This window comes from Seriola dumerili, unplaced genomic scaffold, assembly GCF_002260705.1.
Source record: "Seriola dumerili isolate Sdu_G_001 unplaced genomic scaffold, Sdu_1.0 BDQW01000190.1, whole genome shotgun sequence".
Classification (NCBI taxonomy): Eukaryota; Metazoa; Chordata; class Actinopteri; order Carangiformes; family Carangidae; genus Seriola; species Seriola dumerili.
The window spans coordinates 700,792-771,354 of NW_019174445.1; the positions used below are offsets into that span (position 1 = coordinate 700,792).

At 40.7% G+C, this 70,563-nt stretch overlaps 6 protein-coding genes across 11 annotated transcripts in view; 4 read left to right on the forward strand and 2 right to left on the reverse strand.

Moving 5' to 3' along the window:
- Window positions 1-3,428: 3,428 nt before the first annotated feature.
- bcas2 (BCAS2, pre-mRNA processing factor) lies at window positions 3,429-8,299 on the forward strand. Its single transcript, XM_022753202.1, has 7 exons — window positions 3,429-3,596; window positions 5,107-5,199; window positions 5,295-5,365; window positions 6,594-6,755; window positions 6,851-6,901; window positions 6,990-7,070; window positions 7,159-8,299. Exons 1-7 carry the CDS (start codon window positions 3,504-3,506, stop codon window positions 7,283-7,285), a joined length of 678 nt encoding a protein of 225 aa, XP_022608923.1. The 5' UTR covers window positions 3,429-3,503; the 3' UTR covers window positions 7,286-8,299.
- Window positions 8,300-9,680: 1,381 nt separating this feature from the next.
- On the reverse strand, window positions 9,681-13,072 carry otud3 (OTU deubiquitinase 3). Of its 2 annotated transcripts, XM_022753199.1 has the most exons (7): window positions 12,773-13,072; window positions 12,155-12,303; window positions 11,477-11,589; window positions 11,239-11,361; window positions 10,963-11,096; window positions 10,545-10,731; window positions 9,681-10,407 (listed from the first exon to the last, which is right to left on the reverse strand). In XM_022753199.1, the coding sequence occupies exons 1-7, from the start codon at window positions 12,976-12,978 to the stop codon at window positions 10,243-10,245; spliced, it is 1,077 nt and encodes a 358-aa protein (XP_022608920.1). In that variant the 5' UTR covers window positions 12,979-13,072; the 3' UTR covers window positions 9,681-10,242. The 2 variants fall into 2 exon arrangements, with proteins under 2 accessions (XP_022608920.1, XP_022608921.1); XM_022753200.1 differs by lacking the exon at window positions 11,239-11,361.
- Window positions 13,073-19,471: 6,399 nt separating this feature from the next.
- On the forward strand, window positions 19,472-35,372 carry tmem240 (transmembrane protein 240). Its single transcript, XM_022753185.1, has 4 exons — window positions 19,472-20,210; window positions 20,600-20,706; window positions 24,873-25,081; window positions 34,746-35,372. The coding sequence occupies exons 1-4, from the start codon at window positions 20,154-20,156 to the stop codon at window positions 34,898-34,900; spliced, it is 528 nt and encodes a 175-aa protein (XP_022608906.1). The 5' UTR covers window positions 19,472-20,153; the 3' UTR covers window positions 34,901-35,372.
- A 9,426-nt stretch (window positions 35,373-44,798) lies between these two features.
- Window positions 44,799-48,480, forward strand: LOC111227602 (succinate dehydrogenase [ubiquinone] iron-sulfur subunit, mitochondrial-like). Its single transcript, XM_022753173.1, has 8 exons — window positions 44,799-44,933; window positions 46,103-46,236; window positions 46,333-46,418; window positions 46,567-46,703; window positions 46,868-46,984; window positions 47,131-47,232; window positions 47,706-47,828; window positions 47,956-48,480. Exons 1-8 carry the CDS (start codon window positions 44,868-44,870, stop codon window positions 48,034-48,036), a joined length of 846 nt encoding a protein of 281 aa, XP_022608894.1. The 5' UTR covers window positions 44,799-44,867; the 3' UTR covers window positions 48,037-48,480.
- Window positions 48,481-49,511: 1,031 nt separating this feature from the next.
- Window positions 49,512-68,192, forward strand: atp13a2 (ATPase 13A2). 5 transcript variants are annotated; one of them, XM_022753155.1, is made up of 29 exons: window positions 49,512-49,604; window positions 54,663-54,739; window positions 55,158-55,325; window positions 56,564-56,622; window positions 56,726-56,792; window positions 56,900-56,979; window positions 57,211-57,288; window positions 57,378-57,447; window positions 57,647-57,781; window positions 57,889-57,955; window positions 59,782-59,913; window positions 60,269-60,430; window positions 60,636-60,746; window positions 60,851-60,897; window positions 61,005-61,193; window positions 61,281-61,487; window positions 61,817-61,927; window positions 62,327-62,483; window positions 62,624-62,735; window positions 62,851-62,975; window positions 63,091-63,272; window positions 63,723-63,815; window positions 63,971-64,050; window positions 64,228-64,380; window positions 64,519-64,615; window positions 65,687-65,910; window positions 66,084-66,235; window positions 66,355-66,527; window positions 67,924-68,192. In XM_022753155.1, exons 1-29 carry the CDS (start codon window positions 49,592-49,594, stop codon window positions 68,089-68,091), a joined length of 3,489 nt encoding a protein of 1,162 aa, XP_022608876.1. In that variant the 5' UTR covers window positions 49,512-49,591; the 3' UTR covers window positions 68,092-68,192. The 5 variants fall into 5 exon arrangements, with proteins under 5 accessions (XP_022608876.1, XP_022608880.1, XP_022608878.1 ...); XM_022753157.1 differs by lacking the exon at window positions 49,512-49,604 and adding an exon at window positions 51,406-51,520; XM_022753158.1 differs by lacking the exon at window positions 49,512-49,604 and adding an exon at window positions 51,915-51,928.
- Window positions 68,193-68,303: 111 nt separating this feature from the next.
- Window positions 68,304-70,563, reverse strand: part of LOC111227596 (SUZ domain-containing protein 1-like) — a 5,255-nt gene continuing 2,995 nt past the window's right edge. Inside the window, exon 4 of the mRNA XM_022753160.1 lies at window positions 68,304-70,457. Within this exon, the coding sequence (XP_022608881.1) occupies window positions 70,346-70,457 (112 nt within the window). The 3' untranslated portion in view covers window positions 68,304-70,345. The remainder of the gene's footprint in view (window positions 70,458-70,563) is intronic.

The following is a 70,563-nucleotide window of genomic DNA, read 5'->3' on the forward strand; positions in this document are numbered from 1 at the left end:
AATGTCATCAGTGATCAGATCACTGATGACATTGACTATGCCTCACTCTGCATCTAAGAAGCATAACCTTATAAGGTAGAGGTACAGAGAGAGTTAGAAAGGTGTACCAGATTATCAGCATCTAATGCATTGGTTATAATATTGCTAGAGAGAATGGAAGAGAATTTTGATGGACTGTCTTTGTTAAATAGAGGACAGTGTCAAATGCAATACAAGAGGTCAGACACATAAAGGTCAATAAAAATAAATATACCAATAAAATAAAGACCATATAACAAATAAACAACAAATAAAAAACAGATCCGAAATATGGCCACAAATATGTGCAGGCCCTATAATATACATTGAATGAAATCAGTGCAACCATATATAAAGAAGTGTTCCTACAATGTGGCAGAGCACACACCAAGTTTTTATTTGTCCAGCAACCAGGACCAGGGCCAGGGCATGCAATCCTGCTGCCCTCAGAGGTGGACAAAGTACACAACTTCGCAATATCTGCCAAAATAGTTGCCATAGAATACACTGTTATGACAAATGGAGTTGTCTTTCAGGTGCTCATTACCCTGGAGTCCTTGTGATAGATTAAATATAAGCTATTTTATTTATTATGTGTAATTTGTTCTCTTCACTGTATTCCAGTTGTGGCACAAGGTGCAGGTTCTCGGAGCTACTGCGCTAGAGGTGATTACTAAAAAGCATTCACTGAAGATGATGATGATTTTAAAATAAAATAAACCAGATGTGGGCTACTTGGCTACTACTCCTGGGGAAAAAGACTGAATGAAGGAGCTCAGAAGGTCTTTGTTTTGCTTTGAAAATCTGTTGTCAATCTATCTACCGTTCCTTAGCTCGAGTCTGGCCCACATACATCACAGCTGTTAAATGCTGTCAGATACTACTTCCACATCTGGACCAATTCTGGCACACACACAAAGAATCTTCCTGGCTGTCAGCCAACCCTAGAGGATAGATAACATCTGGAATCAGCCCAGATGTGCAGGTATATGGGTCAGACTTGGCTATATATTGGGCTAGAAGTTTAGTTTTGCCACCTTTTGATGATACAACCAAATCTGCGCACTTCCCTCTCTCATCCTGCATCAGAAGGTCTGTGGAGTTTACAGGTCTGTGTTGGCGTGGCCGAACGTTGAGTTAAAGGTAAATTACAGACAAGAAATGTCCTGTAGCTGTGAATGTGTTTTTTCAAAAAGAACCTTGAAATTGAAGTTATATAGGCTCTCAACATCACTGACATGCAACATCACTGACATTATTAAATGAACAATGGGGCAGTTGCAGGGTCTCTCTTTATGCTTATGATTAATCATGTGATCACTCCTTAAGAATACTCTGTCACTCTGCTGCATTGCATTCTTTTGTCTTTTTATGTGCTCGCCACATTGCCAACGGTACTATAGCCCTGGGTCTTTAAGTGTCCTTATTTTATAGGTGATATAATGAGGAGACTAATGGTCATGGTGCAGGAAAGTCATTGCAACAATAAATAAATTCGAGGAAAAAATAGAAAGTACGAGTAATTTGCCCATTAAAAAAAGTTTGTGAAGGTCAACATTAGTTTTTGTGTCAATAAGATTTCATGCTGCTGCTTTAACACCTATTGTAGTTTCACAGATAATGGTTACCTCAACAGCTCATTAAGATGAGTGACATGTATCCAGGTGTGAACATCACCAACAGTTAGAAAAAAGCAGTACTGACAAGACATTTTACATCAATCAGGTGGAAACCCTTTGTCTCAGTTTTTAGCTTTTAACCAAGAAGCACAGCTCTGTTTGTGTCATAGCTGGATGGATTTGAGTTGGACTAATTAGCCTCACAAAGGTTTTATAAATCAAACAGCTGTGAAGGTTTTTCAGGCACACACAAGAGCAAGCAGCCCTTCATCTGTTCCAACAATGACAGTCACCAAACTGTCTCACCTGACGGGAAAATGGACCGCATTTACGCTTTCAACTAAAGCGCTTTACAATTGGCCTCTCATTCAGCCCATTCACACACACACACACACACACACACACACACACACACACACACACACACACACACACACATACACAAGAAAACCTCTGTCGAACAATTGGTTTGGAGAGCAGAAAACAAACTGTGAGACCCAAGAGGAGCTCCGCCAATTTGTGCCATAACCAGAGAGAGAGAGAGAAGAGGGTGGGGGGGGGGCGTCGTAAATAACCAAACACGCGGGCCTGCATCTGAGCTTAATTTATGTCAGCAATTACATCACCTGCTATTAAATGATAGCTTGATTATGTGTATAGATGTAATTTGAAATCAAAAGTATGAAATGTATGAATAAACAAAAAAAATAATAATCAGCTTCGTAGTTGAAGTTTGAGCAGATCCTTCAGTGAATTGTGAGAGCTGTGTGACAGAAAAAGAAAGAAGGAGTTTAACAGCTGAACATGGTTCAAGAGCCTGCTCACAACACAATATAGCCAATCAGAACACCATGAATTAGCATAATGAAAGCTGACTGTTTGAGGAGGAGAGATTGCAGCCTGGAGTGAACACTGGCCTTGTCCTCGCTGGTGGCATAGCACTATGGGTGTGTTGCGGTGCATGAGTTCTCAACGGAGTCATGTGTCATGAGTCATGTGACTCCCTTGACAAATTGGGGGGAGTTTCAATGTAATATAGTGGAACATAACACAAATTAAAGCATGAAACAACATAATAAACATTTCATCAGGTCTTATCTGACCTATATTCTAAGTTTTGCGTATGTGTGTGTGCTTCTATGCAAACATCAAAACACACACATACACAACCAATGACAAAAGACTGAAAAGAAACACTGCTCATCAAGCTCATATTATTAAATTAACAACATTTAAATTGACATTTAAAATGACTCCCCAGAGAATTTCACAATTTGACTCCAGAAAATTAAATACACATGCTTTTAGTCTTTGCATACTGAGTTTTAACATTTAATTTCCCTTTTGTGATCATCATCATCATCAGTCTCTGCTCATTTTTAGGAAACTAATAAGGCACTCACAGTTGCACTTGATGTATATTGCTTGTCTTTTACATAATCTGTATATTGTATATAACATCTTTATATTGTATCCATTGCTTGAGTGTGTCAACATACTTAAAAAATCAAATAAATCTGATTCTGATTATTTTTAACTTGATAATCACATCAAAATGTTGCACTGTAGCATTTCATTCTTTGACTTTCTTTTTTAAAAGTTACATTAAAGAAATGTACAAAACAATCAAGGGCAAAAACCTTCACCAGAGTACTTGCATTTGCATTTTTGTACTTTACAGCTTGGCTTTATCGAGCAGCACTACTATTCCACTCCACTAGATGTCACTAGCAAAAAGTAGCTGTGTCACATAAGGCTTTTATTTTGAAGGTCGAGACCGGAAAGGTCTGCCGTTAGTCAGTTAGCTTCCTGGAGAAGTGCTTCGGCTAAGAGAGAAATAAAATCAACAGTACAGACTGATTAAAAATGGCCGGAACGGCTTCAGTGGCTGGTGAAGTGTTTGTCGATGCTTTGCCATATTTTGACCAAGGTTATGATGCAGCAGGTGTGAGAGAAGCGGTGAGTTAACCGGCAGCTCTTTGGTATCAGACCGGGAATCGGCTAACCGCTAACAGCATGTTAGCTAGCTTAGCTAACCATGCTACACCCAGAGATGGAAGTGGCACAGTGGAACCTAATAGTACATTTCAGCAGATTAAAACTACTTATATTTTGCTTTAATTTGCTATAATAATATATCATTAATATATTTTTTTGTTTAGTTTTTTATTTTATTATATATTGCATGCAGGTAGTGTTTCACTTTAGCTCATAGCTTACTGTGCAAAGGCTGAAGACGCTTAAAGTAAAGTGAGGATGCTTTCTAACATAATGCAATGAGTTGTTCCTACTTATCACTTAATGTCATATTAAGTGCAGCAGGATTCTTCATGACTCTATGTTTTGGATCAGAGGAGCTTGAACAGCAAATCTGGAAACATCTGTCTGTTCTGAAACCTTGCTGATGCAGGATGGCCGTTTTGTGTCTTGCTGTTATGTTTGCTCTTGCGCCTTTGTAGTTCACCAGGCTTTATTCCCCACACACAGCTGTTTCTGTTTCAGCTAATCGTTTTGGTTCAAACTACATGTTATGTTGTTTTTCATTAACACCTGTTTGGTGCAGTTGTTTAATCATGCTTTAGGCTATATGCCTAAAAATACCTTAGGCTTTTTTTAGTGGTCTGTTACTTTCTTTAATGGCATGCAAACATCGACACACTGATGCAGAAGATATAAAATAACTGTTATGCAATTTTTTTGTGAACACTCTAAGGTGCTTAAAACTTTTACACAGTACTGTTAATGCAGTAATTTGGCTTTTGTTAGGGGCCAGTCCTCACAGAGCTCAGGGGCCTCTAGACCTCTTTTCTAAGTAGACATCCTTACTTGTAGTTGATAACATTAATGATGAAGGCCGCATCTCATAATTCCAACTTTCATATCCCAATTATGAGATTTTTCCCGCTACCCCATTGACTCAGCTTCGGTCTGTGCTGTGCTTTTGTAAGTTAATGTGTCCTTGTAAGGTGTTCTTATCAGCCACCATGCACATTACCAGAGCATTGGCACCCAAAAGAAATGCAGCCATCAATAGTGATATTAATTCCACCGGTGTTTCTTCTGCTGTGACGTCTCAAAATGTCTGTGTGTCTCTATTTGTGGCACCTAAGCTGATTCTTCTCACCACATTAAACTAAAGTCAAATATTGAAAGTTTCGTTAAATTAATGCAGTCATGGGTCCTACTGATCACCTCATAGAACAAGACTAAAAGACCTTTATTAAGTGCTCAATTACGCATCATCACACCAAAAGTAGGCTTGTTTTTTTTTCTACTCTATATTTTGATGTCACCGTAGAAATAGTGAAGGTTTTCCACAGCATGAAATGCTAGTCAGCTAGTATTTACAGGACGAGGGAATTGGCGCTGAACTGACATGAGATGCTAGTGTTTGATTACCAATTGAAAACTGGGTTCATCTAGAGGTGCTTTTCCTGTGCAAAAAGTTGATTTTCCTTTTGTCCCCCAGGCTGCAGCGCTGGTTGAGGAGGAGACCAGAAGATATCGACCAACCAAGAACTACTTGAGCTACCTGCCCACACCTGACTTCTCTACTTTTGAGGTGACAATCAGATGTCTGAAACCTTCCTCATGGCTTCGACCAGTGTGACAGAAATAACATAACATTTCTTATTTTTATTTCTTATCACCCTTCAGACAGAAATTATGAGGAATGAATTTGAGCGGCTCGCTGCTCGGCAGCCCATGGATCTCCTGAGCATGAAGAGGTAAACCCCACACACTGCTGGAGCCTGTGTTCGAGCCTCATGATGGTTTAGACAGACGTATTGCTTTTTACTTATTTGCCTCAGAGGACAAGTTATATGTGTATTAAATTAAAATATACTGCTTAGTGAGGTGTGCAATATTTTAAATGATGGATACAAGGATACATTGATACTAAGCTACTTCAGGTTATTTATACCACGTCTCACAGGTGCTTCACTTCAAAGTAAAGTCAAGTTCACTTAAGTTCATGTCAAAGTCAAAACTGCTGTTTGAAAAATGACCCTGTACCAACAAGTGAATTCAAATAATGGAAATAAGCCAAGAGGATCAGAATCCGTCTTTAGATATTTATGCCACTAGACAAACTGCAGGGTTTGGTACCTGCGTTTCAAAGACTTGTACACCCAGCACTCCTGTAACATCAACATATTTTCATTCATTAGTATTCTACTGATATTTCCTCAATTCATCATTTTGTTTATAGATTATCACCAAATAGCAAAGAAATGAAAAGAGTGCCCATAGTGATGTATCTTTCAATATTTTGTTTTGACTAAAGAAATTCAGTTTACTATCACAGATGACTTTAAAAAAAAAAAAAAATTAACAGAAAACATTCACATTTTAGCAGCTGGAACTGTTGAACTTTTGCCACTTTTGTTTCAGAAACAAAATAACTGCAGAATAATTTCCATTTTCTGCCAGTGCTCTTTGCTAACAGCACATATTGTTGTAAAACCAGAAGTGAAAATTTGGTATATGAAACATTTTATACAATTTATAATGACTACAAAAATAATTGATATAATGCCAACAATAGTTAGTTGCAGCTTCAGGTGTAACCCCACTTTATTTATGAGTTAGGTCAAAAACATGTTCACAGTGTGACAGAAGTGATGAAATTCCCTCTGGGCGTTCCTTTTATATTGCATTCACAAGAACATGAGATCACTGTGACCTTGACCTTTAACCTTTAACCACCCATATCTAATCAGTTCATCCTTGAGTCCAAGTGAATGTTTGTGCCAAATTTGAATTGTTACTGAGAGATCGTGTTCACAAGGCCAAAACTGTGTATTGTGAGGTCACCACGACCTTGACCTTTGACCATGATCTGGCTCTCGCTGGTGCAGAGGCATAATAAAAAAGTCTCTTTCTTGTAATGTTATTTCTGCTCTTTGGCTCCAAATGTTGATCATTACATTTGACCTTTTCCTCCCTGTGGAGATACGAGCTGCCCGCGCCGTCAGCTGGACAGAAGAACGACATCACAGCGTGGCAGGAGTGCGTCAACAACTCGATGGCCCAGCTAGAGCACCAGGCAGTCCGCATCGAGAACCTGGAGCTCATGTCACAATATGGAACCAACGCATGGAAAGTCTACAATGAGTATGTGACAGCAGCCTTCTCTCACAGACAGTAACTCGCTGTAAAACAGGTCTAAACACTGAAGAATAACATTTTATTTTATCCTCTCCCTACAGTAACTTGGCCTTCATGATCGAGATGGCACAAAAGGAACTGCAGAAATTCAGGTGAATGATCATTGGAACATTTTTGAAAGTTTTATCAAACTTTTTTCACATTTAATAATTAAATCGATATTTTTTCCCTTGTGCACAGGAAACAAATTCAGGATATGAACTGGCAGCGTAAGAACGATCAGTTAGCAGGAGGAGCTAAACTGCGAGAGCTGGAGTCAAAGTATGTTGTCACTTGTTTATATCACTCTACAGCGAATACGTAGGTTAGATTTCCCTCGGTCTTAACATCTGTATCTGCCTCTCAACAGCTGGGTGTCTCTGGTCAGCAAGAACTACGAGATCGAGCGGGCCATTGTCCAGCTGGAGAACGAAGTCACCCAGCTCAGACAACAGCAGGGGGACGAGAACAAGGAGAATATCCGACAGGACTTCTAGAGCGGCAGCAGCTTTCATCAGGTATCATAAGACTTACAGGACTAAGGATGGAACGTTATCCATACGGAGGAGAGTTGATGTGAAACTGCATCACCCAATAACGTTGACATTCAGATGGAGCTGCCCAGAGACCTCAGTGACAGCACACATTTTACCAGACCTTATTCTAGAGTAAAAACAGTGGTGGTTATGGTATAAAGCGGCTTTTTGAGTGTATTTTTTTATTATCTTCCAAGGATCACAGATGTTTAAAGCAAGACTATGTACAGTTTGCTAAAGGATGGAACACGTTCACCTTCTTACAAATGGAAAGTTGAATTGAAAAGCAACTAGAGATCATCTTGTGGTGATGTTGACTTTCTGACTCAGGAGTGGTAAGTGGTCATTACTACATTAGTACATCAGAACTCTGTACTCATGGGTCGGACCACACCCATCTTCGAGCTAGGCCTTCATTTTGATGTCAACCACACACCTGTAAGGTTCTGTGAATGTGTCTTGCACAGATCATAAACACCTGCCACAGTACTCCAAACCACCTCTGTGCTTGTTCCCGCTACAGTCGGCGTCTCAGGACCACATTTTGTCATGACCACACACACACACACACACACACACACACAAACAGAAACTTGAAAACAAAACCAGCCACACTGTCTCAGCAGGTGATAAAACACACCTTTGCTTAATTCAATACAATTATGGTTTCTGCTGATACAGTGCAGCCTCACATATTCTGGTATGACCACTAGCCTATGGTGGCTAATGCTAGCTAACTTTTGATAGATAATACTGTGTGGCTTTGTGGAGGCGGTTTGCCGGCTTTAAGACTCTTTTCGTCTTTCCTTGTGCTACTGTTGTACCAGCATTAACATTATTTCATAAGATAATAATGTTACGTAGTCTTGCTTTAAAATGTAATTCACACCAGCATGTAGGATTCAGTCTTTGAGGCTGTCTACCAACAGAGGAGTGTGTTTAGAATAACGTGTACATAGTTCAAGTCTGTTGAATACAAAATTATCTCTGAGTCTCGCCTTGACTTCCATTCATGTAATTTTTTATGCTGTTTTAATAAAAAATGAACATTTCTTATATTTCCTTCCTTATTTCTCACATCAGATATCACAATACACATAACCTGACTTAAGTGCATCGTCTAGTTCCACTTATGTAAAGACACGGATTTGACTGCTGTTTGGTATGATTTGTAATCTGTTGTGTCAGTGGTTTTCCTGGAGCTCGGTGCAGCTGGTCAGTTTCTTTATTGCATGAAGGTAAAGTATATTCAAATTTAACATCCTACTCCCAGTGTGATAAATAGACAGCCACTGAGTCAACAGACAGGATCGTAAAGTTACCTCGAACCTCCTCTCTAAGCTCTCGCAGCACTGACAGCGCATTCAGATGTAGTTTGTCATTTATTAAACCCCATTTACCAAATTATGAACATGTCAAGAACTAAATGCCCAATGACCAGTTAGAAAAAAACTACTCTTAAATCATCAGTGTGCGCCCCCCCACAGAGCTGTCAGGCCCGTAATGCTGGTGCCAGTCCAGCCTAGTATTCCCAAACAGTGAGGCTTTTAATCATTCATCGACTTTGGTTTACTAATTACACATCTACAGTGAACAGTTTGACCACTCAAAGAGTACATGCTAGATAATCTCTAATTAGAATAACGGCCAGTCAAATATGTAATCGCATGTTAACTGATGATAAGACCAGATGTGAAACATGGATCCTGTGACTCATCAACCACAGTCAGTCAGTTAGAGCTTGGGTTGTTTTCACAGGTGAAATAACAAGAACACCTCTCAATATTACAATCCAATACAACAGCGCTGCACACTACAGCCTCAACTGCTGTTCTGGGATCAGAAACTTCAATATAATATAGTGTGGAATAACAAATCAAACAGGGTTTATGGAACATTACAGGACGTGATCATCAGTTCACTGTGCTCATGTCCTACCTAATATTACAGAATGCAAGAGAGCTCATTATGCAAATGAACACAAATTCAATGGTTTACAGCTACAGTGACTTTAGATTTGTTAAACCCAGGACCATTTGATTGGAAGTAACTGTGTATAATTAGTCGTGTTTCTGTGTAACAGGCTAAGTAACTTGTAATTCATCAATTTGAGGGATCCATGTTTTTTGTGTTGCAGTACGTGTTAATGTTGTTGCCTCCAGTTTATCTGCTGCGGCTGCACCATGACAACCTAAGAGGGATGAATGTCTTTATGATATGTGCCTCATGTCTGTTTATGTTCATGTTCAGTTTGTTGTATTCAGGTTATTTTCTTAAACACCAAGGAAAATTAATACAAAAGGCAACATGTCACCCTGGAGAATATGCAATATATTATCTGATGCACATAAACAGTAAATTATCATTTATTGTTTGTTTTTTTATTGCCACATTCCTTACACAGTGTGCATAACAATCATTCATCTGCCGCTCTGCATTTACTTTTCTTCCATCTTCAGCCAGATCGAACAAACGCAACGATCTGAACATCTGAATAAACGTTACCTCAATCTGTGGCGAATCAGAAAGCCCAGCTGCACGAGATTATCTGCATTGGTTGTCGTGGAAAGCCAGATGTCCAGCATAGAAAGGGGAAAGGTAGCGTGGTAGGTAGACCAGCTCTGAGGAGTTTCTACATACACCAACACCAACCAGGGATTGAACTAAATCAAAACCCAACGGAAATACTGACAGCCGTGCTCTTTGTCACTCTCTTGTCTTTTACAACTTTCACGCGTCTCACGCACATGAGTTTGCAGGCACCGTTATACTGTTTGTTTGGAAAGAAACTATAGGGTTCTCTTTAGGAAAAGTCATCCTCTGTGACTGAATCATATCTGACTATGTGCAAAACGTTGTGGACAGCGTCAGCCACCAGTAGCTAGAGTAGCAGTAGGTAATTTTGGCCATGCTCCAGTCTATATACTGAGAGTGTTGAGAGCTGGTACTAAAGTAACAGCTTCCGGCAGGTTCTGGTTCTGATCCATGCTTCCTTTGCTCTGGAGAAACTTCTGCCGATGCCTCTCCTCCTGACGCTTCTTCTTCTCTTGCCTCTGCTGCTCTTTCCTTTGCTTGTTCGATACCTGGGAATGAAGAAAACAAAAATATGTTTTTAAGTGAGTATTTTAAGTAAAATAGACTTGGATTACAATTAATTTGGCAATAAAATTACAATTAACAAGAATCCCTAAAACTGAAACTTTTGTGTCAGTTGGTCCACCTTAGGTTTTTGTACGTTGCTGCCCTCTGCTGACTGCTTATGCTCACTGCAGTCTGTGGCTGCAGCTCTGCAGGCAGAACAGGATCCTGAGGCACACTGGCCCTGGCAGGACTGGCCCAGCACAGAGCCGACAAGCCATTCAGCATTGATGGTTGCTGCACTCAGCTGGAGCAGGTTCTCCTCATCAGGCAGAGAACACACACACACACATGAACAGAACATGTCAGGGTGATGCGATCGTCACTGTTGAGAAGAAAACAGTCATATAAGTAAGTTATCAATGGAAAACGTAGCTGAAGAGACAAGTTTGAATGCATGATGATTATAAAGTGTGTAACAAAGTTGATTCCTAGTTGTTGCTCTTTTGTCCTCACAGTCTAATTCTTCCTGCAGCTAATGAGTCAAGTGGAACTTCTGACCCTGGATTCCTCGATTCTTGATGGAACTCAGGATCACGTTGTCCTCCTCCGAGGCAGTGGGGGAGGGATTTTTCTGCCTGTCCCTCTGACCGTCCCCGAACTCGCGCTGCTGGCCTCGTGAATTCTGCATGTTCTGGCGACAGCAAAGGCAAGATATCATCAGAAACACATAATTCACTCAATTTCTCAAATTTACTACATGATTTAAGCTATTGTAAGGGATAACTGCTCCTAAATGCTGGCCCATTTGATGTCCTTTGTACATTACAGTATACCTCTATGCGGAGCTGAGCAGGACTCTCAGAATTGTCTCCAATCCGCCTTACACTGTCATAATGATCTCCATAGCGGTAGGCAATGTGTAGCTCTCTGCACACCTGCTTCTCTGCACCATTTATCTACCATGAAAACACGACATATAAACTGTGTGGTGTACCAAAGGGAGTTAGATATCACAGAGTAATAGCACATGAGATTACATGTTGTAATTTCAAAGTCTTTGTGTGTCCTTACCTCCCACAGTGGTGTGTTCAGCTGATGGATGACCACCTTCACCTGTTGACTGCGAGCAAAAGCTACGATAGCGTCATTGCCAGCAAATGTACCGGGCTGAGAGAGGTTGGACACTGGGTGGAAAGACACAACAACACGTATTCACAAGGTAAACGTAAGCAGTGATCACACTGAACTTTCTGTGGTGTTGCCACAACGAATATACAGTGTATCTTCTAAAACACAAAATACATGAAGTCAAGACAGCCTCATTTAAAAGTGTTCTCAACCTTGTTGATTTGGGACACCTTTAACAACTACTTGCAACCACTATGTGTACCAGTTGTGATCAGTTTAACCAATTCAAAAGCAAAGAATGGAGGGAAGTCTGAAAAACTATTTGAGTACAAAAATCTTTTTTTTTTTTTAATTTCATTCTTATCCTATTAATTATCTTGGAACCACTGACATACGTAATCTGTCGCTCCATTGCAAGCAAAAGGGATGACCACCAGGGGTCAGTGCATAGTTGCTGGTCAAAATGGTCTCCCTTTGAAATCAGTGAACTTATCATGTAGGGTAACATCACAAAATTGTTCACTGTGAATGAAGCTTTATCAAAAGCTTCAGATCTGATCACAGTCTTTTATCTCCTTTGCAGATTTAGTCAGTGTCACACACACTGGGTCATTTTCTTACAGTGCTGTGCGAAGGGCACGTCATCCTCGACAAAGGGCTCAAAGTCTTGTCGATGAGACGACATGTACTGGACAGTCTCCTGGCGAAGTCGCAGGTGACCCCTGGAGTGACCTTCTAACTGGTCGCCTAATGCTCTGAACAGGCAGTTTCTGCAAGAAATAAAGCCAAAATAAAGGTTTTTCACTTCACAGGTGCCTTTGTCAGAGTTGGCATGAGCTGCAAAAGTTCTGGGTTTTGAACAATAACAGTGACTGAAGTCCTGCAAAACACAAGCTCCCTAGACCTTTTTTTATTAAACATGACTGATGAATACTGACAAATTATGGCACTAGTGACATTTGCCTCTACTGTGCAGCAGCCATGCAGCTATAAAAATGTTGCAGTTTAGTTAACAACACATTGTTACTGACTGTTGGCAGGGGGGAAATTGACATAGAGGCCGGAGACATTATGTTTCTCCTGGTTACTAATGGTGAGACAGCTGTGGCCAGCTTGAAGCTAAGGTTTCTGTATATTATATGATTGAAGAGAGAGGTGTTACAGTATCAGTGGTGGTAGGAGACTACACAGAGGGAGACAAAGCACAGCTAGACACCACAATCTTTTTCTGGCTCCTACCCATCTCCAGGGACTTCTCTCAGCTTGAGCCCCAGTGCCTGGAGCTGATTGGAGAAACTGACAAACTCTGCTCCTTCATCACCATCCTGAGGCCGGTTCTTGCGGTCCTTTACAATGGCCCGACGTGCTGCCCGCTCATCCCTCTTGCGTTCCAGTTCGCTCTTTTTATTGCTCCGCACAGGTTTCGATGTCTGTTTCCTAGACATGCCAGCTGCAGTCCTTTCTGCAGGCCTACAACACCAAAGTATGTCTTCTTACAGTAATGTGCTAGCACTTGCATCAAGCACTGCCACACATCTGGAACCTATTTAAAAATACACAGAGGTGGGGGAGACAAGTTGTCAGGATATGTTATGAGATATGTATTCTAGTTTTCTTAGAATGTCACAATATTCCAGGGTTGTCATTTGAGCCTGCTAGTCTTTTGTAAAGCTGTAATTTGCAAGAGACAAACATCCCGCCACAGTCTGTCCCTGATGTAGAAGACATACTACCAAACTCCACTTGGAAATTTGACAGTTTTAAGCTGAGATTCTTAGACAATACATCAGACACAGAGTATCTATTAAGCAATGAGCTGTTTATTTTTGTCTGATTCTCTAGTGCATATCGGCAAATTCAAATATAATTGACTTATTAAGCAGCAGTTTGTTCCAGTGTAACCTGGGCTTGGTTCTCTCAGCAAAGTGCAGCTCTGCACGGTGTGAGAGTCAGTGAATATTATATCTGTCTGATCCCGTTAGTGAAGTGGTGTCTGGTGTAAATGTTAATCAAATTGACAATTGTACCCGACATGAAGGGCAAAAAGTCTTAGATCAGTGTCTTTCACATGTTAGAAATTGTGTTCTTTGACACAACATGTGATCTGATCAGCGATAAACTAACAAAGTGTTGACTTAATATTCCTGTAGCGTCATTACTGAAGCTAAATCACAATTCGACTAGTTTCCTTATATAGTTAACTAACTAGTCGATGGATTTTAACTAACGATGAACTAGTTAACGTTAATACTAATTAGCACTTCCTAGTAACTAGTACTCGTTAATGCTAGATAATGTTAGTTGAACCGACCCAAACGGAACATTATCGACGTCAGATTTGCTAACATGAAGTTCGATAGCTAGCTAGCTAGCATTCACGGCAGAATATTACATAACAAATCATATCTCCCCGCTCGTAGCTCTCACTACATTGTAAGCAACTAAATAATTTAACGTAGTTAATAGACTGATACTTGCCTTTAACAAACCGCGTTCGACGAGATATGTCTTTATTTCGTTTCTTGTGTATTTTTGGCTCAGAAGAGGAATGTAATGATTGTCGTTTTTGTTTACAACTCAGGTTCCGCTTACGTAACTCAGCGTGCGTCAAAACGTACGGAAGGGGGAATGGGCCTAACGGCAGAGGTGATAAATAAATTGAATTGGGCTGATGAAAGCACCAGGTTTATTCAATGATACCACAATTCCATAGTAAGTTGTGTTGTATATTAAGAGATGAAATATTATTTGAGTTTATTATATTACTAGTTAATGTAATTTCATTAAGTTTATTCTATAATTTTATTATCGGTTGCTGTACTTACTGTATTTCATATATATATATATATATATATATAACACACTCTGCTCTTTCCCTCTGTGTGAAGGGTTTGAGGCCCGTATATATATATATATATATATATATGTTGTATATGTATATAATTATTATAATATTATAATTATTATAATTTGTAAGTGTAACATTTAATTTGGTTATTTAAAACCCCTTTAGTATGGAGCACTTTTAGTTCCCACCTGCCATTGTTTGCAGGGGGAAAGGTGTGAATGTGACTGTGAGATGCATTTTTTAATCATTTTGATAATTGCGACAAGTCAGAAAACTCTGAGTCATTTTATATTGCAGACTGTGACTCAGGACAAAGTAGGAGGTTGAGTTACAATTTTGAAAGAAATTTTGCATCTGAAAATCCCTCCACCCTATACTCTCCCCAACTCACCACCAACTCCTTCAGATGACTCCACACAGTTGGAGAATATAATGTGGGGGAGGAGTAGGCTGAGAAGCAATAAACAGAATGTTGGCTATGTGAAAAAGACAAGCAGACACAGTGAGACAAAAAAACAATAGCCTGAAGACATAAAACTGCATCAAAAAACAGTAACGCAGTAAGACTATTCTATTTCGTAAAAGCTAGGAAAAAAAAATACAAATTTGTACCAAGCCAGCTGACGTAAAAGAAACAGGACACACATCTGCAGCTGTAAGTTGGTATGTGGTTTATTATAGACCTCAGTGATTGATGGCACTGTGTGCAAGCAGATGTAATGGCCTGAAGGTTATCCATGCATTTGTGCATGTGCAGCAATCAGAGTCAGTCACCTGAGTGGAACATAAGAGCAATCAGCCAAGCATGGACAACATATCATTTATACTGCACATGTACAGTATGGTTGTGTGTGTATGTGTGTATATGAGAGTCCATCAGGGTACATCAAATCATTATGTTACAGGAAGATATCAGACGAAAATAGAACATTATGTCGAAGAAAGTTAATTTCAACTGATGTTGCAGTGTTATATTTATGACTGATGCTCTTTTTGTTTTCTAGAAACCTAAAATCTTTGCAGCTTCACTGACTTACTGTTATTTGAATGGATATCACCTGCAAAACTATAGTCATGAAATATAAACAACCTCTTGGCCTGTGCTAACATCCGATATGAGGATATATCTTGGTACACTGAGAAATCTGACGTCCTGCAAATGATGAAAACTAGATTGTTTTTTTCAAACTAACTAACTGCTCCACACATACAAAGACTGAGCTGCTTTTTTTTATAACAGCCAATAGATAAGCTGGCCTCTTCCAGTTTTGCAGAGTAATTTTTGCCTGTAACCAAGTGCTAATACTGCAGTTTTTGGTGAATGTTGGAATTTTAATGCAGGAGACGACTCACAGAAGGGAGACAAAATTACTGCAAGTACACACTGAAAAAAAGGATTTTAGAGGGTAAGTTCACCTAATTCAAAGAAAAGCATTTTCTGATTCACACTGGTGATTCACACTATATGTTTCATATGTTTAGGTTTTCAGATATCTGAAACTTTACTATGTACAGTAAAGATTAATTTATCTGCACTACTCCAATTAAATGAAAAATATTGGAAAAACTAAACAACAACGTGTCTTTCCAACAACAAAATCTGCCAGTTTTTCTTGATAATTGACAAACCTCACTGTGTTTCCTTGAAGGGTACTTCTTTGGTAGAAAGTAGTGCTATGAAAAATGTTGATAGTATCATATCTGGTTATCTAGGTCATAGAAAATGAAAATAAAAGTTGCTCCTGATTTTTTAAAATGTAGTTTTCTCTGTTTTGAGCAGCACTAATGAAAATATATTCACTCACATTGGTGCAGCAAAGACATCTTCAAATCTCAACAAATAAAACCAAAAACCAAAACTACCTGCATGTTTAGATACCACCAAATGGAAAAAAATGTCACTCTGTAATTAAATTGACCTTTTAAATGTGAACTTAATTACTATGGCAAGCATTGCTACAAAAGGGGCCTTATCAGCTCGCATGCACTTTTCTCTTTGTTTGTGCAGCTATTTGGAGCTTTGTTGGTTATGCCAGATAAATGCTGTTAACTCACAATCAACCTTGTGTTTGTTGCTGCACTCATAATTGTAATTGTTCTGGTTTCAAGTCCTCTTCCTATTAAATGTTTACATTTTAACCCCTGTAGATTTTAACCAGAGTCTGCCACACTGGTGCCCCAGCTTGGCTGCGTTTCCTCATCGGGGGAAGTCAAAATGAAGTAACACCAGCAGTGTGCCTGTAGGTGACAACAGCAGATGTTTTTGAATTCTGCACCCCCAAAAATAAAGAATACCACGAGACTGGTTATTGATTAACTTGTTACAGCGGTTCTATTTTAGTTGTTAGTACAACATGCATGTAAAATGTTATGGGTTTTACAAAAATTCAGAAAATGCATCTCACTGTAGCAGCTGGTAGAAGCAGGCTGTTTTATGGCCGCTGTCCATGGTGCTGAATCTGTATAACACTGTTTACTATAGTGATAACGTGAATTAACTGTTTATTTCTTACATTGTTTACTGGGGCTGATTAATTTGGATAATTTAGGAAATACTTGAGAGAACAGAGGAGACCAGGGATGGTTGTAACATGGGTCAGTTGTAACACTTCCAATTTCTCCAATCAGGACCAAGTTATGAATCACCTGATTCACTCTATACCTGCTTGATTTAGTCCTTATTGCACATGTGAGGAAGTAGCTCCCTGTGTCAGACACAGAATATCTTAGAAGGAAACTAGAATTATTGCCTCGCGGTTGTCTGCCTTCGTCACTCAGACTAAATTCAGGTTACATCCCTGTTTATCCAGAATCATATAAGATATTAACCATTTGTGTGAAATTTTGTCATAATTGCATAATTACATCTTGAATAATGGCAAAAAAATGTTTTCTAAGGTCACTGTGACCTTGACCTTTGGACCACAAAATCATCATCTAATCAGTTTCTCCTTGAGTCCAAATGAAGGTTTGTACCAAATTTCTAAAAAAAATTCCCTGAAGGTGTGAGATTTGAAGGGATTCCCTGCATAGTTCTTGAGCTATTGCTTTCAAAAGTCCAAAATCATGGTTTGTGAGGTCACCGTGACCCTGACCTTTGAACTTTGACCTTTAGCCACCAAATTCTAATCAGTTTGTCCTTGAGTACAAGTGAATGTTTTTACCAAATTTGAAGAAATTCCCTCAAGGTGTTACAGAGATATTGCATTCACAAGGCCAAAACTGCGTTTTGTGACCTTTGACCTTTGACCCCCAAAATCTAATCAGTTCGTTCTTAAATCTTAATCACTCACTACTCACTAAATAGTTCACTATATGAAGATTTCGCCATTTGTAGTGCTGTCCAAATGTATAGTGAAAAAAAAGTAAGTGTTGTCACTAACCAGGCAATATATACCATCATGCATGGCGCTCGCGCTGAAAGACAAAAAAAAACGGTCCGAAAATGTTGCTTCATTTTGCGGATGGGCTGACGATAGAGTCCTCTACATAGAAATGCCTGGATAGGTAGCAGGACAGAGTGAACGGGTGAGTGATTTCGTACAAAACCCGAGTAAATATTTGCGCCAAATCTGAAGAAGTTCCGTCAAGGTGTAACTGAGATATCGTGTCCATGAGAAATGGACGGACGGACGGACGGACAACAATATGCCTCCAGCTCTGACTGTTCCCGGCGCGGAGGAATAAAAACAAATTTTGAGGTAAGACAGTTTAAAAAAAAAAAAATGTATTACTTAATTTATTTTTGTAATAGCACTGTCTGCTATGTAGTTCAACTCTTATGAAACTTATGTCATGTTCATTGTGAGTCTGCGTAGATATTTTTCATGCTAGTTGTCAGTGCTAATGTTTTAGCCGTTAGCTGTAAATTAAGCTAGTCCATGGCTACAGGAGTCTGATTGAGTTGTAACAACAATACACACACACACACGGACACACGGACACACACACAAATGTTAAGTTATTGAAGTTATTGTTTAATTATTTCCAAATGTCTTATCACTGTTATGACTGAAAGTAACTAACATACTTATGTCGTAATGTCACATTTCACACCAGTGTACGTTATAACTAACCTGGACTATGAGATGAATTGTAACATTTCACTCCTTGTGTTTGAGACTAAACGAGACATTTTCTGTTTGTGTTGCAGAGATAACACCTACACCATTTAATAGTAGACACATCTAACTAGTTTGTATTAAATTCTGAACACACTGACTCAAAAGAGCTCCAAGATGCAGACAGAAATGTCACAAATTTTACAACCATCCCTCCCTCTCCCCAACTGGATACATATGGGAACTGTTTTTTATTTTTATGTTTTTACTTTTTTGTTAAAATTTTGTTAAAATGCAGAGAAAGAAACCCCAGATATCCATGGTACAAAATCCCATTACGGAAAGCTTCCAGACCAGTGTCTCCTTAGTGAGTTATCTCAAATAGCAAAGTTTGCAAGTTTTTGGATGAAAATTATACAAGACAATGTCACTGAGACCCCCCCCCCATCGCTGCTTATTCAAAGGAACAACTCAGAGGGGTTTTATTTCCCCCCAAAAAAGAGTTCAGAATATAGAATTTGTCTGATTTGTATCCGAGACTCAGTTTTAGACGTTAAACATGATAGTAGGAGCAGAAACAGCAGGAACTGCGCAGAATCAGAAACTGAAGAACTGCAATGTCTAGAAGAGAAATATAAAGACACACACACACACACACACACACACACACACACACACACACTGAGGGGTAAAAGGGGTTAAGCCTCTGGACAAAAAGGAGGTTAAATCATCATGAAGAGTGTCATTCTTGAAGCCTCCGGTGCATCTGCAGGTATCCACTATAAATAATGAGCCTATAGGCCAATGCCATAGAGGCAGTTTGCAGTTCTCCCCCCTCATACCGCCCACTACACACACACACACACTATCTCTCTCTCTCTCTCTGTCTCTCTCTCTCTCTCTCACACACACACACACACATGCACACGCACGCGCAGGGACACGTGCACGCGCACATGTACTAGAGGTGGGAGTGGATGCTCGTGTAGCTGCTGGAAGCCAGGATGGGATGATCATGCGTGTCTGGCTTCAGGCGTTGATGCAGCTGCCGTTGCTGGATCCGGACTGGACTCGGGGCGTAGGGTGGGTCTAGTTCCCGACTGGAGCTATCTGGACCTCATGTCGATGTTATCAAGCAGGCTGCTGTTCCGAGAAAGACGAGGGCGATGGCCGTGAGAGGAGTTGGTGCAGCTCTTTGAAACGAGAGAAATTGACCGTTTTCACAGATGGAGGACAGAATTCGCCGGTAGCCTGTTAAAGCGCAGCCCCGGTTTGGAATAACTTGGAACAGGGCAGGACGGATACCGAGGCTCCCCTTAGAGGATATCGAATGAGCCCGTCTCTTGTTTTCTTGATGGTTTTCTAACCCGGGATAGAGAGAGAAAGGCGCCTGGAAGAACGGATCACTTTTGCATCGGTAATTAGGAGAGGACTGCCTCTTTGGAGCGAGCGGCAGCCGCATCCGACGGACCGGGAGGGGGGGATACTTGGATGGAGAGGGCGCAGTAAAGGGGCTGAGAGAGCGGCTTGCCGTGTGTAGGAGGGGGACGGAGGAAGACCGGGCAGTTTGAAGGGACGGGGAGCCAGGAGCGGCGCGGCGGCTCCATGAGCGGCTCCTGCCGGGACAGAGCGCCCAGAGCCCAGCCGGAGCGTCTCCACCGCCGCGGGTAAATTCCCGGGCTTCAGGACGGCGGCCAGTTTGGAAGTTTTGATGCATATGATCACAACCACCATGATTTTTATGATTCTTGGTGCTTCAGTTGTAATGGTAAGACATATTCACCTCCCTCAGCCACCATATGATTTTCTAATTTAGCCTACTCACTGAAGCTAACAGGCTATTTAATCAGATTGTTACAAATGTGCCTTAAATGTAGAGGAACTACCTTCCAGCAGGCCTATCAGTGACATGTGGAAGTAGGTTAGCCTACCTATAATTACCTGCTGTCATAAATAAATAATCTAAGTCCGTTTTGAGGCAAGAGTCCCCCCTCTTGGAATCGGGAGGGTCTACCAAGGCTATTTTCTGTCTTTTTCTTTATGATCCTTATTGTTGTTATTTATCTTAATAATGGAGAACAGGATGATTGGCTGTCTGTAGGAATAGCCTAGCCTATTGCTTGACATGTCCCAGCTGACTGGCATGGTTCTTTGCAGGCGATAGCCTGTTTAATGGACATGAACGCACTACTGGATCGCTTTCACAACTACATCTTACCGCATCTACGAGGGGAGGACCGCGTCTGTCACTGCAACTGTGGAAGGTAAATGCTCATCCTCGTACAAAATGTGGGATAAACACGGCGCTCTGTGTGTGTTGTGTTTTTATTTTCTTTTTTCTATTCTTAATTGCTGAAGAGGCCTCGAAGATTTCTGGCGGTGAAGCCCCGCAAAGCCAACGTGATATCAGCCCCGTCTGTGCCTCCACACAGCGGCTGATGTTTTCATACAGGTTTTTATTATTCGCTCTAACACACAGTCCGATGAAACGTTTGGCCGCGGTGTGTGTGTGTGTGTTTTTTTTTTTTTAAATATATGTATATACATACAGCCCATATTGGCTGCGAGGATTTCGGCTTTTGCTGCATATAGCCTACGAAGGTGTGTGTCGGAGCCATAAATAGGTAATGAACTGTGAGCAGTAGGAGGCCGTTCAAAAACAATCTGAGCATCAAGTGTGCAATTCACACGGACTCAGGCTGCACGGAGAATATAAACCTGCTGGGCCAATTATGATCGTATGAGTGTTGAGGTGAAGTGGTTATGGCTTAAGAAGTGCTGTAGGGCTCATCAGCCTACCTGCTGTTTGCTGTCACAGTGAGCAGGGTTGAAGTGGGGGGTGGGGGGCAGCAGCAAGACACTCATTAATATATTAATTCTGAATTCATCTGTATTATTATTTATTTTCCATCAACAGTGAGCAAGATGTAGGCTGTGTGGATGAGCAGACACACAACTGGGCCTCTGTTTTTTTAGTCTCTACAGGCTATGGCAACAATGTTGGACCAAGATTTAAAGTAGGAGTCATTTGAACCAATAGATTCACCCCTATATTGTCCTCAGATATTGGATCCTGATTGGCTCGTGTCCTACAGGCAGCCTAGCTACAGCCACTAGAAGAGATCAGTGGTTTAGGAAGGGGTAAATGTCACTATTCATGTCGGTGCAAGCTGAACAGATGCACATCAAACCAAAAACAGCAGTCTATAGTGTGCATGTGCTGCAGTGAGGGGGCTGGTGTGCTATAGCAGTTTGTAAGCAGCATTAACTGGCCACTTCCACTGTGTTTTTTTTTTTAACCTGTAAATGCAGAAATCCTTCATCCTCAGGTGATGTTAGATTATGGTTTTTAAAGTTTGGAAAGGCCTCTTGCAAAAAAGGAGCATGTTTGGAGATGATGTATCACTCACAATCTTATTTTGTAGTTTTGACATCCTTGCTTCTGCTAAAACAACTGTGATTATGAATGCAAGCAGGATTTTGAAAATTTGGAAAGCAGTGATTTCTTAATCTATAAAGAGATTATTTGTGTCCTGTACACATATTTGTTTAATAGGCGATGATCAGATAAAACTACCTACCACTGGACAGTATGCACAGTCAAACCCCTGGTCCTCATGTTAGTTTTCAGGTTACTGTAACCACGGTGTCTTTCACTGACCTGGAAACATCCATGAGTGAGAGTCAGTCATCTGTTTTCACGTAAACAGCAGAAAAACGTGGGATAGGTGGATGAATAGACCGGAGCTCAGGCTTCGCTTGCCTGCCCCTCCATCCGTAAGCCACGGAGGTGTCGTGACGCCCACAGCGCTCACCTTATCAGGCTCGAGGACACAGCCAGTGTCATTTTATTTGGCAGCCTCTGCGCTCTGATTTTGGATGTAGTTGTAGCTTCTCTGACGGGCCAAAGCCTGGCCTACAATAGCTGCTGCCTCTGTGGGAGAGGAGTGATCTAGGAGTTGGACAGTGTGTGTTGCTGGGTGAACCTTTATTGGTGTCATGCTGTTTTGCGAGGCTCCAGGATGCTTGATCTAAGATGATCTAAAAGCTCTTATTGGAGCATTTCCATCATAAAATTCATTTTTATACTAGAAAACAGAAAACAGAACAAAAGACACACAGTGAAAGATGTGTAGGGCGCAGGTGACCGGGACTTAGATATACAGGAAACTCCTCAGGGAATAGAAAGAAACCTGGAGTGAAGATGTTGCCTCATCTTTACACATAGCTTATCTTTGTTTATTGTGAGAAATGTTTTGGCGTTAATGGACCTTGGTGGCAGCATGGCTCAGGTCAGTGAGGTTTAATAGAGGGGGGTTTGATCCCCCATGTGGCCGTACTTCTTCAGTAAAGATACTTAAGGTGCTAATCTGCAACATCAGGTTTTTTTTCCTCCACGTTTAGGACAAAGTGCTGTTGTGTTTCTGCACTGCACTTCCCAGAGATCATCTGTCAATCAAACAGTGTGGGTGGATTTTCTTGTTTATGAAGTTGCATTTCGGTAGGTGGAGATTTCTCCTTTGTCTACAGCTGCTCGTGATTCTCACTTCTTCCTCAGTTTTACGCCAAACAAGTCGGAAACATCACTACATACTACGTACTACGTACCGGTCGACAAAAGATAGCAGCTTTCAGACATTTATTAAAATAGGTAGAATCATGTGGAACGTCCAGTGAAAGACACGATCACGTTGCATTACAGAAAATGTAGAATCCTTTGTTTTTTGGAGCTTGGCCCATATTAAGGATTAGAAGTCAGGATATCTCTGATTCCGCTGCATAAATCTTGACCGCACATTTTTTTTTTTATTAAATCTGTCTCCTGCAAGTCCTTTAGTTTTGAGAAGTATGATACCAAATTGGAGTATTCTTTCACAATGAAAACTTTTGGTAATGCCCTTCAAAAAACCTGCATCAGTCCAAACTTGTTATCAGTGTAAAATCCCAAAGTGTGTGAGTGTATCTGTTCTCACTCCCAGCAGTTAAATCTCTCAGCTCCCACTGTGTTCCCTCACAGCGTTTGTCAGACAACTGCCCGTGTTGTTAGTTTTTGTTAGAAGCTTTCATCCCCTCTCAGGAGGCCAGGTAATACCACTATAGTAAGACTTTCATATCAACTGGATGTATCTGTTTTACAGGGGAGCTGAGTCAGTGCTGGACCATGTGTGGCAAAATGAATGCAAGGAAATTAATGATTATTGAGGAGTTGCTGCTGCAACAGCTGATATACACATCTGCATGTGATGTTACCATGCATGTCCCTTAGCTGTAATGCAGCAGACTGATGTTTTCTATGATCTACTGCAAACATAAGCTGTCTTTAAATTAACAGTCTGTCAGTGTAACATTTCCATATTTTTCACCACAGTTCCTCCTTCCTCTCCCATGGGATGTGAGCACCTGGTTAGTAGCAAACACACCCTGTGGATTTGTGGAAAACAATTAAAATTGGCTTCATATTGAGATCTTTCAGGTTTCTCCTATTTGGAACAAATTTAAACTTGACTTTCTAGGTTTTATTTTGGATTTAAAATAGGATTTTAATTCCAAAATGACATAAAAAAAAGATGACAAGTTAATTAGTTGATTAGTATAACTCCAGAATTTTTAGATTAATTGAAAGGTTTTTATTCAGCAGGTACCTATTTCGATATGGGAGTCAGTGCCTTGCTGAAAGGCACCTCTGCAGGAGGTAGCGGTGGTGCACTCTCTCTTTTCCGGCCGTGAGCTTTTTCTGCTAATTCACAATCACAAACCGACCATAAACGTCTCTACCTAAAGTGCAGCCTGGGAACACCCAGCAAAGTGTGGATTAGTGCAGTCTGATTAAAATTTCAAAATTTCAAGACATCATTTGATGTAGCGGTTGTACGTAGAATAACATCTTCATTGTAACCCCTTATATATGTGTATATACAGTATAAAGTCCAATAGTGTTCAAGGTTCTCGGGGTCGAGGAAAATTTGGAAAGTCACTTTTCAAGGTAAGGTTATACAGACGAGTAAATTAAAGGAAACACCTGAATAGATGAATGGAGAAAGATGACAAATGCAGACGCTGCTGTAAAGGATTTGATGAAATGATGTGAATCATATGGTTTAGTCCTCACAGGCACCAGATCTCAATGAAACCAAACACTTTTGGAGATTTAGGAGCGATGTGTTAAACGGAACTCTTCACCATCGTCATCAAAACACCAAATGAAGGAATACATTTATTAACAATTCTGTTCATCTTTCCAGTGGAGTTCACACTGAGGCTGGTGGTTTTTCCTTTAATTTGTCATCTCTATGTCTTAGAGACGTCTAAGAAATGTTAATTCATATCTTAAATTCATACAATTATACGTTGGTTGAAGGACTCTTACAAGGACACATGTATATGCATATCCAACCCTCTCATCACCTCTCTCTGTCTGTCCTCCCTCCAGACATCATGTCCACTATGTAATCCCGTATGATGGGGACCATTCCTTGGTGGACTCATCGGAAAACTACTTTGTGAGTGACAGTGTGACCAAGCAGGAGATGGACTTGATGTTGGGGCTGCTGCTGGGCTTCTGCATTAGCTGGCTGCTGCTGTGGCTGGACGGAGTCCTACACTGTGCCGTCAGGGCCTGGAGGGCGAGCCGCTACTATGGTGAGCTGGACATTGTCTGCTGCAGATACACATGGACACAACTTGAGCAAGATATCAGCTAAATATCACAAACCCTTCTCTGTTAGGCTACATGACAGGAAAAAACATGTCACAAAAAAACAAAATCTTAATTTGCCAAGTAAAATAACAACAGTCTCCATAATTCAGAGCAGGATTTGTGGTGGAACAAATCCTGTGTGTGCAGAAATATAAGTATCCACCTTGTATACATCCATCTGTATGTGTAAGTGCTTGCCAGGTTAACACAGCAGTTGGTGGAGCTCTAGAAAATGACCTTCCCCCCATTGCTTGGCCCATTTTTGGCTCTTCTCACAGATTTTTCTCTCAGTTTACTGCGACCTCTTGGAAAATCACAGCTAAACCTTCCAACTGTGTGATGATTCAGACGGAGGCTATCAGCAGAGGTGAAACTAAATTTAAATGGCTGTCTCTTTTGGAAAGCCTCAATACCTCAAATCTTATCAGACTAATAATCCTCTTAATTTGTTTTCAGGAAACAGCAGTAGTCATATGCTAACGTAATAGCACCATCATTAAGTGTAATTACTATGATTTGAATATATTAAACTCAAAATTAATAAGACAACACAAATTCATACCTTAATGAGAACTGCAAGTGTTGTAAAACAGAAGTGATTGCAATGATCGTTTTATACGTATTTACAGTTAAAAATATGACATTAAGCTGCAAAAACTTTGCACCCGTTTGCCCAGCTCAGGATAAACCAGACCATGAAACTATCATGTAAATCAAATGATGATTGTCACTCAAGGGTTACTTCCTGTTTTCAGTAGGTTGGCACTATGAGTAAGGCATCATATTAGCATGCAGATGTCTTCAGTGTGGGACTGTCATCAAACGTGTGAAGTTTGGGGCAGATTGGACAATGTATATTATGGTTATAACAACTTCCTGTTTAATGGTGAAAAAATCAAAATTCACTGCGAAATTCGCCACGCTCCCACATGCAGATCCTCCAATGAAAAAGCTCAAAAGCTTCACAATTTTGCATCACAATGGTTTTAAGATAAGACAGACCAAATATGACCTTGATTTGACTAATTCTGTGGGAGGAGTTTGTTAAAGTATGACTTCCTTAAATTGCAGAAACGACACCAAAATTGCAGAGTAAATTCAAAATGGCTGATTTCCTGTTGGGTTTAGGGTATGGGTACAGGAGGCTTTTTTGTGAGTCTTGGCGTGTTTCATGTGCCTACCAATTTTGGTACATGGAGGTGAAACACAGAGGGGAGGCTGCCTAATTTGAGTTTTGTTGGGGGCGCTATTAAGCCATTTTGCCATGTCCATGTGTAATAATATGTGGAGCAATTTCAATCGGGTTATTTTAATGGCAACATTGTACTTCAGAAGTGCTTTGCCCTGGTAGTGTGTATCAGTATTATCCCGTTAGCTAAAATGTTGCGTTAGCATCGAGCAGAGAAGTTGGTATCCTTGTAACCACTGATGTCAAACAAAGTCACCTCACATCATATTTGGTTGAATCACTTTTCAGCGTTTGGTTTTGGTTTTGGTTTGGTTCAAATATCAAACCTTTGTTTCAACCCAAGTCTGACTCAGTTCTCTGCTAGATCCAGTGCACTGTTGTGTTATGCTAAGTTGAACCTTTAATGATCTCACTGGGGACGCTGCAAAACCAAAACAGCAAAGTAATGCAGTAAAAGTGAAATAGAATATTAATAGGAACCGAAATAATGAGTTAAACACTTGAGTTAAACCTAATTGTGAAGACTAAAAATAGCTTTGCAGGCTATGCCTTAAAGTTAGCTAAATGGACAAATGGAAATTCCCTCAATTTACATTCATGATCACAGCATCCATGGCTACATACCTGCCTAGGCTAGTAATAAATGAAAAAGTATTTTACTTATGGATTAAAACTATAAATTAGAAATAGGATAATGTGAGTTTTGAGGAAGGATTTAAAAGACGATGCTTACTTTGCATGCCTGCAATCCTCCGGCGCAGACTTCCACAGCTGAGTGTTACCTGATGGTAAACATAGGTCTCCCATGAGGAGAGACATGGAAATCACTGGAAGGGCTCGGAAAGAGGCTCTCAAGCAGCAATCAGGCTCACGTGGGGCCGACAAATCACACAAATAAGCTGACTTTAAAACTTAAAAATCAGTTCTAAATTTGACCGACAATCTGTGAAGAGGGACAGGGACTCAAGTAATTTGGCCACTTCTCTCAGAGAGTGTGATTAGCCCAGAAGGAGGGTTCTGAATTAACGGTAGTATGTTGATATTTCTCCTGCTAAGACCACGATCACGTCACAACAATCAAGGACGGAGGAGCTAAAAGCAGGAATGACCTTCACCAGGACAGCAAGTAAAAGAATTATGAGAGAGCCATGGTATAATGCAGGATACATCTATATTAAAAGGCTTTATTAAACAGCTTTAAAACTGTGTGTCAGTTGCATAACAGTGAAATTAAATCTGTCAGTGGATGTTATTCCCCAAGGACAGTGTATAAATAGAGAATAATCAGGGACCCTAGTTAGACCCTTGGGGAACTCCACAAGAGGCAGTTTTATCAGAAGTAAACCAGTCTAGCACCACATCAGCTTTTCACAGAATTTATTCAAATATGACGGAGTATTAAAGTGTAAAGTATAAAGTGAAATAAAATTAAACCAGCTACCAGCAAATTTTTCCAGCACGTAACTCCCCATAAAACTGTCATTATTACATTTTAGTATATGTACAGATTAACCAAATGAGATACATAGACTCCATAGTTAATACACTGAAATGAGAGTGGTGTCCATCTTCTCATGCAATTTTCAGAAAAAAATAATAAGCTTATTTCCAACAATGTCAAACTATATCCTACAGAAATCAAAACCGTTTTGATCTTTCTACACTTAACCTGCTTCAATAGAGTGCAAGCGGCGTATGAGGTGGCAGGTGTGACGTAGAAGCTCTATCAGAAAATTAAAGTAATTTCTTTTCACAGCTTTTAAGTGTTGGCAGAGACAGTACAATACATTTTCTACTCGAATTCAGCCAAGACGAGCCATGTGAAGTACGTGCTTATTTGCCTGTATTGTTTACAGTGTTGTTTACTTGTGGCACGGAGCTGTAGATTCCATTCAACATGAATGACATGTGCCGTCTCGTATGCCAAATTGAAATGGAGTGGAAACCATGCCCAGCTGGCAACTGGCACTATTCAGGTTTTGAAGGTGTAATACGTCCTAACGGGAGACTCAGGGAGATGTCACTCAAGACCGGTCTGTACACATCCATACAGTCCTTTAAAAGAGGTCAGATTATCCAAAGTAATTAAAATCACCTCTGTGGGCTCACCAAGTGGGCAACTAATGAACATTAATGCAATTAATGACATTACTTCTCCCTCAAGAGTCGCTGTACGACCCAGAAGTGTGTGTCCACCCCAATCATTGACAACGTTGTCATTGCGCAGTAAATCAGTGGTTAGCACTGTTACATCAGCACTCTATCTCTCTGTATGATTCTACGTTAGCTCTCTGCATCTTTGCATGCTTTTGGAAACTCAGTATTAGCCATATGAATGGGAGTGTCAACACAGTAATATGACATAGGGAAAAACATGACAATAAGAAATTACATACAATTTAAGGGTGTAGGTTTGGTCTCAACATTGGTGGGGACACAACCTTTTAAAAGCCCTATATGTAAGTTTATGTTACAAGTTCAGCATCAAACTTCATAGAGCTGTCTCCAGGGGTGGAAAGAAACTCTGGTTTTCAGTCTATTTCTATCACTTTTTTTCTTCTGATGAAGTTAGCATGCTAACCAGCTAGCCCCAGCCTGTCTCATCACTTTCCGATACCGAGTCACTGTAGCATCCAGTATATCCTGAAGAAGTAGCTGCTGCTATGAGGACGTATTATTACCTCTTGTCTTGTAAAAGCAACAATGGCTGAAGCTGTTGGCACAACTGGGAAGTAAACAGCTGTTAATGCTAATGCTAGCTATGTAGCAATAGCGAAACTTACTGTCAACCAAATGTTTTTTTTCTAATTACTTCACTCCAAAAAGTACAACAAGTTTTCTCCAATATTGGTCGGGACATGTCCCTGACATCCATTTGCAAACCTGCACCCTTGTTACAATTACAAATTTACATGGTGCATAAAATGTGGATTAAATTTACAGATATGCAGGAATCCACAGACACATCAGCTGTGTCCCAATTCAGGCGGCGCATCCCTCGGAGGATGCGTTCTATGAAGTTGTAGCCACGAAGGCCGAACCGAAATGAGATGGTCTGGTCTCCGGAGGATTTTCACTGTGCATCACCAGCTGTTCCCAACCTTACCGTTGCATCACATACTCGTAACTTTTTTTCACAGACACTTGAGGTTTTAAGACCCGTGATTTTAACAGTTGTACCGTTAGTTGTTGAACTGAGCTGAAACCCAATACTTACATTTAAAAGTGTAATCCTCAGGCTCTCTGTTGGTGCTGTTTGCTTTAATTACCTGCGCTCAATGAATCTTGGGATAGGTTGGGCCCAGGAAAAGAAGTCCGCATTTCTCGGCCGCATTTGAACGAAATGGGACAGTCTAGTCGCACCGCTGTGACGTAATCGGTCTTCAAATGCAGCCTCTGAAGGATGCGGCCCCTGAATTGGGACACAGCTTTCAAGTGTCTGGGAGTGTAGATGCATATAGATATAGATATATATATCTATATCTATATATATATATGTGTAGTGCACAGCATGACAATTCACATTCCACTAAAGATAACATGAATTAATATTCACTACTGCCTAAAAATTAGCTGTCTGATGAGAAACATTGCTTTTGTGTGATAAACGCAGTGAGTGAGTCTGGTTCAAACCCGAGAAACAGAGACTGAGAAATGACTTCACTCCCACCATCTGCTGTGCTGTAGTGAAAGCTTCATTCCCACATACCATGTGTTTAAATCGTGATGTGATAGTTGCTCCTTAATTTCCTGTCTCCTGTCAGCAGCAACCCCCCCCCCTTCTCTGAAATATCTTTTTCATCTCCTCCTGACACATGACGGATGCATGTTACCACAGTACAAGAAAAGGAACGAAGCAGATTTAATGAGACAGAACGTGGTGTGCAGTTCACAAGTATCTCTTGGCTTGTGTGGCTGTTGCAGACACAAGCAAAAAAATAAAATAAAAAAAAGCTTTTAGTGACACAGTAAAGCTAAGCAGCTATTAGATGCACGTGTGAAATCACGACATGACAGCATGAAATCCTTCATAGTCTGGCGCTCGGCTGAAGAGTCATCAACCGCCCAACTACACAGAGTGTTAGCATCCTGGATTACAGTGTTTTACTTTCGTTTCACTGCTTCTTGACCCTGCCAGGATTAAGATCTACGGGGGGGTGGGCACTCACAAAGTTTTTTATTTTCTTTTGCCCCAAATTAGCTAAATTTATAGGTTTGCTGAAAATAAAAGCCTTTAAAAACAGGATTTGGAGGAACTCAGGTTGAATGTTGTGTGTGCTCTCCTGCTGTCAGGGCAGGCCTGTGTTGTGGAGGTGGCCTGGTTCCTCAGTTTTAAAGATAATGCTAAAGTAGGTGATATGTGACCTGGATATTTGGACCGCCATGGAAAAGCTCCTCAGGCAAAGATGGGAAAGTATCAAGCAACGATCAGATCAGACGAATGACGGCTATTACTCAGAAGTTATCTGAACATGTACTGAAGCAGGGTTTTTAAGATAAAAAAAATATCACGTGCGAATCAGATTCTTCAGTGTTTATTGTTTTGTTTAGTTTTTTCAGATGTGGCTCCAATAAACAAGGTGCTTGAATTATACAAGCTTTAATAGTTGCAGGCTTCTGCTTTGCGCAGAGGTGTGGAAGGTTTTGCAGCAGCGGCTGAGACAATGCTGTTTTCTCCAGTGCATTAGTACAACAGTGTAAAATACATCATCATAAAAAAACACCCAGAGAGGAGGAAGCATCCATATTCATTAGCAGCAGTTACAGAGTGGGGGATATAGGCTTCTTCTTTTGCACTGGGAGGGAATATCCCCTCGCTTGTGTGTGTGTGTGTGTGTGTGTGAGTGTGTGTGTCGGCCGTGACGTTGATGCTAGGTCAGACTCGTTTAGCCTCGCCGAGATGAGGAGTGAAGGTGAGGCTGACAGGGCGGGGTAGGGTGTGTGTGTGTGTGTGTGTGTGTGTGTGTGTGGGTGTTGGGGGTGCGGGATGGAGATGCTGTCATATCCCCACCCCCCACTTGCACACACACACACACACACACACACACATACACACATTCTCTCTGCCAGAGCTATAAATAGAATGAGAGAGAGCAGCTGGAATGGCAAGTGAGAAACACACACACACACACACACACACACACACACACACAGCGCATTGAGATACACGTTGATTCCCATTGCCTTTTTTTTCCCCCTCCTAATTCCATCTCTAGCTCCTCCCTCTCCCCTCCCTCTTCACTTATTGAATCTCCTCCTGGCCATTTCCTTTACACTGCTTCCTGCTGCAACTACTTTTTTTTTTTCTTCTTATCGCTAATGTGCCGTGAATATCCGATACCAGAGTCTGTTGTTTTTGCAAAGACACGGGGGGAAAGAGAAACACACACACACAAAAAATATATATATATATATATATATCTCAGAAATGGAGAAAATGATGACTTGGCGTTCAGCATTAAACCCCCACCCCCCACCTTACCCTCCTCCTCCTCCTCCTCCTCCTCCTCTTCTTCTCCTTTGCCTCTCCTCTAACAGAGCATAACAATTGTGTCTTCGCCTCCCGTTTTCTGCCCCTTGCATTATCATTTCTCCCGACTCCATCTCCGTCTCCATCCTTTTATTCAAATGAGAAAAACCTGTCTTCGTTGCCCCTTTTCCTTTGGATACCCTTCAGAGCAGTCCTTGTGGACAGCATACCCATTCACAGCTATAAATAACTCACTCCTCTCCCTCCCTCCTCACCTCTCCTCCACCCAACACCTCACCTCCCCCTCCTCTCCTCCCCAACTACACCACCACCACCACCACCACCCCTCCACTCGCTCATCCTCCAGCAGGGCCATTTGCTACTGGGTTTGCTTGTCTGGGGCTCTCCCCTCCTTCCCTCTCTCTCTCTCTCTCTCTCACGCTCACTCTCTCTCTCTCTCCTGTCTCTGTGGACCTCGCTCCGCCTCACCGGCTCCACTTTATAACCCGACAAGCCCGAATGTCTGCTCCGCCATTCCCCTCTTCACATTGTACACCACACGTTCATGAAATCCTGCTTCGTTTCCGGACGGCCACTGATTTCACAACGCTTGGTCTCATCCCTCTGACCGTAGAGGGATGACGCCCAGTCACATGTGCAACAACGCAGAAGGTTGGGAATCAAGGGCAACGCCGCGATGCACTTGGAGAGATTGGCGCCATTTACCGATCGCATCCAATATATCAGCTTCCCGAGCTTTTATCTACGTCACTGTAAAACGCTCAGCCCCTACTTCCCAGAATTAAAAGTTGTTCCAGCTGTGATAAAGCCGGCGGCTAAAAAGACACATTAAAACATCCGCTTTCTCCCGTCTGAGGTCCGTGTGGAGCTCCGAACTCGCTTTTATGCAGTGGAGTACAAAAACCTCCAGGCGTCTGATTCTGAGTCTTTTTTTTTTGGTTTCACTGGATCTTTGAAAATATTAAATGAAGTATGGAAGATATGATTTAGAGACACAGGACTTCAGAACTGTTTCCTCGTCAGGGTAGGACAGTGATCTTTAGGCCGCCGTGGGAATGAATCACATCATGCATCACGTCAGAGATAGCACAAACTGACAGCCCCAAATTATTTTTCTACATGTTCCAGGAGAAAAAAAACGAGCTTGCTTGGACTCGGACACGTACAGTTCCCAGCACAGAGATTAGCGGTCTGTGTTGCTGGTTGTTGATATGTCCCGTCTGCCTCTAACTGGATTTGGAGCCAGAAAACCAGGCTAAGAAGGATTTTACACCATTGTGTGTCTTGATCTCATGAGTGTGTCTTATAGCAGCTTGGCTTTGGAGTCTGCGAAAGGCCGCATTCAGTTTTCTTTGCTCGCGTCTGCACAGCTACACAAGGGAGACAATGTTGGCGAACAATAAACCGCGGAGACTGAGATTACACAGTTTTGTGTATATGTGAGCAGAAGTAAAGAAGGGAAACGGAGGATGAAATAATCAATATTGTGAAATGTTGTGATTTTGATAGAATACGGAGGCGTTTCCTCCCTGGGTCTGAAATGTTCTGTTTCCTCTCACTTTCAAATTTATGGCTGTTTGTCATTGAAACTCTGTGTAATCTAAAATGTCAGTGTATAATCATAACTTCAGTTTGATTCTGGCTGTGGGCATTTGTTGCATGTCGTATACTTTATTTTATCCCCATGTTTCCCATCTGTTTCTGTTTGTACTCTATTCAATCTATATACACACTGTTTATAACAAACTAGCTTATCCAATATGTTATCAATTTTTTTTAATGTTTTCGGGGTCGATATCTCAGTAGCGTCTTTGGGGAATTTTTTCAAATTTGGCACAAATGTCCTCTTGGACTCAAGGATGAACTGATTAGATTTTGGTGGTCAAAGGTCAAAGTTCAGTGTGACCTCACAAAACACATTTTGGCATCTTGAATGTGATATCTTAAGACCACCTTGAGGGAATTAGTTTACATTTGGCGCAAACATTCACTAGGACTCAAGGATGATTCAAATTTGGTGGGAAAAGGTCAAAGGTCAAGGTCACTGTGACATCATAATGCTCTGCAAAAACACTTCTGGTCATTATTCAGCTCTGTAACTCGGGAAGAAGAGACTGTGACCATATTTCCTGCAGCTTGAGTGGTTGATAATATACATAACAACATTGTTTAATGGTGTCCGCTTTCCTGGCTCCTATCTTTGCACTTTGTGTAACCTTTAAAAAAAAGAAAGAAATCAAGTCACTTTCTAATACATATGTCTGGAAAGGATTAATTTGTTAATCTTACCCTGAAAATCGTCGAATCAAAACCTCAGTATTTGTAAAATCCACGCCACGGCCCTGACACTGTTCCCTCTCAATTGTTTATTAAACTGAAACAATTTAATAATGTAGTAAATAAAGACACTGCAGGTTTGATTCTGCTTCGTTAAAAACAAAAAAAGTGTGGACATTTTATTCATGTATTTTCCCTTCAGGCTTATTTAGTGCATATGTATCCAACTGTGTATTACTCAAGGCTGGAAAATGAAAGTGGGAAACTGCATGTCCAATTATTTGTGGTAATTAAATTAAATGGGCGTCAAAGCAGCTGTTGCATTTTCATTAATCTTGAGGCCCTTAGTCAAAATATAGTCTAAATATCTTTCATAAATTTATTTTTCAGTTGATATTATTTGAATATTCTTTAATAAATGTATGTTTCATTATGTTATCACTTAAACAAATTTGGAAACAATAGGCTGGGTGGGTTTGTGGTGGGAGGGTGGTAATAAACCCACTGCTTATTTTTGACACAGGGCACCTATCGCAGGTTAATCTGGTCCTGGAGTTATCTGTGATTCTTTACTCTATGATACAACCAATCCTTCAGTAACACCTGCAACACCTGCCTCCTCTGACAGCCTCTCCTCTCTTTCCTCCAGATACCCCCTCCTGGTCATGGCTGCCCCAGTTCTGCAACCTTCGAGACCTCCGTCGCCGAGCGCAGCTCCGACAACTGGAGGATTCCAGCGGCAACATGGTCCACATCAAGCAGAAGCTCTACCACAACGGCCACCCCAGCCCCCGCCACCTCTGACTCTGAAAAACTAAACAACAAAATCAAAAACAAACAAAAAAAAAACAAACAAACCTAGATCCCCTTCCTCTAAAAAAAAACCTCCTCCCTTCCTTTCCAAAACCCCTCACCTCCCTTTCCAAACTGCCCCATGGCCAACTATTGCCTCAGAGACCCTGGAAAACTGCCCTCCCACTGTTCATAACATGGCCCCCTTAAACCCCCAATGACAGGACTTTCTTATGACTAAACCTGGCCCCTGTCAGCACTAAAAAAAAATCCCAAAATGGAGCAAGATGACGATTATTTGTTGCCACTGAAATCTTGTCTTATGTCCATGTCCACCATTGTGGGAGGAGGAAGGAAAAAAAAAACATTTTTAAGGGTGTTTTTTCTGTATAGAGACATTTTCTGTGTTCATTGTTAAACTTGGCATGCTCTTTTAGAACAGGGTAAGATGTGGGCAGTGTATGGAACAGGGCGGCAAGACGGGTGTCATGATATTTTTTTTCTCTAGTGGGTGGGAGGGGGACTTTGTTGGAGTGGGGAGGGGCGAATGAGACTGGTGGGTGGGTGGGTTTTTGTGATAGTTAGATTGCTGCTTCTGTAAATAGTTATAAATACGGGCAAATGGGATTTAAGTCTTTAAGAGGGGGTGCGTGGGGGGATTTTTGTGTGATTCGGTTATCAATAGAAAACCCTAATGATGGACAGCGTGCAGGGAAAGATTACAGAAGTGGAACAGAGGGACGAGTCTGTTTGAAAACTGGATGTGAAACCATGTGATTTCTGCTAAAAACACAGATTAATTAGCTTTGTTACTTAGTGAATTAACTGAATGTATTAATTTTTTCTGTAAATATGTGAGGGGGAGGGGAGCGTGTACAGTTGTGGTCAGGGTTCTCTTCGCTATATTATCATTCTTTAGAAGACACGAGAGGAGAAATAAATGCCAGCCAAGATGAGTCAGTTCAATACACACACACACACACACACACACACACACATCACTCTCCATCTTCCCCACACTGTGCTCAACAGCACAGTTCAATTTTCTTTATCCAGTTCCCTCTCACTTATCAGGAGCAACCAGCCTATCAGCAGAGGGAACCCTCACCCAGCCCCCCCCTCGCCCTCTCTGTCCAGACATTGCTGTTGTGAGGATGAAATGTCTGTTTTATTAAAAGTGCCATTGAAGCACAACAGTGACCTCTGATGTTTGATTGTGTCATTCCAGTCACACGAGCGAAGGCGAGTACGCGTTCTCATGGCGAGAGGTTATTCCAGAGCGCCGACAACAGAGCGATTATGTAGAGAGGTCCCGCTGACAACTTCAGCTCTCTCTGTTATAAATTCAAATGGGGATTTCATAAGTACTTACTAACAACACTTAAAAATGACTAACAATGCTGATGACATCCTGAAGCTCCTGAGAAAAGCCCTCCACCGTTATCATCCAGCGGTACATTGTGATACGCTGCAGAGGCTGCGAGGGCATTTAAAACAACATTTTCCCCTTGGTTGGATATTCTTTAGAAAATACATGTGTACCTCTCCGCTCATGGACAGTCATAGATACTGCAGGTGTTCACAATGTCAGTAATTCTTTAAATATATCAAATATACAGCTGAAACTAATGGTTTTCATTATTGATTAATCACTCAATTGAAGATAGTAAAATGAAAGTGATATAAAAGTGAGAAAAGGCTGAATCCAGTGAATCCATTACTCAAGTGATTCATTGATTTCCATAATTTCTGTTGATGAATTTCCTCTTGGAGCGCTTGAGTAATTGAGACACCTGTATGGCAACCAGCAGGAGACAAAAACACACCTGGTGTGAACTGTAGCTATTGGGGAAGCTGTGTGAGGAGCGATCAGTCGTTTCATTGAACTGGACTTGTCTTTGGCTTTTGTTTGGGTTCAGCTTCATCAGCGCTGAGGCAGTTGACTTCTCTGTGGTTGGACTCAGTAGATTATAACACAACAGACTCTGTATCAACCTCCTGAACACAGACTTCTTTTACTACAGTGTCTGCCTCCTCTACAGACTCTGTTGGCTTTACCTCAGCTTCCTTGGCAGCAACCTCAGTAGTTTCACATCTCCTGTGGCCACAGTGTCAGCCTCCTTCATTGGTAGGACTTGTACTCTTTGAGTCTCCATGGCAAAAGTCTGCAGCTGCTGCCAGAGCCTCTTGTCCTACCTCTGAAGCTGTGGCTTCAGTTTCGACACTAATTTCTGTTGGGATTACTTTCATTGGTAGGACATCTGCTTCCTCGCAAACATCTGGTGGGACGACTTCTGATTCCTTGGCGTCAATCTCTGAGGTTAAAGAGTCTTTCACAAGCTCTGTAGCCAAAGTCTCAGCCTCTGTGGTCAACTGTGAGGCAGTAGTCTGAGTCTCCTTGGGTTCTTCCTCTGTTGGGTTGACCTCAGCTTCCTTAACCTCTGTTACCACATGTATTTGACCTGTCTCTTTAACTAGCACTTCAACCTATTCAGTAACCACCAAAGTAACCTCCACTACAACCTCATTTACGTCCTTGACAACATCCCTTTCCGTCGCTTCAACCTCCTTAGTGACTACTGCCACCTTACCACATCATCTGCTGCTGCTTCAGCCTCACTTGCTATCACTTGCTCCTTCCTCAACAGTCTTAGTGGCTTCGGTTTCTCCACCATCAACAGAGGTAGCTGCTGACTCTTTTTCCTGGACAATATTCTCCTGGGAGAGTCCAGCTCCAGTAGGTTTCTGGCTGCCGGCCTCAACCTCCTGCACCAATAGGATGGAAGTACCGGGAGCAGTGGTAGGTCTTGTTGCACGTTTGTCATTGTATCTTCACTTTGTGCAAGTGAAGCAGCTTCCTGGACTATGATTCCTGCAGCCAGTTCCTTAGGGAGCAGTACGCTCACCTTGCCAACCCCCCCCCCCCCACCCAACCACACACACACACACACCTGCTTCTATCAGCAGCCGCTCCATTTTCTGTGCACGCTCCTTGATGCCATCATCAACTCTTGAGTCAATCATCGCTCCAGTCAGAACTCTTCATCTTCATGTTCAGAGGAGTAGGTGGCAATGTCCAGGAAAAATAAATTCTACAAAAACACCAGCTTTGGATTTGACTTGAAGCAAGTTTAGAGATTTCTTTGTACTTTGCACACTTCTGAGCTTACTCTAATCTCCCATTGAGTTAAAGCAGAGGTCTGTCTGCACAGTAAGTGAGCTTACTTGTTTCCTGTCATTGATCATCTACGTCTACTGGTTTCAAACTGACCAACGCACTCTGCCTGTGCACAACTTCATTAGGACTTAAAGACCCTTTCATGAAAGCAGTAAGTTAAGACTCAGACATCACTTTGGTTTCAGGACTGAACACATTTACACACCATTATGCAACTTGAGCTAGCAAGGCGACCTCTGGGGACCAATGCTTTCCTTTTCTGGTAGTAAATCACCTCTGCTACAGAGCAGACACAGTCGAGGTTATTGAAGCAATGTGAGCGTCTCAAAACACAGGCGTACCGATCTTTCCCTCCCCTCCAGACCTGCTAATGCAAAGTTTACTATCTCCTCAATGCGTCGTTTACAGCCGAGTCAACCTGCTCCGGCTGGTTATTAGCAAGCACCAGCATGAACCTGAGGAGAGGAAATGAGACTACTAAGACCCGGCCAGCGACCTTTTCAGTCATGGCGATGACCTTTTCATGCCCAGCCATGCACAGTGAATAATGTAAGACACCAACTTGTTGCTCCGCTCCCCGGTGTGATAGAGGAAAGCATGGATCGTAGCTCTGAGGTGCTCACTGATTTTCTCTTGCAAAAATCATGACTCATGCATATATGATCAAAACACAGCGTATCATCACCGTGCATATGGCACTGCCGCTGAACTCACCAAGGCCTGTTTACGCAGGAAAGCATCAGCTTCATCTACGAACAGCGAGAGGCTGCAGAGAGTCAGAGAACATCAAAGAGAATAAAACTGCCATTTTGCTGCTGCTCCTTCAGCGCTCAGTGCTAATTTAAAGGAGCAAATTAAAAGTGCCCTACCCTCAGCTGCTGGTGCCGGCCAAGTCAAACACCTTGTGCATGGCAGTGATTTCATCGCGCCCCATGGGTGCCACGTACCCACCTGTCATGATGGCATATGGAGAGCCAGGTTCTGAAAGGTAATGGAAAGATCTTTGGTCTTAAAAATACTAAGTAACAAGCTAAAGATAGAAAATATAGTGCTGTACAACCTAACATCATTTACCTGAAAATTATTGTAAATATGATTAATATTATAGTTATAGTTGGCAAAGTGAAAAGGTCATTTTTCCCATTGTATATTCTTCATTAACTATATCTGTCCATTCCTCTATATCTGTACACTAAACAAGTGTTCATTGAAGTGGGCTGATTGAAATTCAACTTCCTAAAATAAAGGTGCTAAACTGGAAAGGTATGTTTGTATTGAATATGCTTTCCAATATTTTGTGTGTCTCCATCCAGAAATGTCTTATTACTGGACATTCCCGAAATATATGCCAGTGATTGGCGTCCTGGCCCCGACTTAACGAGAGAATTTGTTATGATCTACTCATAAAATGTAGAAAAGCTTCATCATTTTAACACTTTATCACCCGTGAGTCTCTTCTGCTTCTCTACTGACAAATTCAAATGTTCAGCTTCGTGTCCGTTTTACAGATTTTTTGGGGGTAAAAATGTGAAAAAACAACCAAAGCTGTCGTGAAAATAACCACCTCCCTTATTGTTTTGGTGTTTGAGAAATAAAATGAGTGTATTTGCTCATTTCACACACTTCATTGGTAGAACTAATGGCATATTTGAAGATTTTGCTATTTCTACGTTACGTTCAAAAACTCCCCCAGATTCAGTGCGTGGTGCAGGATTGGCAGGAAGTGCTGCAGATGATGATAAACAAATAAACAAATCCATTTATGCTTTTTTTTTTTTTCTTGTCAGAAAATAAATTAGATGCGCTTCCAGCTGTTACACACTGATGTCGAAGACTTCAAATACGACAAGGCTGCCGACATTTCACTGTTATTTATGAACAGTGGTGCTTATATAATAATCCCCATGTAAAAAGCATTTAAAGGTCTTTAAAATATAATATTTTTATGCACATATCTAATTCTTGTGTAGATGATGTGAGTTGGATTTTAATCAGCCACAATAAATAGTAAAAACATGAAAATCTGGATCTAGTTTGACTTTATTGGGTGTTAGACGGCCTCTGTAACTGTTAACCTGGAGCTCTCTCACACAAGCACAAATATCAGATACGAAGACCACTGGCTCCCATAATCCTCTGCGGTCCTCCTGTGGTGAAAGTGTGACAGGTCTGACATGGATTTAGCGTGGCAGCGAGTCTGTCCCAGTCAGAGATGAAGGCCCTGAATCCTTCCCCAAACACTGCTCCCGTCGTCCTGCCAGGAACAAAACACAATTATCACACCGACTGCCTCACTGTGGCGGCGACTCTCACTGCGGCCCTCTGGGAGTTTTGTTTAACAGCAACTTACAGCTTAGAGAGATGGTAGAAGATAACATGCCAGTTACTCTGAGGATTAAGGAAAAGTGGAAAGTCATTTTGCCTTCACCTTTTAGATTCAAGGACAGTTTGTCGGTGTTCAGCAGCTTTCAGGTGGATCTCATCAGGTCTGGATCCACCCGCTCCACCTGGGCATGAGCTTCAGGTCGTTCAGTGGTAGCTGTGAGGAAAAGCAGCAGATATTAATTAATATCTTCATGCTTATAGCAACTTCTGACAGAGCTGTGCATTTGACCCAATTTAAATCAGTATAGTCTCACTTATTATTATCATAACCTCTTGTTATAGGTTTACCTGTTGCCTGAGCTGATCATCATCTCTCTGGCAGGTTGGTCTTGATGTTGTGCCCTCTAGAGGTGAGAAAACAACCATTACATTTAAATGTAACACAAACTGTATATTCCCTTTAGATAAACCTTGTGTTTCACAGTCAGAATATCATGGTGTGTACAGAGTTAATTCCATTCTGCTTGGTTTTTACTTTGTCTCCTCCATCTCTCCTCCCCCTGGACTTGGATCTGCTCGCCCTTCATCTGCACCAAAGCAGCTGTTGGTGTTATGTTTACTGACATCAGGGTTTAGCAGTTACTTCTTCTGAGCACAGTAACAGATGATCACAGCATCACTTCAGAGGCATAGCCCCTCCCCTTCCCTCAAAACCTACTTTCACTTTACTCTGATGCTCCAGCTGTACAGTCTGCTCCTGCATGTATATGAGCAAGCGCTTCTTTAACACGTCCTCCTGAAGTAAAGAGCAGAATAATAAGGACAGTGCTGCTTTATTCATTCAGACGTTTCTGTTCTGACCACCTGGGCAACTACACTTACTGTTAAATCTAATACCCTGCCTCACCTGCAAATCACCTGTCATCCTCTTAACCACACCCAGGAAGTTATATAACCCCAGCCTTCTGTCTGCAAACCACTGAGAACAAAGCGAACCGAGACCCACTGAACTGAATATGAAGAACATTTACTCCAATTATAATAAATCTCTTTAAGGAATAGCATCATAGGATAAACAACATAGACATGTACTGTAATATTATCGGACAGTATTTTATTTGATCTACTCATCATTCTGTTCTCATTCCCTCATCTTTTCTTCTTCTTTCACTCTCTCACTCCACTCATCTATCCCTGGAAAGTCGAGTCCAGTGTAATCCTAGAACACATACATGTGTGAAAAATTACATTGCTATCATGGAATTACATTTTCATTTTCAAGTTTGCATGATCATCTTAATAAAGTTCCCAATAGGCTTCTATAATGACATTAATATTTATAATTTTGGGCTGTTATTTTTCCAGATGCTTTGAGGATGGAACACTATATCATAATCATGGATTGTGCATTTAAAAGAGAATCCAGCCCTTTTTAAGAATTCACATTTGTTATTCCTGAGACCCAGAACAAACTGGTGAATATTTGTGAACATGCTGCACTCTCCTCTAAAGTTAGAAACCAAAGGGTGAACCTTTAAATGTACATTTATGGTAATTACTGTGTGTAAAAGTATTGAGTTATGTTTGTGCCTCATTCCTGAGTACACAGTGGGACTTTTTGTGCACAGACAAATACATTTTGCAAACACACAAATTATATTTTGAAGAAAAAATATTTTTGAGCAAATAATACTGTAACCTGAGCAAACTAAAATCTATTCTGTGCTCAATAAATGTATTTCTCAGTTTGCTGTTATCCATAATATCAATGTGTCTCACTCAGGTTTAGTCAGTTCTCTGAGAAGCTGCTAGTCCAAAGCTGAGTACTTCACTTGCACATACAAATATACTGGTACTAAGCACTTGCACATACATGTATACTATCAGGCATATACTGTACATACATGTATACATACAGTTACACATGTGTAGAGCAGCAGCCTAAATAAGCCACTCAGTGTCGCAGTTGCGATGTTTATTCCCAGGTGAATCCAGGTTTTGGTGTTGTTTGGCCGCTGTGGGACACCGTAGTTTTGAGGTGTGTTCTGTGTGGGACGCCATCTTGGTTTAATATTTTCTTCTCTCACTGTACAAGGTAAGCATCCTTAACAGCAGCCTGCATCATCTTACAATAGCTTTATTTAAATCACAATTCCAGACTTTCTGTTGAAACAATCTGTAAACAACATGTTTGCCATGGGTCTGAGACGTAAGCAGTTGTAACTGGTAATATTGGCTAGCCGGCTAGCATCACAGCAGCAGAAACAGTGGGATGTCTGATGTAGTTGGTTACAGGTAGGCATGCTATTCATCTGCTAGTTACTTAAGCTCAGCAGTTAGTGATGAGTAACTAGTGAAGGCTAAGTGGGGGTGTGGAGGTGTGGGGGTGTGTGTGTGGGGGTGGGGGGGCGCAAGCAAGCAGCCCCCCAGCCTCCCATTACCATTAGCATTAGCAAACTGCTAGGAAATTCAAGATACTATGTACAATTGTAATCATCTAGATAACTCGTTTTGGCAGAAAATTTGTAAAATGTCATTAAATGCACATTTACAGTGACCTCTTTTTATATAGTGCATGTTTGCATGATGAGTTTAATCTATTCTTCCCGAATAAACAGCTTTTCTGAAACATAACACTGAGTCTAATGTCCCAACATTAACAATGTTAATATTGCGTCTCAGCTTGTTATACAACCCTGTGTCAAATGATAAATACATGAACCTTGTAGCCTGTCTTTCACTTATTTAGTATATATTGTGCATTATGACATATTCCTCACTATTACCACCTGTAAGAGATGAGTTGGCTGTTCAAGTGACTGTACAGGACAAATTAAGATAACTGAGTATAGCCTACATATAGAAAATAACAATTATGTTATAAACAGCAAATGGACTGAATGATTATAATAAACTAAATGGTAAAGAAATGACACCAATTATCTCTTTACAGGTTGGATGGGAATGAAATGTGGTCTAACCCTGCTTTCATTCCCTCAGTCTGCAACATGACTGATTACTGTCACCCTGGCAACGGTTCCGGTTTAGTAGTCAACGTTAGCATTGAGCAACAATAAAATTATAATATGTCATTTTTTAACTAAACAAATATCAACACCAAAAGCCATAATATCAAACACCTTAACCAGGTTCTGTCGCTTGTAGCCGATTATTTGAGGAAATAAAACAGCTCAAAGAAGACTGCGTGCTCTTACTTTGAAAAGCGGAAATAGCGCCATCAGCAGGCGTAGAGAAACGATAATTGATTCAAAAATGTTTTATTTGAAAGTTGTAAATATTAGGAAGATATTCACTAATGCTTTTCATTTATTTGTAAATTAATTATTCTGTATTCACAGGTTTGTTTTTATTCATGAAATTTGTTTGTAGATCCGTTATATATTTGCAAGATATTTTTTGTGAGTTTACAAATGTAATTTTGTATTTGTTGAAGGTATTTTATATGTACAGATCACACATTTACTCACTGATTGTCAATCAGTTCATACAAATAATATTGAGACAAATGAACCTCCATACCCATCCCTCTTTCTCTTCACGTGCACAAGTTTTCACATTCCTCAGTTTCTCTCTCACCCCTCCCTTTCTATTCTCTTCTTCACTCTTCAAATCCAGACATCCTCTTCTGTCTTCTTCTCACCCGTTCTCCACCCCTCTCCTCCTGGTTGTTCATAACACATTTTTCTCCTCTCTTCTTCTCCTAACTTCAGCTTTTCTCTCTCTTTCTATTCCTGCTTCCTCTCCTGGTCCACAGGTTGTCCTGTCCTGTCCCCGTGCTCTCTTACTTATGTTCCCTCATGGCTCGCCAAAAATAAATAATAATATAAATGGCTATTTCCCCAGTATAGTACTAATAGAGCTCAGTTGCTTTGTCGGTCCAGTCAGAGAGACGATTAGTTAGAAGTTATAAATATGAATAATGTTATGATAAACTTGATATAAGATTGGGGCTTTTGGGAAAACATCAGCTGGACCCCCATAAACTGCCCCCCTCGCTCCTCCGATGTCACATATATCACCAGTCAGCGCTGTATGTTTTCAGTCAACATATATATAACTGACCCTCGTTCACAGCAATGAGAGTTGTGAAAGAGGCTCTTACATATACTGCGTTCATGTGCTATCGGATAAATATGTTATTCATGGATAAGGCATACATTTACATCCTAATTAAGTGAAAAACAATTTTCATATGAAAACATGACCGGTGCCATATTGATGCTTGAAGATTAATTTGTCATAACTCCCATCCGGCCGCAGCACAATTGTGTATTTGTGCGCCAGTTGCATTGTAACAGTCAGATGAAGGAGCTAGGAGGAAGCCCGTGAAGGCAACAACCGTGACGCACGTAGAGGGCGGAGCTTCGGCTTACATACAGTCTAGTGCAGACACCAGTGCGTGGACCTCTCTCTGCTGTAGTGAAGTTACATAGATAAACACAACCGGTGAGAAAGATGTCGGTGGTCTGTGTCGCCCTGAGTCGAAATGTTTTGGCCATTAGGAATGCCGGCACGATGGTGGTGAGTACTAAATAACTTTATTAATAACTTTACTTAGTATTAGTACAGACATGTCTCTTGGTTTATGCTAGGCTACAGTTTATCATCCTGATGTGTGTGATATTAGCTTTGTCTGTAGTAACACACCCTGCTCACAGGTTTAGTGTGTAAATGTCACAAAACATTAAAGAGATCTATTCTAGTTCTACCTGCTTCACTGTAAAACGTGAATAAATATAGGATACATTTAATTTTCAGTACACTATAATAAATGTTTAGCTGAGCTCTTATTAAAAACTGAAATAAAAAAAATCATTTTTTCTTCTTCTTAGCAGTTTAAGGAAATAAATATCTGTTTACTTCTTATGACTATACAGAAATATTCAGATTATTTTCTGAAGCCCAAGTTTCATTGTCCTTAAAGAGTCAGTTAGGTAATCAAAGACTGGAAAGTGATGTAACACTTCCATGACAGTTCATCCAAGTTACCACTAGGGGGAGCCTTCATACCTTCTTATGCAAAAAAACTGCATTACTGGCCAAATTTCCTTTTCTTTTAATTCCTTATTTATATGTTGCATTTATTTCCTTTTATTGTATATATTTTATTTGTATGTATGTCATATTTGACTATGTATCTTATTTCAGAAGTCATGATTTAATTCCTCCTCTTTTTCAATATTTAATTGTTGATACAGATACCGTGTAATAACACTGATTTATAGCATGATAGTGTGCCTCAAACATCCTAATTGTATTTTTTATATTTTCAGTATTATGTTTTGTAATATCCATGATATGGTTTTTAAAGGATTATATCATAGTTATTTATTATTTGGGTGTTTGATCAAATGCTCCTGTTGTTGTATCGTGTTATATTGTTACTTTATTCTGAATTATTTTAGATTTGTGCAATACAGGTGCCGTTGTTTATATGCGTTGATGTAGCAGTACTAATAGTATCCTCTGGTGTCTCAGGATAGGTGCTTCATTTTAGCCTTGGTTGACGTAACCAGCAGCTAGGTCACACTGTCCTGACCTTCCTATGTTTTTTACATAACTCTTTATTGTTCTCTTAGCTGAAAGATGGTGCTTTAGTGGAACGGATAAAAGAAAAAACATTTTTTATAATAATTTGGTACTTCTCTTTGAATGATATTCACTGTTTCTGTTTCTTATCTGTGATACAGATGGTGCGTTATGCTCAGACTGCAGCTGCTCCAGCTCCTGAACCCAGAATCAAGAAGTTCCAGGTTTACCGCTGGGACCCCGACACCGCCGGAGACAAACCACGAATGCAGACTTATGATATTGATCTAAACACGTAAGTCGCGACCAGGTCCATTATCAGAATGTTGCTGAGCTTTTTAGTTTGTAGTTTTTACAGTCATAACTTATTGATGTGTTCCTTTTAATATAGCTGTGGCCCAATGGTTCTGGATGCACTCATTAAGATCAAGAACGAGATCGACCCCACACTCACGTTCAGACGCTCCTGCCGTGAGGGTAAGAAACAAAGAACATCTGGATTCAACTTGCACATAATGTCAACAAGTTTCACTCAGATTAAAAAGCAAATAAAAATAAATGAAACATGGAAACATGAACCTCTGGGTCAGATTTTAGTGACCCCCCTGACTCTGTGTTTCCTAAGGTATCTGCGGCTCATGTGCCATGAACATCAATGGAGGCAACACATTGGCGTGCCTTAACAAAATTGACACAAACACGAGCAAACCAACGAAGATCTACCCACTCCCGCACATGTATGTGGTCAAAGATCTGGTGCCTGTAAGTACCGCAAGTGTGGAAAAAGACTTAATTCCACGGCCATATTTGAAGTTGTTGCAGCATGATGAGGGCCGACGTGAATAAAATAGCATGAGTTTAATGTTGTATATGTATTGGTTGTTTGAATGCATGTCATGACTTCTTCCTCATATCATTTCCACCAGGATATGAGCAACTTCTATGCGCAGTACAAGTCCATTGAGCCCTACCTGAAAAAGAAGGATGAAACTCAAGAAGGGAAGGAGCAGTATTTCCAGTCAGTGGAGGACAGACAAAAACTGGTAAATAAACCAACTTCTTACTGTGAGAAACACAGACAGATACACAAGTGATATAACAGCAGAGTCACATTTGTAATGATAGTAACATGCTCTGCTTATGGAGTCGTAAAGCACCACGGAATAAACTTTTGTCTTTAACCCAACAGGACGGCCTGTATGAGTGCATCCTGTGTGCTTGCTGCAGCACCAGCTGCCCCAGCTACTGGTGGAATGGAGACAAATACCTGGGACCTGCAGTTCTAATGCAGGTGAGCAAAGAGATCGTGTATCTTAAACGTATTTAGATGTGAGATAAGTGTCCCAACATCAAGGCAAACTAAAATTCATGGTAGAGCGCGTAGCACAAAGGCTCAGTCCTAACCGCAGCGGCCGGGGTTCGAGACCGACGTGTGGCCCTTTGCTGCATGTCATCCCCCTCTCTCCCTGACTTTCCTGTCTCTCTCACACTGTAGCTATCAAAATAAAGGAAAAAATGCCAAAAAGAAAACTTAAAAAGAATTCATTTGTGATTTTAAGAGGTGTCATGTCATGAACTCAAGTGTTTGACATGTGGGAAATTTGAAGTCGTTGCCATCGAATTGAGATATTTCACTCTGGATCAAAGTTTTTTTTTTCTATTTATCATTTTACCACCAGTCGTGACTCCAGAGCCAATGTGCCAGTGTGCATGAAATATTTCTGATGAAGCAAACAGCACATGAACACTGTTACTGTCCCACAGGCGTATCGGTGGATGATTGACTCCCGTGATGAATTCACTGAGGAACGTCTGTCTAAACTTCAGGACCCATTCTCTCTCTACCGCTGCCACACCATCATGAACTGCACCAAGACCTGCCCCAAGGTACTTAAGATCATTCACACACACACACACACACACACACACACACACACACACACACACACACACACACACACAAAGAGTTAATATTTTAAGTTTCTCACAGTCTGTTTGACTCACTTCTCCACAGGGACTCAACCCAGGAAAGGCAATTGCAGAGATCAAGAAAATGATGGCGACTTACAAAGAGAAGAAAGCTGCAGCTACTTGAACATCTGAAAATCCAGGTGGCTCAAGATCCACAAAGTGGAAGAGAAGAGTAAACCAGGAAGTTTTGCCTGCATCAGCACCTTTTTCTGATTTTCATGAGTGTGTGAGACGTGAGTGTGTGAGTGTGATTGTATAAGGGAACAGAATAACAGGCAAGTGTGAGAAAAGGTGACAGAAAGGCCTATGAAGTAAAATATTTCAAGTGACGCAACGAGTTGGACCACATTTCCTACATCTGTGTGTGCAGTGATTAAATAAACTAGGTTCTGTTGTAATTACTCACAAACTTTGTTTTCAGACTGTAAATATTTAAATATTTGTTAATTAAGATGTGCTGAGCTCATTATGGAAGTCAAACATGTGTTATCATTTGGATAAGGAAAGAACACAGTACTCTTTTGTTGATTTCCTTTGTAACTTCCATTACAATAAACAATGAACAACACTGGAGAATCTGATCAGACATTTTTAATTGCCAAAAAGTTTCAGTATGAAAATAAAGACCTCACTACAACAAGATACTTAAATATTATGGTATTTTTATTGTTGTAATGAGATACCAGTTTATCTAAGATTATAAATGTGATATAACAACATCATATCTCAAACGTGAAGATGATCATTTTAAATGTTATTATGACAATAAACGTGCATATGTTGTCATAAAGAGAATATATTCAGTAAAAGCCCAAAGAGAAGATGTAGAACCTGTGCCATTTTCACAGCAGACATTTTGACTTTGCTAAATGAAATTTCAGCAAAACATGAGTTTATTACTTACATGATGTGTGGATTTAGTAATTAGGAGAAATCTCTGCACCAAAGATAGAATTTGACCAAGAAACCTAATTTCTTACCCATGAATATTTATTACTAACTTAGTGTTTTGAGTAGAAATTATTGACCAGCTGCATATAAGCAGGGGCTCTACAGTAACCTGGTTAATATTACAGTTCATGTAAATAATTTATGTCTTTTAAAAAGCCAATGCAGTGCTGGAGGATAAAAACGAGCCTGAGGGATTTTCCTCAAACTGCACTCAAAAAATTGTTCTCAAAAACGTCATTTAATAAAAATATAAAGCATTAATAAATAGTCTATAGTCATTAACTTAAACTTATTAGCACTTTACAAGTGGTGGCCCAGAAACCAAACGATCTTTCTGTGAATTTTCACTGCCCTCGAGGAAATGTGTAAGATTTAATTAGAAAAAGCCTCAAACTATATAAATAGAAATTGTTTATCAAACTTATAATACATTTTGAATTATTTATCAGAACAAAATGTAATTCTAAAATATGTTGTTAATTAGAAATAATGAGCTTCAATATGAAGGATCTGAGCAGTTTTTGTAAGCACTACGTTCCCTCAGTAAACACACCGATTTCAGCGTGACGCTCTTTCCGCGCATAAGCGATTGTGACTGTTTTGGACAGCGCGACTTCCCGTAGAAAGCTGTAGTTTGTAACTGGGGCAGCTGCATGTTTCAAACAAGCTCAGTCTTAACAAGACAGCCCGTTATTTAGGAATGTGGAGACTGTCATCGTGACCAGAGGATGGACAGGCGTGGTGAGTGTGTTTACATTCTATTAATGAGTCCTTTCCACCAGACAGTGTAACGTTAACGCTACACAGATGTGTTTGCTAACTGTTAGCTAAAACCAGCCAGTGGCGACAGGCTCCTCTGTGCTGACAAGTGTGGACTGGCTGCAGGGTTTGTGCTGACAACAACTCACAGAGTAACGCACAGTTCAACAATTCCCCTTACTTTTCTTCCATAAAACAATCTTAATAATCCGCGGTTGTTATGTCTTTGGGCAAAAAAGGTAAGCTAACTTTAATATCTAAGACCTTAACGCATCAAACTCATAATCAAAAACACCTGGCGACCAATTAGGAATTTAACTTTACACTGCCCTATCCTTGTGTATTTTAAATCTCAACTATACAAATATATAACTGGACCCCTCTGTATATGATGTCCATATAGTTATATAGTTGTATAAAAATCCTACACGTTTCCATTATTGCAGTGAAACATATTTCTGTTTATGCTTAAGTGCTAATAAGTTTCATCTAATGGCTTTAGACCATTTATTGATGCTTTATATCTTAATTGAAAGCCATTTTTAAGAACAACTTTTTGTTGCAGTTTGAGAAATATCCCTTTTGTGTAGTATTTATCCTTCTCCAGTATTGCATTGGCTTTTTAAAAGACAGAAAGTATTTACATGAACTGTAATATTAACCTGGTCTGAGACCACATATATATTGTATGTGAGTTTAAAGGGTCGTTTTGCCTTATTCTTTTGGTTTTATTTGCACAGCTTACAGTGAGATAACCTTCTCTTCTTCCTCCCTATTACAATAGAGGTGGTTCATTTACCATTTCTTTTCACAAACAATCCACAAACCTCACTGTTGCCCTACTACTTCTAATACAAACACTACTACAGCAACTACTGCTGCTATCATTGCTGCTGCTACCACTACTGATATTAAAGCTAGCACTGGCGCAAAGTTACAAGTGTCTTGGTTAGAGCATGAGCGGTAAATCCTTATTATCTTACTCCAGCTATGTCAGCATTGAGGTCTGTGTTGGCTGATAAGTAACAGGAAACTGCAGAACAGAAATGGCAAACATGAGACACTGTCCTCATTATATTACATTACATAATTTGTGTGCAAAGAAAATGGTTGAATTTCCTGCCAAGTACATAACTTCAAAAGTATTAAAAAAATAAAATGTGATGCATTTTAGTCAAAAATGTTTATGTTGTAGTAATTGATTTAAGTCCACCACAGTGTTCACCAGCCAGTTGTTACAAAGTTTTTCACTGTGAACAGCTGCTGGAAATGACGCTGATGAGAGCACACAGAGACGCTAAAATGCTCCAAGGAGCTGAAGGAAACTGCAGAATCTGGTGATAATTCTCATTGGGTTCTTCACTAGGAGTGACCCCTTTCACATTAGACACACAGTCATGTGACACATTATTAAATAGAAATATTGATTACAGCAGCTTTAAACTCCCATATCTAAACATTGCCCTCAAAAAAGTCCAGTATCAGTTGGGCTCCAGTTAATATATGCTACTGCTGCCACTACTTCATGTTGCTAATGCTGCTATGCACTGCGTGTTTTTTTTTAGTTTTTTGCACCCTCAGCTCAGATGACTATCTTGTGTCTGCCTACTCATCTGTGTGTTCTCACTTCCCTTTTCTTGACAATGCAGAGAGTTTGCTCAGTGTAATGTTCTGATTGAAGATGAACTGACAGTGTAGACTTTCTTAAGGTTGATCACAGTTCACTGGACGGAGCAGGATTTATAAAGTTATTTTTTATAGGGCCATAATATTCACTTCTGACTTGTTGGAAACAGATTTGAACAGTCATTGATTGATGCTTTGGACAAGGGAATCATAATGATGACTTTCAGATATCTGGAATTGCTGTGGGAGTTGAGACAGTCTATTTAAGTGAGGTATGTGAATGAATTGGTTACTTGAAACCAGCTGAAATTCAATACCACTTTAGACACTATAAGGAAATACTGGCTGCTATGGGGTAGCTTACAGTCAAATAAACATGCAATTCCAAATAGTCTGCCACACAGCAAACTATGGCAAATAGACTTTAAACTCAAAAACCAATGGAGTGTGATGCAGACTTGATACTTTTTAGTCTACTTTTGTTAGGGATTGGCCTAGTTAGAACAGGGCAAGCATGTGATTTGGCAGAGTAACCCAGCCTCAATGGACTTTCCCATGATTCCATTACAATCATGTGCATAGTGACAAAACAGATGACTCGGTTGTTTTGTTTCTTGTGTAGAGTGTAGCAAATTGTGCTATGCATGGAGCTCCGTGACGCTACAGTACAAGAACTACAAGTAGGTTATGAGCCAAAGGACAGAGATAAATACATGAACATATAGTAAGTTATGGCTTCCTTTACAACAAACCTCTTATCATAAGGAAAACATTACCTTAATGATAACATGATGGTTAGCTAATTATTTAATGATAATGCTGTTTGTGTTAGAGGAGAGTAAAACTATCAAATATTATAATATAATAATATAATAAATGGTAGTAACTCATCAGTAAGATTAATGAGTAGTAAACATTAACTTGATCTTGCCAAATAGTGAGCCTGTATCAATGTATGAAAACTTGTTTATAATTGGTTATTTATGATTTAAAAAGTGTTAACAACTAAATTAATAACCTAATTATGAACCATTTATAAATCTTTGATAAAGGTAGCCTTTTTGTAAAGTGGTACCGCCACCGTTTAACTTTGTTTTTATGTAGCCTGCAGCTACCGTTTCTTTAACTGTCATGGCAACAGTTGTGTAACGCATTCTAAAGGATTCAATGTAGTTTCTTTGCGCATTTCTTTGTTGACAATGTATGGACTCTTGGTTTGTTCATAGTCAGAAGAGCGGGTTTCAATGTAACAATGAAAATGTGATCTGGAAAAAAATGGCTGTGGTCTCCAAAAACTCTGTTCTCTCCATAACAATGTTAGCAATCCATATAAGCGCACGTGTCATTGATTTTCACCATGGTAACATTAGCCTTAGGCCTGAGTTAGCAAAGACAGACTTAGACTGTGGCTTAGATATAACAAATAGTAGCTAAATGCATCCATTGCACAAAGCAGCTACATTCTTGACTATCTTAAACCTGACTATGGTACAATGAATTCTGGGTAAATTAAGGTTTTTTTTTCCAAAATAAAACAAAATGGCCAACCAAGGAGCAGCATCCAACCGCTCAGGTTCCAGTAGGAAATGTTTTTCTTTTGGAAGAATTCTACAGTTACAAGGATGTTTTACTTGGAAAATTCATGAAAGATTGTAACACTAAAAATCTGATTTGGAATAAAATGGCTGTGGTCTCTAAAAACTCTTTCCCATCTCATTGCTCTCTCAATAACAATGTTAGCAATCCACATATATGAGCCATGTTTTCCTGTTTTTTGTTGTTGGGTGCTGGTAAGTGCAGGTGTCATTGATTGTTACCATAGTAACATTGGTCTTAGTCTTAGTGGTTTCACAAAGATAGACTTTGACTGTGGCTTAGATATAAGAAATAGTCAGACTTCAGATAGACATCTGAATCCATCCGTTACGCATAGTTTAGTTCTTGACTGTCTTAAATTGAACTATGGTACTATGAATTCTGGGTAAATTAAGACTTTTTTCGAAATAAAAAAATGGCCGACTGAGGAACCGCGTCCAACCGCACAGCTCCGTTTACCCGAGCAGAAATGTTTTGTCTTTTGGAAGAATTAATCACTTACAAGGAAATTTTTCTTTAAGAGTGAAACATAATTTTTTTTTAAATGGTTAAAAAAAATAGCTGTGGTCTCTAAAAACTCCGTCCGTTCAAATTATGAGCCATGTTATCCTGTTTTTTGTTGTTCGGTGCTACTCAGCGCAGGTGTCACTGATTGTTACCATGGTAACATTCGCCTGAGTTAGCCTGGGGGTAATATTTTTTTATCTTAAAATTAGTCGGTCTTTACTTATCTGAAACAGTCTTACTTGCATTAGACTCGTCTATGAGCACAATGAAGACTGGACATACAGACCAGTCTAATATATCTTCACGATGGTGGCTACTCGTACCCCAGATTTGCCACAGGATCCGGTTATACAACTACGGTAGTCAGGTGTCAGACGCTCGAGGCGCCGCGGGCAGGTGAAAAGAGAGAAACAGAGCAGCAGCAGTAGAAGTGAAAGCTGGGTCACACCGGCGGCAGCACTGAAATTCACCCTCTATAACTCAATCATCTCTGGGATATATTTATCTTACATTTACGGTCTAGAGTCGACGGTAAGCTCAATTCAATCTGAATGATGTTGGTTTTTGTGTCGATGTTTTCCATGTGTATGGAGGCGGAAACGAGCATCTGGTTAAAAAAAAAACAACCTACTTTACAGCACTTACGGTATTCTCTATCTCCTAGGTTATTGTATATTCCATTAATATATGACTTTTACAAGGGTTTAAAGCAAACGTACATTTTTAACGGGACGTTTTACTCTCCTCTGCAGCCTTTTAAAAGTTAATGTTTATAACAGGAGCTCAAAGTGTATCTGTCGTACTCAGGTGTGTTAGTGACCTCACTACAGTTTATGGTAACTCTTAAATCTCCATTGTCACTTATTTTCCTTCCCTTTGCTTGTGTTTGTATTGTGTCCTTTTTTTTTTTTTACTAGAGTTACTCTGGGACTTTTTGCAGAGGGATTACTGCAACTGTATCACAACTGAATATCCATAACCACTGCTTTAACCATACTGACCCAGACTATAAATGTAGTGCTGTAAAGTTTAATGGTTGTCTGATAACCCAGAGGATGGTCATGAAGTATGAGCTCACCTCAGCCAGTTTTTGGAACAAGATTCAATCGCCACTAAATTAATACAAAAGATGTTACTTTTGAAGCATGCCACCTTAAAGTTCACTGCAGTTTGCAACATGGACCAGAGCAGAGCATTTGCCATGTGTGTTTTGTTAGTATTGACTTTAAGGGTGTGTGTGTTGCGCTGCTCAGCCAATGCAAATGTAGCAGAGAAACCGTTGTGTTAACAGCACTTAAACCTGTTCTGTAGGAAGTGTGGTGGAGCCGCAGAGCGGACTCCCCTCACCCAGTCCACGAGACCCCCTCCTCAGTCCTGACTCACACATGGTAAGAACCACCACAGTGTTTCTGCTAAACAGACATATAATGTTTATTGTAGCAACAAAGAATTGGATAAAGACAAGAAGAGCAAAGAGAACAAATTGGGAGAAATACAGAAAATAGAAGTAAAGAATCAAGAGTACTTGACACCTGTCACCTGTACTTAGAGAAGTGGATATAGCCTTGTTATATTTACAGACAAAGAGGAACCAGTGGTTTTGAATATTATTTAATTTGGTCTACAGTAAGTATCACTGCTGAAAACAAACAAGCTGCTCTGTCATTCTGGCTTTTCTTGGTGGCTTATCATGTAATTCAGGTGCTGATAAGCTAACCAGCTAAATGGAAATGAACCTCTGTTTAACAATGAGAACAAACCTGTGTTTGAATCTGAATAGAGTGTCTGACTCCTTTGCCCCACCAGGATGTTCAGGGGTATAAGTGGGTGCGCTGTCGGGTGTGGTTGTGTCGCCTGGTGGCTGTGCTGTCCTTGGGTCTCCTCCTGATCGTGTTTCACTGGCGCCCGCGGCTCAGTGTCCTTGCCCGCTGCTGCTCCTGCCCTCTGGCTTTGGCAGATATTCTGCTAATAAGAGTGAGAATAAAAACAGTTCCTATTTTATTCTAAAACCTGCTAAGTACCTGACATTATCACTGAAACTGATTTGTCTTGGCATTGCAAGAACTACACCTGACCTGCAAGTCACTTTGTCCCACATTATCCTTAAGAGAAATAATCATAATGGCTGAAAGTGGCCTGATGATAAAGTATTAGATTGAGAGGTCACAGCTATTATAAAACCTGCACTGAAATGTTAGTCTCTCAGTCTGGTCTATATATTAATTTAATTTTCAATTATGGGTGAATGTTATCTTCCTTTTAGAGCACTGCTCTAACCTCCAAAGAAAGTACTGAATTGCAGTGTCCATTGATGTCCGAAATGCTGTTGCAGATTATTTTCCACACTGGGAAGAAATTAATTACACACAGTGTACTTGTAATTTCTTTTATATACATTGGAACAAAATCTTAGCAATTACCAGCTTCAGTTTAAAATGTTGCAGCAAATACCTCATCCTGGTTCACCGTTTTATGACCAGCATTTATTATCCAAGCTGCTTTCCATCTGTTTCATTAACGTGTACCTACTGGGTGGAACTGATTAAAATAGTGCTTTTCCATATCTGCAAACATCCACCTCCAAAGTTTTATAGTTTGTTTTGTATCTGTTAGCTCACGCTCATCACATCTGATCAACCAGAATAGTACGATGTTAGTGCCAGACGGAAAACGGGACCATATCTGTGGCAGTATTTTGTCTCATCCTCTGATACACAACATTAGATGCTTCCTGTGTTGGTTGGTTAATGTCTAGTTTCCAGCAGTCACAGATGCATTTATGTTGTACCAACCAAACCTATACAAGAAGGTTGGTTTGTCCTCTCCATCAGAAGGACGTGACATGCTTTGGGACCTATTCATTTACGAAAATACCATCGTATATTAGGTCTCTCTTGGTCAGATCAGTTAGTATGCACCAAACTCTGTGACATGATTGGCTAACATTTGGAGTCAATGCCCCAGACACATGGAATAAGACACAGAGCACATTAAAAATTCATAGTTTTATAATTTATCCACATTTTAGAAACTAGATGTTAAATCTCCCCAAAACAGAATGCAACTGTTTTTAATCTTGTCATCTTATATGTTTTAAAATTTTCTTGTGTATTATTTTTATTACAATTTTGTAATTTTGTTGGTCTTTATTTAAATTGTTTTGTGAATTATTTTTGCACATCAGTGGTAAAGTATAAAATCTTCACTTTCAGGACGCCTTTGGCCAGCAGCATGTGGTGGAGGTCCTCACAGAGGAGATGGAGGATGGCAGGTCAGCTCCATGTCTCTGTCCTCTGGCTGTCGGAGAGGATCATCTTTAGCACGTATCCGAAAAACTGTTCAAACTGATGCTGACTTTGTTTTTTTCCTTTCAGTATGGAGTTGTTGGGAGAGCTGGAGGTCACTGAGTGGAGAGATACAGTTCAGCTGTACAAGGAGGAGGTGAGGAAGAAGGGAGCGGTTGTGTTCAGTTTTTTTTTTTTTTTGGCAGAATAATGTGCTGCGTGACCTTCTTTCCCTGACTGGAAGTGACCTCTATCATGTTACAGAAAACTCTGCTGCGCTACTACCTGTTTGAAGGGCTGCGCTACGTCTGGATGGACAGGAAGGGAGCTTTCTGTCGTGTTAGGTATTGAAACAAGAAAACCAGAGACAAGTAGGATTTCTAGGCTTGACGTTGACCATTTTCACAAAAGTTAAATCCTAGAAAATACTATAAAACATAGACTTTTGAAATATGTCTACACACTTGTTGCTTCAGCCAAAGAATAATCTGAGTTTTGTTTTTATATTTTATCATGTGTTTAACTTTGTGTTTGTTTTTCACATCAATGCTGAACACTTCCATCTTTGTCTGTAGTGTCCTCAATGAGGACTGGACCTGCAAGGACCTGTATGGTTTCCAAAAGGGCCTGAGTCACATGGAGCAGAGCTTGAGGTGGGAAACGATGCATGAATGTGAGAAATAAGATGATTCTTTGATCTCAGTGGGAACTGCTGGGTAATTCATGACATGAATTCTTTCAGGAGACGAATTTATGGGCCCAACCTTATCGACGTGCCTGTGAAGCCTTATATTAAACTGCTGTTTGAGGAGGTGAGATTGAAATCACAGTCTTTTATACTGACTCACATTAATTTTGTATGATGATTTGGTTTGAAGTAATATTTTATTCAAAATCCAGGTGAAGTATGAAATTGAGCCGGCTCCTCTCCTTTTGTCTCTCTCTCTCTCTCTCTCTCTCTCTCTCTCTCTCTCTCTCTCGCTCTCTCTCTCTCTCTCTCTGCTTCTGTAGGTCCTCAACCCATTCTATGTGTTCCAGTTCTTCAGTATCACCCTGTGGATGATTGATAATTATTATTTGTATGCTCTGTGCATTTTGTTTATCTCCATTTTCTCTATCAGCATCTCTCTGTATGAGACACGCAAGGTGAGCCTGTAGTGGAATACTTAATCTGACTATAATTTATTACATGTTTAACTCTGGATATTGATGCTAATGACAGTATTTGAAACTTTTTTAACCTCACTCCACAGCAAAGCATCACTCTTCACAACATGGCCCGGTTGGTCACAAATGTTACGATACGCAGAAACTCAGGAGGTGAGTTTTTGCTAATTTATTCCCCTTCCATTGTGGAATTCCTGTTTCAGAAAATGATTTATGTTATTTGCTTGACATTAGTTTGTTCACCTGGTCTTGTGTTTACATCAATGATGATTGGTGCCAGAGCCGATAAATACCCGCGTCTACTGCAGAGTCATTTGACCCGGATGTGAATCACGATTGTACCATTTTCCATTGTTGACAAAAGCCAGATGTTAATGGGTCTTAGCAGGTTTTTATTGCCAGTGGAAAAGGGGCTTTGCGGTAATTTTGTTAACTTCACCTTAAAATGAGTCCTGCAGTAATGTAATTGAGAGCCAATGACTTTTGGCACAGGAAGTTTTAGTCTGCTAAAGGCAAGGTGATTCATAGCCATAGTTTTATATAGCGGTAAATAACCATTATTCAAAGTGGTCAGAGACAGTAAAAGATGGTTTTGATTTGTTAACTGAGACTGTACCCAAGTGTTTTAGATGGCAGACAATGAGTTGGCATGTATTCTTCATAAGTAGGTGCCTCTCTTGAACCAGCAACATTTTTATTCCTCATTCCTCAGGACTGAAAATCAAAAATTGACTGAAGTAGAACTCGATCAATCAGAGTTACCTCTGGGATTCAACACTCAGTTGCCAGTTTACAGTATTAGATACGCTTGATATAATAACGCAATACAATTCAACAGCAGCACAAACTGTATCCCCTAAATAATCATACAGTTGAATCAACAACTGTTTCAACAAAAGCTGAACATCATATCCTTCATGAATGTAGGATTTCAATTCAATAAACTTTATTTCACCCCAGGGGGCAATTTAAAGGGCACATAGAGTAGACATTAAAAAACACATGTACACAACAAAAAACACACAACCAGTGCAAGCATTTGTTGCAGTATTAGATTTGCTGCTGTATTAGACTGAATTAGTTTTAGAGAGGTGTACCTAATAAACTGGCAACTGAGTGTATATTACAACCTTTGTCCTCCGTAGAAGCATTGGAGTTAGCAGCTCCCTTTTTAAAATGGGCTAAGACATGGGGGAAAACACAGGACCATGGGTCAGTGGTAGTGCCCAAAGTTATTTGTGCAACTTTCTTTACATATCAAAACGGCAGTTCTTGTCATTGAGGTGCCATTTGGAGTTTGCGATCACAGCTACGGGTCAGTGTCGTTACAAGGTGCTCCCCGTTTTGTTTGATTACAGTTGTTACCAAAAAAAAAGGGCAGCAGGCAAGTAAACATGGGTGTAAACAAAGCGGGGTTCGAAAACTTTCACAAAATCAGCTTTGCAAATATTTATTGTGGAATGTTCCATTTCGTGCGTTTTGGTCAGCAACGCTGAAAGTAAACAGAAGCTTTGTTGACGAGAAACTCCACAGAGCAGCTTTAAGCTGTGACAGTTCCTCCCTCGAGGCAAAACCCAACTGAGCTATTTGTGTGTTCTGCCCAACCGCTTACTGTAGCTACATCCTCCAGCAGCTATGAGAACATTAATGGTCCCTCTGCCACACCGTTTGTTTGGAGAAACATTCAGTTACAGTGCATGTATAGAAGAATGTGTGGTCATGACGGCAACCAACTGGCAAATACTTGAAAAACTTGAAAAATGAATTGTTTACTTTAAGAAGAATTTGCTTTAAAAAAAAGTTTTTATTTGTAGCTTTTGTTGCTGAAGGTGATTTTCTTACATGTCTCTCCTAACTCTCGAGCTAATGTAGCGAGGAAATAAATCAGGAAGTGATTTCGTTTCATTGGGCCAAGTAAAGCCAGACTGCTTCAGTGCACTTATTCTGCATTAAACCCAGAGCTCTATGTGTTTTCTCAGCCGAGGAGTGTGTGAGCTCAGTGGATCTGGTCCCCGGCGACTGTCTGATCATCCCCCAGGAAGGTCTGCTGCTGCCCTGTGATGCTGCCCTGCTGGCTGGGGAGTGTCTGGTGAATGAGAGCATGCTCACAGGTGATCATCAAACCTGAACACCAACAGGCAGAACCTGTTTTATAACTTCTTCTGTTGGATTATTTGCTCCCCTTTGTGTTGATGAAATGCCATGACCTCTACATCCATAAACTTTTTCAGAGAATCACAGAGTAGCCTCTTTTCTTGAGAAGAAAATCTGTATGTAAACTAGTTTAACCTGGTAGTCTTTCACTTTGTTTATGTGTTGCTGCAGTTTTGACTTTGTCGTTTGGATTTAATTTAGAAAGCTCCAACACTGTTGACCAGTAAAAACAAAAAATACAGGAAACATGGCCAATAAAAACCTGGTTGGTGTATTAGTGTATCACCTGGCTTTCATCATTCCTGTGTCCAGGTGAAAGTGTCCCTGTGCTGAAAACCCCACTGCCGGCCGGTGAGGGCAAGTACAGCTCAGAGACTGAGCGTAGACACACTCTCTTCTGTGGTACCCAGCTCATTCAGGCCAAAGGTGGAGGTCCGGGAGGTGGGGGTGCTGTCGCCGTGGTCACAAGCACTGGTGAGTAGAGACACTGATGATCTGAGGCGGTAACATTTTGTTGACATGTCAGTTGACCGAGAAACCAGATCTTATTTGGTGGCCATTGTGCAAGTGTGATTTTATGATGAAGGAAACACTTTCAACATGTTTGTTAGACCTCCAAGATAGTAACACTAAATGTAAACAGACCAAACCTATTCTCTGTCTTATTTCGTATCCTCAGGGTTCTTCACAGCCAAAGGAAACCTGGTCAGCTCCATTTTGTATCCTCAGCCAATCAACTTCCGCTTCTACCAAGACGCTATCAAGTTCCTGCTTGTCCTGGGTGTTGTTGGTAAGAGCATTAACTCATGTTGTTTCAAGAGTGTATGAAAAACTTGAGTTATCTGCAATGAAATGTGAATACTGTATATCCAATATTATCCTTCTCTGTTTCAGCTTGTCTTGGCACCATTTACAGCTTCGTGGTGCTCTACAGATCCAATGTAAGCTACAGTGTACTGAAATATTTTGTGGCCTGTCAGTTTTTATTAATTTTTTTACTGGATATAAAGAACAGATGAAGTGATATGACTGACTTGTGTGTGTCCAGGCAACGTGGGTGGAGTTAGTGATCAGGAGTCTGGATATTGTGACCATTGCAGTGCCTCCTGCCCTTCCTGCTGCCATCACCACGGGCACCATCTACGCCCAGCGCAGGCTCAAGAAGCAGGGCGTCTTCTGCATCAGTCCCCCACGCATCAACGTCTGCGGCAAGGTGTCACTCTTCTGCTTCGACAAGGTGAGGATGAAGTTTGCCGCGAATGTGGAGAACAGTCTTGGCCACTTCACTGAATTTGTCATTGACGCTTCATTTTGTTTTTACCAGACAGGAACTCTGACGGAGGAGGGTCTGGACGTGTGGGGAGTGATGGAGGGGGGACCTGCTGGGTTCTCAGAGCTGGTCCCAGAGCCCAGACTCTTGCCCCCGGGGCCCATGCTCTCAGGCCTGGCTTGCTGTCACACTGTGACGCTGCTGCAAGGTCAGCCCCTCGGAGACCCTCTGGAGCTCAGGATGGTTGAGTCCACTGGTTGGGTACGATCGTATAAAGCTTGTTTTATTTACTTCAAGAAGTACTTGACTAGGACAGAGTAAAACAATACTTTTTGAGTCGTACTAACTTAGTTATAAAACCTGTTTTCATTTAGTTAAAGTAGCCAAAGTTCTCAAATTTTCCCTTTTAAATGTTAATAGTGGTTATAAAGTTTCCCTCTCATTTACACCTCTGGGACATTGGAAGAACCACGTAGTGTTTTTGCATTCTTCAGGCGATTCTCCACTCCTGTCACATTTCATCTTACAGTGAATTGCCATTAATAACATTGATGTAAATCAGTATTTTTTACATCATATCTAATTTACAGACCCAACAGGAGCCAGAGGGAGATGGGAAGGTGCTGGATGCAGCGTTTGGAGGCCACAAAGTTTTGGCCGTTATGAGACCTCCAACTCAACAGCTAGAAGCTCAAGGAACTGTGAGTGTCGCTGACATCAGTCCCATATAAACTGATCAATAGGGCTTATGTGCTATTAAAGTGAACAACCGCTTAACGCCTGTAACACTCTTCAACAGATATTGATCTTTGATTTTTAACCTTAGTGTTACATTTTTGACAATTAGTATAACTTCAGGATATTTCCAGGGCCACCTGTGTGCTTGTGTCTTTTTCTGTTGAAGAAAGAAGAAGTGGCAGGAAAAGTCAGCACATCTTTAGTTCATACAGTGCAACCTGTAAACTGTAATGTCTGCTTTGTTAACTGTCCCTGCTATGTTTTCTAGAAAATCTTAAAACTCGTGAGCCATAAAAAAGTCAATATTGCCCTGCAGTTTTTCAGTTATTAACTCTTATTCTTCTCTTTCATTTTCATGTCAGTCCACAAGCGAGGCGGTGGCCATTGTTCAGAGGTTTCCCTTCTCCTCGGCCCTGCAGAGGATGAGTGTGGTCACAGTGGCCCAGGGGGGTCACTCAGCTCTGGCTTTTATCAAAGGATCCCCTGAGATGGTGGCTAGCCTCTGCCGAGCAGAAACGGGTCAGAAAGTTATTATTAATAAAAACTGAAGCTTGAATAATTTTTACAGACTGGGAATAAAACATTTGTGAATTTGCGTTGTGTCTTCATGACATTTAAAAAAAAAAAAAAAAAAAAACGGGGTGTTTTCTGTTTTACAGTGCCGTCACAGTTCCCCAGCAAACTGCGCAGCTTCTCCAGTGAAGGCCTCAGGGTTCTTGCACTTGCCTATAAACCCGTAGACAGGAACACTGACTTTAGGACCATAGAACGGTGAGAACCCAGTCTGCATGTCTGACTTCTTTGTGACACCAAAGACACTTCTCAGGCTCTTCTGTTTTAAGATACAAAGATGTGTGTGTTCATGCGGCCGTGTGTCTGTCAACAGACAGGAAGTGGAGAAAGACATGCACTTCCTGGGTTTGCTAATGATGAAGAACTTGGTGAAGCCAGAGAGTCCCAGGGTTATTAACATCCTGAGAATGGCACACCTTCGCAGCGTCATGGTCACTGGTAAGGGATATTTTGCATTAGTGTAACACTGCAGTTCGAAGGCATGAAGTTGCATATTTTCTCTAGTCTCCTCTGTTCCAAATATCATAATCTTGTTTTGTCCTTCCTCACACAGGTGACAACATTTTAACAGCAGTGAATGTAGCAAAAAGCTGTGGGATGGTGGGATCTGATGAGAAGGTGATATTCGTCAATGCCACCCCCCACACCGCCCAGTCCATGCCCACCCTGAGGTTCAGCCTGGAAGAAGGAGGGACGACAGCTTCTGGCCAAAGCTCCGTAGAGGTCATCACCTGGGTCGGTCCTGCTCAGACACACACACCACTACAGTTCACTGGTCCTGAGGATGGTTAAATCAAATGCTGACATTTTTAGACATCTGGGAAGAACAGACGTTGACTGTAGTTGTGCTAATCTAATAAATATTAGGAGGGATGACTTTCATCTTATGCCAGACTGAACTGGGATCATTGTCTGAACTTGAGAGACAACAGTGATCTCATATCAGTTTCCAATCAATCCTAAAGTTTTGGTCCCATTATCTCTCGTACAGCATGAGCTGTGTCACTAAAAGCTAACCCTAATTCTTACATACACGCATTGATACATGCAGGTTTTTGCTAATTGGTTGTGTCATATTTGACAGTTGAGTAGTTATCTCACATAGAGCACAATCATGGGCGACATTTTCATACTGTCAGGATGAATTTCGGTCGCTGTTATTGATTTTCCTCCCTCTGCTCTCAGGGCCTGTACCAGGGTGGTTTTGGTTATCACTTGGCGATTAATGGAAAGTCCTTCGCTGCCCTTTGTGACTACTTCCCCGAGTATCTGCCAAAGGTAATGTAAGCTGTCTGATCCTAACAGGAATGTTCTGACAATGGACCGTGCTAACTATTGAGCAGCTAGCAACTGGAACAATGATTTAAATGACATTATAATTTGGTTCAGACAGTGGCATTATAACTGCCTTTATTGTTATGCTGTCATTTCAGGTTTTGATGCGAGCCACAGTCTTTGCACGGATGACTCCCGATCAGAAAACCCAGCTGGTGAAGGAGCTGCAGAAACTGAAGTGAGTTCAGACACAAAGAAGAAAAACAGGAACACAGACGAATAACAGACAGGAAATAAAACACAGCAAGAATTTACTAAGGGAAACAGATCTACAGAGAATTGAGTATCAGGGGAAAACTTTTAATAAGACACCAGCTATTGGTGAAATTTTAATGCTCCTCTTCTCTTACTGCAGCTACCGGGTGGGCATGTGCGGGGACGGGGCCAATGACTGTGGGGCCCTGAGAGCTGCTGATGTCGGGGTCTCCCTGTCTGAAGCCGAGGCTTCTGTCGCTTCACCTTTCACGTCCAAAACTGAAGACATCAGCTGTGTGCCGCTGCTTATCAAGTGAGGAAGTGGGAGGAATTTATAACGTTGAAGTTAGAAAATCATGTTAAATGTGGCAGATGTTTTTGAAAGCCAACCAGACTAGTAATGTTTGAGGTTTTAGAAGCAATGACACATTTTTCCTCCTTGTCTCTGCAGAGAGGGCCGATGTTCTCTGGTCACCTCCTTCAGTCTCTTCAGATACATGGCTCTGTACAGCCTCATCCAGTTCTGCTCTGTCCTCATCCTCTACACAGTGAGTATCAGTGGAGCTCATCACCCTCAAAGTAGCTACGTTTCATTTGTATTTCTGTCCAGTCGACTTTTAGACAAGATCTTATATTAAGCCCCAAAGTGATGAGTATTAGATGAATAAAAAGACATTATGAAATAAATAACCATATGAATAAATTGTGTAAAATATATAAATGAACAAACAATTTGTGAAATTATTGAATAATTTTATTATAACTCAATCAATTATTAAATGTTTTATGTTATTTCATTGTCGACATTTTTATTTCAAAATACCCTTTTTCAAAACTTTGTTTTTATTCATAAAAACTTAGTTTTCATTGTGACACATTTTATTTTATAATGTCACAGTGGTGTTGTCACCTTTCAACCAATCACATGCACTGCTAACAGAATTAGCTAGTAAGCTCCTGTTAGCTACCTACCTAGCCAGCGAACTAGCTTGGTTCAGCATCAAAGAGGAGCGTCCTTGTTAGCAGTGTTAGCTAGCTTCTATTAGCTTGAGCTACCACAGAGAAATTCAGTGTTGTTGTGTGTGTTTTTTTTTTCTCTGAGCAATGTCTTTACAATCAAAACATGGTTAACAGCAGCAGCAGCAGCTAACCTTCTCTGGTTAATTCACTGTCTCCTCACATTGATGGTGTGTAATAATCCAAACTCACAACCAAACCTAGCCAGCTAGGTAGGTAGCATGTGTAGCCTGATTAAGCTAAATAAATTATGGGAGAGGGTATTTTCTGTGTCTGTGTACAGTGTTTATTTACAGCAGCAGCAGCTAGTTCAGATTTACTTTGACACTGTTGTCGCTCGAGCTAACAGGAGCTAACTGGCTCAATTTGGTAGCAGTTATTTAGCCTGCTTTCTTAAGAGGAAGGGGACATGCAAATAAATTAGAATAATTGCAATAAATTTAATAATAGTATACCTATAATAAATATAAGAATAATTATATATTCAGAGGAGCAATTCAGTACAAGTTTGCAACTTTGATCTCAAGACAACAGTTTCTTTCTTCACCTTTATTTCCTTAAGATCTCACACTGGAATGTGACCTGTTGTTGTGTGTGACCAGGTGAAGACGGGCGTGGCGGACATGCAGTTCCTGTTCAGTGACATTGCTCTGGTGACGCTGCTGGCTGTGGTGATGGGAAAAGGAGGCCCCAGTGACCACCTACATCCCAGTCGACCCCCAGCCAGTCTGCTGGCCCTGCCTGTCCTCGGCAGCCTCTTCATCCACGCCTGCATGATCGTCCTGGGCCAGCTGGCTGCGCTCTTAATCACCACCTCACAGGACTGGTCAGTAAGAAGGAGACACAGCTGTCGAGCTTTTATTTCCCTCCAGAATATCCTTTTTTAATTCACTAAACAAAATCCAATGTCTGAGATTCAGGAGAAGACCACCATCCTATCTGCACTTTAATATACACACACTTTAATAACTTCTTCTCCTGTATTATTTATTGCTTCAGGTATATTCCACTCAATTCAACAGTGTTTGGAACGGCCAATCTGCCCAACATGGAGGACACCAGTGTGTTTTCCTTGTCAGGTTTCCAGTACATTATCATGGCTGTGGTGGTCACAAAGGGCTACCCTCACAAGAAACCTCTCTATTACAATGGTAAGATGATGGTTTTGGGGCTGGAAGGGTGAGACATTTACACCAATTGTTGGCTAACATATTATGGATTTAGGACCTTGAGCTCAGAAGTGATTTTTTTTTTTCTCTTATATTTCCAGTGATTTTCCTCTGTCTACTGGTCATCCTCTTCTCCCTGATGACTTGGCTGGTGTTGTATCCCGGGCCTGCCGTTTGCAGGATACTTCAACTTTACAACATCTCTGATATGAGTTACAAAATGCTGCTCGTCGCTGTGGCCGCTCTCAACTTCCTCGTTTGTTTTGTTGTGGAGGTGAGTGTCGATATGAGGCTTTCATATTCCCTCTCAGGACAAACTATAATCACATTTACATGACTGGCTTAGTCATTAGCTCCTACGGCAACCATATGAGACGCCAGCTGTCTTTTGGATTGAACTGATGTAGGGATATTCTCCATGATGCTGATCAGTAAATCTGTCTTTGAAGACCCTCTACAGGCTGTAGAGAAGGATATAAAAAGTTTGTAATATTTCCTTCATCAAGAAAAAAATGGATCTGACATTGAGTTCATGTCAGTTTCAACATGATTAAATAGTGACAAGTTTTCATGGCTGAAAAACTCTCCATAGTAACTTCTCGTTTATTCCAAACACACAGATTCTGTATGTTTCACTCATTTCAGGCGATCAGCATCATCTTTGTCGTCAGTGCTCACTGCAGTATTTATGCAGCATCTGTTCAGCTACCAGCTGACTAGTAACATCCAATCACATTCAAACAAGTGCAGTAGGAGGCCTTTGTCTCACTGTTGTCACTGCTGATTTCCTCGTGCCAGCACTGCTCAGGATTTCACCTCCTTACACTTCTTCCTCCTCCGCCTGTGACTGTTGAATGTTCATGTATGTTAACAGCCATCTCTGATGCTGCACAGTTAGTGTTAGATTAGTTCTCCCTCAGAGCCTTTCTGAAAAAGATTTGAGTAACCAGTGTACAAAAACACACACATTACATGTATAATGGAGGCGGGGCAGTGTCTGCTCTCTGCATCAAATGAACCAAATGAATTAAATAAAAATTTGAAAGCTTGAAATCTCAACTTTTATGAGCATTGAAGAAAAAATAATCATATTTCAAGAAAAAAGTCATAATATTATCAGAATAAAGTGGTAGTTTTAGATTCTGTGTTGTTTTAGAGGGGAAATATCAGAAGCTTTAAAATGAGGAACGTTGAGCATCCTGTGAAGTTTTACTTTAGCAGAAGTTTCACAAATAAGGAGATACTTCATCTTTTGGCTCATCATCAGCAGCAACATCAGGACATTGAAATTGAAAAGATTGTGCAAGAAACTGAGTCTATTCTGTTATTTCACATATTTAATTCTTGTAATATTACGACTTTTTTCCCTCAATGTGGCCCAAATACTCCGTCGCACAACTTTAAATGCAAAGTATGGACTGTTGGGTCTCATAAAACATTATATATTATTATATATGTTTTTATGCCTGGTATTGTACACAGTGGCTCACTGTCTGACACTTGAACACAGCAGAGCCTTCGTTAAGTGTTTTTAAAAACACATGCTTTTTCTACTATGAAAAAAAAGCCTATTGTCCATCCGCATCATTCACAGATAAACACTCATTGGACACTAGCTATGGTAAAATCCCTTGTTAACTGTACAGCTGCTGTTTGTTTTTGTTCTCCAGCTGCTGATAGACCTGGGCATCCTGAACTGTCTTCGGTTGCTGCGTGGGAGACGTCTGTCTAAGAAACAGTACAAACGTCTCCACGTCCTTCTGTCTGAGTCTCCGTCATGGCCGCCACTCAATCAGACCCTGTCCCCCTCAGATCACAGAGTCATCTGCTTGTCCTAGCATCTGCCCTCCCCTCTGTTGGACACTTGAAAGTGAACAGAGACAAAACACAACTTCACTAACAAAACCACATTTACCTGTGTTAATAAAAACTATTTTTATGTAAACTACAGTGTCTCTTTCTGTCATGATATGGTGTGGTTATTAACACACTCCACTGAGTTTTGCAGGTTTCAGCCAAATAATAATGAGCAGGCATGACAACATGAAAATGACTTTTTTTGACAAATCATTTTATTAAATCAGTATTTACAGGCAGTTTGTGTTCTCACTCAGAGCTCAGTTAAACCCGTCTGTCTCCTGCTCTGCCGCTAGATTTCCTGAACTAAAGTCTCTTACCAGTATTGTGAATTCTCCCTCACATATATTCACTTTTCTTGAACTACAGTAATAAAATCAACAACCAGGAAGTAAAGATGTGATACAGGAGGCACAAGCTGAATTCAACCATTATTAGAACTGATGATGTGCACCACTGAATATGGCTTTATTGAGATCTCTTCTCCGCTCGAACAAATATATGTGAAAAACTAATTACATCTATCGGGCACAATGGACAGCCAGGTAGTCGCTACCTCTCTGGTTCACATCCAGCTGCGTCTACACGTTCCATTTCAGGAGTGGACCATCAGTTATTGAACAAGGGAGTGGTGTTACAATTTCATACTGTCAGTTAAGACAAAAACAAAAAAAGGAAAAAAAAAAAAACCTCATTCATTCATCCTGGGACGTGGACATCGCTTCAGTTACATTTCACTGCACACTCTGCTGCATAGCACTGTCTCTAACAAAGTGCCAACCCAAGCTTAAATATGGACATTTGCTGTTTGAGCAAATCAAACCTGCTGGAAAAATACAATCTTCGTTCATTTCATTCATTCAGTCTCGTTCGCTTGCACCTGAGTTCCTACATGCTGTACGTCAGTGACGGACATGATGAAATGAGCGCACCGCTGACGAGGTGGAGCTGCAGCGGAGCAGCTTGTGAAGTACAGCAGTAAATTCATTCCCCCATCTGAACCTCCCTCGAGTTGCTGCCAACACCACCTTCAAATAATGACATCTGAATTACCTGATATATACTCAGGTCGATTTTAAAATGGGCTTTTGGTTCATCTCGATTAAAATACTGCTCTGACATTGCTGCCATCTCATACAAAAAGGCAGAAAAGCTACTTAAAAATGGACTTAAATCCACAATCTCTTCCTCACTCGTCTTTTTTTTTTTTTTGCTTTTACTTTTAAATAGAAATAATGAAGTGACAGTCAAAGGAAGACAGCTGTAAAGCTTAATTAAAAAACAAAAACCGTAAACAGAACTTTTCAGATATACAACTTGACACACATGACCCTTACCCTAAGTTTTTAAAAACAAATGGCAATTTACAAATTAGGGGTGCACTGATAATGCAAACAGCTCAGTTACCGGACAGGTACCAGTTAAATACTCTGCATTAGTGGGGAGTTCACTGTCCCATCTGACACCACAAGATGCAGCCCAGAGTGTCTGTACGGAGAAACCAAACCAGGTCATCTTGAGAACATTTTTAGCACAAAACAAATGGGGAAAATTTCGAATGTTTCCCATTTCACAGAAAACTGCAGAAGTTTTTTTTTTTTTTTTTTTTTTAAATGCCAAAATTAAATGCTGTTGTAATGAGCAGGTCCTTGGTGGTGTGTGTATAACGTTACTACTTCTATCTGTACTCGGTAGATATCAGAGCATCCCTAAAAGATAAAAATTTAGTGAGCCAACATCAGAAAAATTAAAAACATGAAAGGTGTGAGAAGTGGTGTGTGGTATTATTGCTGGGGAGAAGCTGCTGCACAAGTACCAGCTCATCTCATTTTGTTATGGCCCATCACATCTCCTCCCCTCTCTGCCATCCTTTGATAAAGTCTTTGCCGCTGCCTTGCACACATCCTGGGAACCAGAGGAGGACAGAGATGGAGGTGAGGGGCGTCTTTTAAAGGGATCATCACAGTGAGTCCAGAAAATGTCCATAATCACAGTGTCAAACAGACTGGATCGGGGAGAGAAAAGAGCGTATCTGACTTCCTCCTGGAGTTCCTCGCTCCCTGTCAGTTCCACACTGCTGCTGGTGGGAGGAGTTGAGCAGCAGTGCGGCTGTATTCACTGCCCATCTGATATAATGGAACTGAAGGAAGGAAGCTTAAGAATACAGTACTGTCTTTGCTCTCAGGAGGTCCTTGATCTCTCTCCTCTCGATGGCTGGGTGGCCCCGGGGCCCACTTATCTGTGCTGTCGGAACCCATGGGTGCCGTCTGGTCCGGATGGCTGCCGGACAGTGTGATTGTTTGATCGGGTGTCCTCTGAAGGCGATGTAGAGTTATTGCGCCCTGGCCTGGCAGAAAAAGAGGAAACATGGATAAATTAGAGACAGCAGTTTTTTTTTCCCACGTGCCCGACAAAAACAACGTGCCTCTGTCAGCTGCAGTCGAAATCATGGA

Coding starts and splice junctions, on each gene's coding strand:
- tmem240 (XM_022753185.1), top strand. CDS start 20,154: ATGCATATGATCACAACCACCATGATTTTTATGATTCTTGGTGCTTCA. Junction 20,211..20,599: donor TTGGTGCTTCAGTTGTAATG/GTAAGACATATT, acceptor GGTTCTTTGCAG/GCGATAGCCTGTTTAATGGA. Junction 20,707..24,872: donor TGTCACTGCAACTGTGGAAG/GTAAATGCTCAT, acceptor TCCTCCCTCCAG/ACATCATGTCCACTATGTAA.
- atp13a2 (XM_022753155.1), top strand. Junction 63,816..63,970: donor TCCCCGAGTATCTGCCAAAG/GTAATGTAAGCT, acceptor CTGTCATTTCAG/GTTTTGATGCGAGCCACAGT. Junction 64,051..64,227: donor AAGGAGCTGCAGAAACTGAA/GTGAGTTCAGAC, acceptor CTCTTACTGCAG/CTACCGGGTGGGCATGTGCG.
- bcas2 (XM_022753202.1), top strand. CDS start 3,504: ATGGCCGGAACGGCTTCAGTGGCTGGTGAAGTGTTTGTCGATGCTTTG. Junction 6,756..6,850: donor GCATGGAAAGTCTACAATGA/GTATGTGACAGC, acceptor CTCTCCCTACAG/TAACTTGGCCTTCATGATCG. Junction 7,071..7,158: donor CTGCGAGAGCTGGAGTCAAA/GTATGTTGTCAC, acceptor GCCTCTCAACAG/CTGGGTGTCTCTGGTCAGCA.
- otud3 (XM_022753199.1), bottom strand. CDS start 12,978: ATGTCTAGGAAACAGACATCGAAACCTGTGCGGAGCAATAAAAAGAGC. Junction 12,304..12,772: donor AGAGAAGTCCCTGGAGATGG/GTAGGAGCCAGA, acceptor TATTTCTTGCAG/AAACTGCCTGTTCAGAGCAT. Junction 10,408..10,544: donor GCAACGTACAAAAACCTAAG/GTGGACCAACTG, acceptor CTTCATTCCCAG/GTATCGAACAAGCAAAGGAA.
- LOC111227602 (XM_022753173.1), top strand. CDS start 44,868: ATGTCGGTGGTCTGTGTCGCCCTGAGTCGAAATGTTTTGGCCATTAGG. Junction 44,934..46,102: donor GGAATGCCGGCACGATGGTG/GTGAGTACTAAA, acceptor TCTGTGATACAG/ATGGTGCGTTATGCTCAGAC. Junction 46,237..46,332: donor TATGATATTGATCTAAACAC/GTAAGTCGCGAC, acceptor CTTTTAATATAG/CTGTGGCCCAATGGTTCTGG.